At 40.9% G+C, this 72,089-nt stretch overlaps 1 long non-coding RNA gene across 1 annotated transcript; it reads right to left on the bottom strand.

Moving 5' to 3' along the window:
• Positions 1-31,066: 31,066 nt before the first annotated feature.
• Positions 31,067-39,124, bottom strand: LOC309661115. The gene is made up of 3 exons (XR_014263866.1): positions 39,053-39,124; positions 32,785-32,876; positions 31,067-31,288 (listed from the first exon to the last, which is right to left on the bottom strand). It is a non-coding gene; the product is annotated as an uncharacterized lncRNA (long non-coding RNA).
• Between the last annotated feature and the right edge of the window lie 32,965 nt (positions 39,125-72,089).

The following is a 72,089-nucleotide window of genomic DNA, read 5'->3' as shown; positions in this document are numbered from 1 at the left end:
TACAGTAATTAAGACAGTGTATTGGCAAAAGAACTGACAAATAGATCAGTGAAACAGAACAGAGAGCCCTGAAGTCGACCTACACAAATATAATCAATTGACCTTTGACAAAGTAGCGAAGGCAATCCAATAGAGCAAAGATAGTCTTTTCAATAAGTGGTAATGGAACAAATGGACTTCCATAAGCAAAAACATGAATCTAGACACAGACTTTTTACCCCTCACAAAAATTAATTCAAAATGGTTCACAGATCTAACTGTAAAGCACAAAACTATAAAACTCCTTGAAGATAACATGGGAGAAAATCTAGATGAACTTGTGTTCTGCAAAGACTTTGTAGATACAAAGCCACGATCCATGAAGAAAAGAACTGATAAGATGGACTTTATTAAAATTAAAAATTTCTGCCCTGCAAAAGACAGTCAAGAGAATGAAAACACAAGCCATAGGATGGGAGAAAATATTTGCAAAATACACATCGAACAAATGACTTTTATCCAAAATATGCAAAGAACTCAAACTTACCAATAAGAAAACAAACAACTCCAATTAAAAAATGGTCCTAAGCTGACTTTAACAGACACTTCACCGAAGAAGAGATACAGATGAGAAAGAAGCATATGAAAAGATGCTCCACATCATACGTCTTCAGAGAAATGCACATTAAAACAACAATGAGATACCACTACACTCCTATGAAAATGGTCAAAATCTGGAACACTAATGACACCAAATGCTGGCAAGGATGTAGAGCAACAGGAACTCTCATTGGTGGTGGGAATGCAAAATGGTGCAGCCTTTTTGGAAGACTGTTTGGCCGGTTCTTACAAAACTAAACGTATTCCTACATGCAATCCAAAATCTGTTCCTTGGTATTTACCCAAAGGGGTTGAAAACTTATGTCTACACAAAAACAGGCACAAAAATGTTTATAGCAGCTTTAGTCATTAAACGTCAACACTTGGAAGCAACCAAGACACCTTTAGTAGGGAATGGATAAACAAACTGTGGTACATCCATATAGTGGAACATTAGTAATAAAAAGAAATAATCCATCAAGCCATGAAAAGACACAGAAGAAACCCAAATGCATATTACTAAGTGAAAGAAGCCAGTCTTTAAAGGCTACATACCATACGATTCTAGCTATATGATATTCTGGAAAAAACAGAAGTGTGAAGCCAGTAAAATGATCAGTGGTTGCCAGTGTTTAGATGGGAGAGAGGAATGAATAAGAGGAACACAAGGGATTTTAAGAGCAGTGAAACTATTCTGTATAATAATATAATGCTGGATACATGTCATTATACATTTGTCCAAACCCACAGAATGTACAACACCGAGAGTGAAACATCAACTATGGACTTGGGGTGACTATCATGTGTCAGCACAGGTTCACCAATTGTAAACTAAAAAAAGTATCAACACCACTCTGGAGAAGGATGCTGGTAATGGCAGAGGCTAAGCATGTGTGAGGGAAGGGTGTATATGGGAAATCTCTGTACTTTCTGCTCAATTTTACATAAACCTAAAACTGCTCAAAAAATAAAGTTTATTTTTATAAAAGGGCAGGGGGGCTTTCTCTTTATCAACTACCCTGAGTATTCACTTAAAAATAAGTGCTATGATTTAAATAACTTACTGAGAAAGAAGAGAAACTTTCAGGGTTTTTTCCCCCCAGTTATACATCCTGGAGCCCATTTATAAAACTTAGTTCTATCCCTTCATGGTTTTAAAATTGTGCAAGGGTGTGTGACTCTACCAGCCTTCAGAGGAATCAAATATCTGGAGGGAGAATGGCTGTAGTTTTTCATGGATTGTCCTGCTTCAGCACCCTAAGCAGACAAGGATTTAGACCTGTTTTAAAGGTCAATTTTAATTATCCCAATTATTATTCACTCATGACTGCTGAAAAATTATACTCGACAAAAGGAACAGATTCCCAGTGGTGGGAGTGTTTCTAAAATTATAACTTGTGGCAGTTTAATGAATCATACTGCTTCTCATACAGGAACAGCACTTTTTTTTTTTTAAAAGAACCACTATTTATCTTTATTTCTTCAGCTTCTATCACAGTGCCTGGCACATGGTAAGCATTTGATAAATGTTTGCTGAATTAAATTGATCACAAGTCCGAGAGCAACTTTCTTAAATCTCCATATCTAAGTTATATTTCAACCCTGACATATATTGAGCTTAAAACACTGAAACAGCCAAGTTCATCCTAACAGAAAAATCATGCGGTCTTAACTTCCCGGCTGGGTGTGGGGTAGGTATGTGATAGTGGGACCCAGGAAAATATAGATAGAGAAGAGGGGTTCTCACTAATAGGAAGGGACTGCCAATGAAGTATTCATTTCAGAAGGCATTCTCATTCCTGCTTAAACAGGGCATGTCAGTAAAATTCAGCAATCCAACACACTCAGATATTTTTCAAAAATAATTCACAAATGGAAAGATGAGAACATGTCTGTGTTAGAAGTAACATGTCTAGATTTATCAAGATTGTATAATTTTGTGCAATGAAATTCAGGGGAGAAATAGACACAGCAGTTTTTCAGACACTGATACCCAAGGGGCAATTCCCCATCCCTGCCCCTGAAATTCTGATTTAGTGAGAGGATTTATTTGTGTACTTAAGGCAGACACATTCTGTTCTTCAGAGAAGGAAATGTACAACACTCGGGACAGGAGCTGAGAGATCTCTGCAGTGGATGAAAACCTCAACTGTGCCAGGAGAGACCCTCAACGTGGCCACCAGGAGTGTGCACTAAATTGCAGTTTTCATATGAGTAGCCCTGGTATCTGTATTATGTTCTGTGGTTATTAAACCAGAATTGGAGAGTTGGGCAGTGTAAAAGACATACTTTCAAAAATCTGAAGCCCTATCACGCTAGTGCCCAGAAAGATGCACTTGGGAAACTCAGCTGTTGACTCATATTAGTATTGATATTACTTTAGATATTTAGTTTAAAAAGACTTTCACTATCCATAGCTCATTAACTGGAAAACTTCCTTGCTTGTATATAAATCTGAAATATCCATTTAAGGGGCAAAGTCTAATATTCCACACAACTTACTCAAATTGTTGAAATAGTCACAGAGCAATGAAATATGCAGTTTTGGGGTGACGTCAGTATCATGATAGTGTGAATCGTTCCTTTTTTCTCTCTCTCCTTTGATTTACAACTATTAGGACGTCCATAACCAGAAAAAAAAAAAAAGCACCTATCCACAGCATACAACGACATCCAAGAGATCCATCCACCTGTGCATCCAAAGTGGGTGGATTGGACCATGGAGTAGGTAGCAGGGATTGAGGTAAGTGGCTGCAGAGCTGGTGGCAGGAGGCTGTGACAGCACAGAAGGCGGCTGCTGTTCTGGCAGCGAGCCAGCACCACCTTTCTGGCAGAGGAGCTGGAGGATGAAGGCAGTGACTGGAAGTCTGCCCAGCCACGTGTGTTACAGCTGGCGGGACCAGTTGCTCTCTCTGAGGAGAGACTGCAGTGAATGGGCAGAGGGAAAGGAAAGGTAAGTAGACAGACAAAGAGAACTGAAGTAAAATGTCTCCTGCTGTCTGCCCCTGGAGGCAAGGGGACCGACCACCCTAGGACCCCTGGGACACCGCCCCCATCCCAACTTGAGGATACCTCTACCAGGCCATGGACACCCACAAAGCCCCAAGTGCTAAGTACACACACCTCCCCGCTGCGCCCACATTCTGCCACCACGCATTGTTTTTGTTGTTGTTTTTGTTTTGTTTTGTTTTAACTGTGTGGGTTCCCAATCTTAGAAGCCGCTAGTTAACGCTGGTAAGAGAAACCAAAAACTTGTGCCATAGCGCCACCTTCTGGAAAGGAAAGCTCCTAACTACCGACCTGTTGCATTCTTAGGATCAAAGTAAACAAAGTCTTAACTAAATAAAAATGGTGTTCCATTTTTTATTTAGGGAATCATGGTAATACGGTATCACAAAAAAAAGAAAGACAATTTTCCAGTAGCCAAACCCAAAGGTATGGAATATTGTGATCTAACTGATAAAGAGTTTTAAATAGCTGTTACGAAGAAATTCAATAGAAAACTCATAAAGGCAATGCAATGATATTAGGAATGAAAATAACAAGCAGAAGGAATACTTTACCAAAGAGATTAAAATTCTAAAGAAGAATCTGACAGATTTCTGGAGCTGAAGAACTCAATAAATGAGATAAAGAATGCATTACAATGCACTGGAAATAGAGCAAATCAGGTGGAAGAGGAATTAGCAAGCTCAAGGATAGAAATATAGAAATAATTCAGGTGGAAGAAAAGAGAGAGCTAAGATTTTTAAAAAGTGAAGCCTATGAGAAATATCTGATTCTATTGGAAAGGGAAACGTAAGAATAATGGGCATCCCAGAAGGAGAAGAGAGTGGGAAGGGGACACAGTTTATTTAAAGAAATAAGAGCTGAGAAATTCCCAAATCTGGGGAAGGGATGAATATACAGATCCACGAAGCTAACAGAATATCTTGTTATCTCATCACAGAAAGACCTCCAAGACACATTTTAATGAAGCTGTCAAAATTCAATTATAAAGAAGCAATTTTAAATGCAGGCAGGGGGAAAAAAAAAAGACAGCAACCTACAGAGGTACCCCCATTAGGCTACAGTAGATTTCTCAGCAGAAACTTTGAAGGTCAGGAGATAGATAGTGGAATGACATATTCAAAATATTGAAAGATAAAAATTTCCATCTAAGAATATGTGGCAGTTATCCTTCAGATATAAAGGAGAATTAAAGCCTTTCCCAGACAAACTAAAGCTGAGGGAGTTTACCACCACTAGACCTGCCTTATGAGAAATGTTGAAAGGAGCTCTTCAAGCTGAAACAAAAAGACAAAAGTACACAAAACTCTGATTAAGATGATAAATACTCATAATTAGAATACTGTAAATCTTTTCTAGAACAGTATATTAAATTCTTAACTATAATATAATGGTTAAAGGAAAAGAGCATTAAAAATAGCTATAGATACTACAACTTGGTAATGAAATCACAGCATAGAGATCATTTCTAACATTAAAAATATAAAAGGGGAAGAGTAAGCAGATGAAACCTTTATAGGTGAATGAAGATAAACTGGCATCAGCAGGAAAGGGGCTATTTTACCTGTAGGATGTTTTATGTAAACTTCATGGTAACCACAAGCAAAAATCTAGAGCAGAAACATAAACATAAAAGAGGGGAGAGTGAGCAAATCACCATGGAAAACCACCAACTTATAAGGGCAGACAGAAAGAGAAGAAAAAAGGAACAACAGAGAGACAAAATAAGCAGAAGGCAAAAGATAAAATGGCAATAGTAAATTCTTACATAGCAATAATCACCCCTAAATGTAAGCAGATTGAACTCACCGATCAAAAGGCACATAGTGGGTGGATGGCTGAAAAAACAAGGTCCAACTCTATGCTCTCTACAGAAGACTCATTTCAGCTCTAAAGGCACATAGGCTCAAAGTGAAAGGATGGAAGATGATATTCCAAGCAAATAGAAATGAAAAGAAGGTGGGTATAGCCATCCTTGTATCAGACAAAACACACTTCAAGCCAAAAAAGGTAAGAAGAGACAAAGAAGGTCAGTAAAGGGGTCACTACATCAAGAAGATATAACAATAATAAATATGTACGTTCCCAAAACCTGATCACTGAAATATACAAGTATGTAATAATAGATATTAAGGAACAAATAGACAACAATGCAGTAATTGCAGGATTTCAATACCCCACTATCAGCAATGGATAGATTGTCTTGACAGAAAATCAACAAAGAAACGTTGGACTTGAACCACACCTTAGAACAAATGGATTTAATAGACACATATAGAATATTCCATCCAACAGTAGCAGAACACACATTCTCCTCAAGTGCACATAGAACATTCAGGCTGGATCATATGATAGGTCACGAAACAAATCTTAGCAAACTTAAGAAGACTGAAATCATATCAGCTATCTTCTGTGACCACAATTGGTATGAAACTAGAAGTCCACAACAAGAGGAAGATGAGAAGATCTACAAACATGTGGAAAGTAAACCCACGTCTAAACAACCATTGTGTCAAAGAAGAAGTCAAAAAGGAAATAAAAAACATCTCAAAACAAATGAAAATGAAAACACAACATATCAAAATATCATGGCATGCAGCAAAAGCAGATCTGAGTGGAAACTGTATAGCAATAAATACATTAAGCTGTTAGAAAAATCTCAAGTAAACAACCTAACTTTATACCTCAAGGAACTAGAAAAAGAAGAAAAAATTAAGCCCAAAGTTAGCAGAACTAAGGAAATAGTAAGTATCAGAATGCAAATAAATGAAATAGAAACCAGAAAAACAACAGAAAGGATCAAGGAAACTACAAAATGTTTCTTCAAAAAGATAAACAACATTGACAAACCTTTAGTTAGACTCAGGAAAAAAAAGAAGAGTCAAATAAATAAAATTAGAAATGAAAAGAGAAGACATTACAACTGATACTACAGAAATACATAGAATCATAAGAGACTACTATGAACAGTTATATGCCAATGGATTATACAACCTAAAAGAAATGGATACATTTCTAGAAACACACAACCTACCATGACTGAATCAGGAAGAAATAGAAAGTAGGAACAGACCAATAATGAGTAAAGACACTGTATCAGTAATTTAAAAATTCCCAACACAGAAAACTCCAGGACCAGAAAACTCCCCTGGATAATTCTATCAAACATTTAAAGAAGTAATACCAATCCTCCTCAAACTCTTTCAAAATATTGAGGGGGAGAAAACACTTCCAAACTTGTTCTATGAGGCCAGCATTACCTTGATACCAAAGCCAGATAAGGATACCACAAGAAAAGCAAACTATAGACCAATATCCCTGATGAACATAGGTGCAAAAATTCTCAACAAAATATTAGCAAACCAAATTCAAGAACACATTAATAGAAGTATATACGATGACCAAGCGGAATTTATTCCTAGGATGAAAGGATGGGTCAACATATGCAAATCAATAAATCCAACACATCACATCAATAAAAGAAAAAATAAAAATCACATGATCTTTTCAATAGAGAAAGAAAAACCATTTGACATAAAACAACATCCTTTCATAATAAAAACCCTTAACAGACTGGGTATAGAAGGAACATACTTCAACATAAAGGCCATGTATAACAAACACAAGGGTAACATTATATCTGATGGAGAGAAATGGAAAGTGTTTCCTCTGAGACCAGGAACAAGGCAAGGATGCCCAGTCTCACTATTCTTATTCAATATAGTACTGGAAGTCCTAGCTAGAGCAATTATGCAAGACAAAGAAATAAAATATATCCAAATCAGAAATGAAAAAGTAAAACTGTCATTATTTGCTGATGATATGATTGAATATATAGAAAATCCCAAAGAATCAGCCAAAAAACTATTGAAATTAATCAACAATTTCAGTAAATTGGCAGGATACAAAGTCAACGTACAGAACTCAATTTCATTCCTCTACACTAATGATAAAGCATCTGAGAAAGAAATAAAGAAAACCATCCCTTTCACAATAGCATCAAAAACAATAAAATACTTAGGAATAAATTTAACCAAGGAAGTGGAAGATCTGTACAATTAGAACTGCAAAACTGCTGAAAGAAATCAAGGACACCAACAAATGGAAAGACACAAACAAAATCAAAGAAATTGAAGACACAAACAAATGTTCATGGATCCAAAGACTTAATATTGTTAAAATATCAATAGTTCTAAAGCCATCAACAAATTGAACATAGTCCTCACCAAAATACCAAAGGCATTCTTCAGAGAAATAGAAGAAACAATCCTAAACTGTGTGTGGAACCACAAAAGACCTCAAACAGCCAAAGCAATCTTGAGAGAAAAGAGCAAAGCCAGAGATACCACACTTCTGGATTTCAAGCTATACCACAAAACCATAGTAGAAAAACAGTATTGTACTTGGGGGGAATAAAGACACATTGACCAACGGAACAGAATAGAGAGCCCAGAATTAAACCCTGGCATATACGGTCAACTAGTATTCAACAAGGAAGGCAAGAATAGCCGGTGGAGAAAGGATAGCCTCTGCAACAAATGGTGCTGGAAAAATTGGAGAAACATATGCAGAACACTGAAAGTAGACCCCTATCTCACACCACTCACAATAATTAACTCAAAATGGGTCAAAGACTTAAACATAAGACCTGATGCCATAAGAATCCTAAAAGAAAATGTTAGGGGAGAAGTTTATTGATATTGGTCTTGGCAATAATTTGGTGGGCATGATGCCAAAATAACAAACAATAAAAGAAAATAATCAAAACATGGGACTACATCAAACTCAAGAGCTTCTGCACATCAAAAGAATAAATTAATTAACAAAATGAAAAGACACCCTACAGAATGGGAGAAAAATTTTGCAAACCATTTATCGAATAAGTGATTAATATCCAAAATATATAAGGAACTCAGTCAACTCAATAACAAAAAACAAACAATCTGGTTAAAAGATGGGAAGAAGAAGTAAATAGTCATTTCTCCGAAAAGGACATCAAAATGGCCAAGAGACACATGAAAAGATGCTCAACATCACTAATCATAAGGGGACTGCAAATCAAAATCACAGTGAAACATTACCTCACACCTGTGAGAATGGCTATCATCAAGAAGACAAGGACCAACAGATGCTGGTGAGGATGTGGGAATGTAAATTAATCTAACAACTATAGAAAGCAAGATGGAAGCTCCTCAAAAATTTAAAAGTAGATCTATCATATACTCCAGGTATTCCACTTCTGGGTATACAACCAAAGAAAATGAAAATAGGATTTTGACAAGATATACGCACTCCCATGTTTATCACAGCATTACTCACAATAGCCAAGATACGGAAACAACCCAAAAGACCATCAGTGGATGAATGGGTAAAAAAATATGTGGTATACATACACCGTGGAATGTTATTCAGCCATGAGAAAGGAAGAGATCCTCCCATTTGCTACAACATTATGCTAAGAGAGTAAGTCAGATAGAGAAAGACAAGTACTGTATGATGTCACTTACATGTGAAATCTAAAAGTTAAACCTGTGAAAAACAGAATAAAACGGTGGTTACCAGGGACAGGGACAAGAGGGATGGTCTTTAAGGGTACAAGCTTGTAAGAATTGGTAAATGAGCCATGAAGATCTAATGAACAGTATAATAAATAGACAGTAATACTGTACTATAATTATATAATGTGATCATGTGTATTATAATTATGTAATGTGATATTACTTCAGCAATCACATTAACAATATATAAATGTATCAAAGTAACATACTGTATACCTGAAACATATGCAATGTTACAAGTCAAATTTACTCAATAAAAAAGTGTGCCATTTTATATTTTTCTGTTCATACATTGTTCACGTGAATTACCAAATTACTGTAATTGCCAAAATCACATAATTTTCTTCTACAAATGTTGCTGCTATATAAGTTGCTTCATGGAGCAAGGACCTAATAAATTTTTTTTTTTTAATTCATTTTTGGCTGTGTTGGGTCTTCGTTTCCATGCGAGGGCTTTCTCTAGTTGCGGCAAGCGGGGGCCACTCTTCATCGCGGTGCACAGGCCTCTCACTATCGTGGCCTCTCTTGTTGCGGAGCACAGGCTCCAGACGCGCAGGCTCATTAGTTGTGGCTCACAGGCTTTGTTGCTCCGCGGCATGTGGGATCCTCCCAGACCAGGGCTCGAACCCGTGTCCCCTGCATTGGCAGGCAGATTCTCAACCACTGCGCCACCAGGGAAGCCCCTAATAAATATTTTTTGAGTGAATAATTTATTCTGAAACTTTAGAGATTTTTTTTATCCTTCAATTTTCTCCACTAAAAATTGGAGGCAAAATTATGTATTTCTTTCTGTATTATGTGATTGTAGAAGAGTTAAAAACTGCTGCACAAATTTTTTAAAAACCTGTGATGAACATGAAAGGGTTAGATGTTCCTTTATATTTACAGGAGTGCTTCTTCTAAAAGTCCATGTAACTTTAAAAACTTACAAAATTTAACAAAAAAATAACACCTATACTGTAATATTTGATCCATAAATACTATAACAATTGTTAAAATTTTAGGACAAGATTTAAGTTACACAAGAAATTTTTACACTATGTTTGGTAATTTGGGCATTTTCTTTGGAAAAAATTTAAAATAAAATAACCAACATATTCCAAAGCTAAAGATTCACTGCTTTGTGGTAGAATGAGAAAAGAGAATACACATCATTGCAAAGAAATGTGTATTTGGTGCTTTAAATAATCAACTGGGCGTTTCAAAAAGCTTGTTTAACTAGGATAAAACTCGATTCATACGCTGTCTTGCAATTTGGAAATACTTTCCTTTTGTCCATCCATCTCTCCTCCTCCCACCCTCTCCTTCTTCCTTGTCTTCCTCCTTTCCTCTCTTCCTTCTTTTCTCCAAGATATTCAACAGGGGACAGTTGTCAAAAAGATGTTCATAGCTAAAGGCAGCAAGTACAATCAATCCATTCAAAGCACAAGTACCTGTTAATGATCCCTCCATAAAATACCGCTTTTCTCATTTTGCCAGAGGGGAAAAAAACAAGACAGTAACTTCTTTGTAGAGTTCCAAGAATATACACAAAATATATAGGGGAAAAAGGAAAATTTTATAGTTTGGAATTTGGATCCAAATGACACCTAAAGTTTTAAAATAATTAATTCCTGGTAAATATTTTCAGGTTTAATCTACTGAGGTACACTATTATAATATAGCATTGCTGTTTAATGTAATGTTTACCTAAAAATTATTTAATTATTAATAGCAACAGTTCACTGAAAACTTGGGTCTCTGACCAAAAAGTTTCCATAAAACAATCATTATGTTTAATTGTTCATGTTTATTCAAAATTACAGGCCACTGCTGTTACAAGAGTAGAAAACCCAATCATTTTACGAAGTGTGTGTGTGTGTGCACATGCACACGCATGCGTGCACGCACATATTTAACAAGTAAATAAAAAATTAGATTACTATTGAATAAAGCAGTGCATTCTCAGGTACCTCATTAGATACATATATAAAGATAAAATAACTATTTGGACGTGAAAACAAAGACTATTACAAGAGACAAAGAAGGACACTACATAATGATCAAGGGATCAATCCAAGAAGAAGATATAAAAATCGTAAATATTTATGCACCCAACATAGGAGCACCTCAATACATAAGGCAAATGCTAACAGCCATAAAAGGGGAAATCAACAGTAACACAATCATAGTAGGGGACTTTAACACCCCTCTTTCACCAACGGACAGACCATCCAAAATGAAAATAAATAAGGAAACACAAGCTTTAAATGATACACTAAACAAGATGGACTTAATTGATATTTATAGGACATTCCATCCAAAAACAACAGAATACACTTTCTTCTCAAGTGCTCATGGAACATTCTCCAGGATAGATCATATCTTGGGTCACAAATCAAGCCTCGGTAAATGTAGAGAAAATTGAAATCATATCAAGTATCTTTTCCGACCACAACGCTATGAGACTAGATATCAATTACAGGAAAAAATCGGTAAGAAATACAAACACATGGAAGCTAAACAATACACTACTTAATAACCAAGAGATCACTGAAGAAATCAAGGAAGAAATCAAAAAATACCTAGAAACAAATGACAATGAAAACACGATCACCAAAAACCTATGGGATGCAGCAAAAGCAGTCCTAGAGGGAAGTTTATAGCAATACAATGCTACCTCAAGAAACAAGAAACACCTCAAATAAAAAACCTAACCTTACACCTAAAGCAATTACAGAAAGAAAAACAAAAAAAACCCCAAAGTTAGCAGAAGGAAAGAAATCATAAAGATCAGATCAGAAATAAATGAAAAAGAAATGAAGGAAACAATAGCAAAGATCAATAAAACTAAAAGCTGGCTCTTTGAGAAGATAAACAAAATTGATAAACCATTAGCCAGACTCATCAAGAAAAAAAGGGAGAAGACTCAAACCAACAGAATTAGAAATGAAAAAGGAGAAGTAACAACTGACAATGCAGAAATACAAAGGATCATGAGAGATTACTGCAAGCAACTCTAGGCCAATAAAATGGACAACCTGGAAGAAATGGACAAACTCTTATTAAAGCACAACCTTCCAAGGCTGAACCAGGAAGAAATAGAAAATATAAACAAACCAAACACAAGCATTGAAATTGACACTGTGATTAAAAATCTTCCAACAAACAAAAGCCCAGGACCAGATGGCTTCACAGGGGAATTCCATCAAACATTTAGAGAAGAGCCAACACCTATCCTTCTCAAACTCTTCCAAAATATAGCAGAGGGAGGAACACTCCCAAACTCATTCTACGAGGCCACCATCATCCTGATACCAAAACCAGACAAAGATGTCACAAAGAAAGAAAACTACAGGCCAATATCACTGATGAACATAGATGCAAAAATCCTCAACAAAATACTAGCAAACAGAATCCAACAGCACATTAAAAGGATCATAAACCACGATCAAGTGGGGTTAATCCCAGGAATGAAAGGCTTCTTCAATATACGCAAATCAAAGAATGAGATACACCATACTAACAAATTGAAGGATAAAAACCATATAATCATCTCAATAGATGCAGAAAAAGCTTTCAACAAAATTCAACACCCATTTATGATAAAAACCCTCCAGAAAGTAGGCATAGAGGGAACCTACCGCAACATAATAAAGGTCATATATGACAAACCCACAGCCAACATCTTTCTCAATGATGAAAAACTGAAACCATTCCCTCTAAGATCAGGAACAAGACAAGGGTGCCCACTCTCACCACTATTATTCAACATAGCTTTGGAAGTTATAGCCACAGCAATCAGAGAAGAAAAAGAAATAAAACGAATCCGAATCAGAAAGGAATAAGTAAAGCTGTCCCTGTTTGCAGGTAACATGATACTATACATAGAGAATCCTAAAGATGCTCCCAGAAAACTACTAGAGCTATTCAATGAATTTGGTAAAGTAGCACAATACAAAATTAATGCACAGACAGCTCTGGCATTCCTATACACTAATGAGGAAAAATCTGAAAGAGAAATTAAGGAAACACTCCCATTTACCATTGCAACAAAAAGAATAAAATACCTAGCAATAAACCTACCTAGGGAGACAAAAGACCTATATGCACAAAACTATAAGACACTGTTGAAAGAAATTAAAGATGAGACAAATAGATGGAGAGATATACTATGTTCTTGGATTGGAAGAATCAACATTGTGAAAACGACTATACTACCCAAAGCAGTCTACAGATTCAATGCAATCCCTATCAAACTACCACTGGCATTTTTCACAGATGTAGAACAAAAAATTTCACAATTTGTATGGAAACACAAAAGACCGCAAATAGCCAAAGCAATCTTGAGAAAGAAAAACGGAGGTGGAGGAATCAGGCTCCCTGACTTCAGACTATACTACAAAGCTACAGTAATCAAGACAGTATGGTACTGGCACAAAAACAGAAATATAGATCAATGGAACAGGATAGAAAGCCTAGAGATAAACCCAAGCACATACGGTCACCTTATTTTTGATAAAGCTGGCAAGAATACACAATGGAGAAAAGACAGCCTCTTCAATAAGTGGTGCCGGGAAAACTGGACAGCTACGTGGAAAAGAATGAAATTAGAACACTCCCTAACACCATACACAAAAATAAACTCAAAATGGATTAAAGACCTAAATGTAAGGCCAGACACTATCAAACTCTTAGAGGAAAACATAGGCAGAACACCCTATGACATAAATCACAGCAAGATCCTTTTTGACCCACCTCCTAGAGAAATGGAAATAAAACAAAAATAAACAAGTGGGACCTAATGAAACATAAAAGCTTTTGCACAGCAAAGGAAACCATAAGCAAGACGAAAAGACAACCCTCAGAATGGGAGAAAGTATTTGCAAATGAAGCAACTGACAAAGGATTAATCTCCACAATTTACAAGCAGCTCATGCAGCTCAATATCAAAAAAACAAACAACCCAATCCAAAAATCGGCAGAAGACCTAAACAGACATTTCTCCAAAGAAGATATACAGATGGCCAACAAACACATGAAAGAATGCTCAACATCATTAATCATTAGAGAAATGCAAATCAAAACTACAATGAGATATCATCTCACACCAGTCAGAATGGCCATCATAAAACAATCTACAAACAATAAATGCTGGAGAGGGTGTGGAGAAAAGGGAACACTCTTGCAATGTAAATTGATACAGCCACTATGGAGAACAGTATGGAGGGTCCTTAAAAAACTAAAAACAGATCTACCATATGACCCAGCAATCCCACTACTGGACATATACCCTGAGAAAACCATAATTTAAAAAGAGTCATGTACCACAATGTTCATTGCAGCTCTATTTACAATAGCCAGGACATGGAAGCAACCTAAGTGTCCATCGACAGATGAATGGATAAAGAAGATGTGGCACATATATACAATGGAATATTATTCAGCCTAAAAAAGAAACGAAATTGAGGTATTTGTAGTGAGGTGGATGGACCTAGAGTCTGTCATACAGAGTGAAGTAAGTCAGAAAAAGAAAAACAAATACCGTATGTTAACACATTTATATGGAACCTAAAAAAAAAAAAAAAAAAAAAAGAATGGTCATGAAGAACCTAGGGGCAAGACGGGAAAAAAGACACAGACCTACTAGAGAATGGACTTGAGGATACGAGGAGGGGGAAGGGTAAGCTGGGACAATGTGAGAGAGTGGCGTGGACATATATACACTACCAAATGTAAAACCGATAGCTGGTGGGAAGCAGCCGCATAGCACAGGGAGATCAGCTCAGTGCTTTGTGACCACCTAGAGGAGTAGGATAGAGAGGGTGGGAGGGAGGGAGACGCAAGAGGGAAGAGATATGGGGGATATGGGGATATATGTATACGTATAGCTGATTCACTTTGTTATAAAGCAGAAGCTAACACACCATTGTAAAGCAATTATAGTCCAAAAAAGATGATTAAAAAAATGTCCATATTTGCAAAAAAAAAAAAGATAAAATAGCTATTTGGTATTATTTTCACAAGGTACAACTAAACATTTCTTTAAAAATTTTTCTGAAGAGGGTGTTTTTTTCCCTTTCTGTACAAAACTTCCAAACTGTGCTGGTATACAGCACTCATGTCAAAATAGAAGGTGAAACATTTTAATTCCGCAGCAAGTGGAAATTAAAAATTCACAGAATTTGTTGAATTATACCAGGTATGGAAATGGCCTTCTCTTTCGTAAACCTGACTATCTGTATATTATACATAAGACTACATATAAGCATTATATAAGATTATAGAACTTAAAATTAGTTTATAAAAGATACAAATCTGTTAACCTAAAAGGAACTCCAGATTTTTATAGAAAATTCATGATAAGATCCAATTTCATTCTATTTAAAAATCTGAGAAATCGACAAATATTTTAATCACTTACAGGAGAATGTTTCAGTTATTTCTCAGCAACAATAATTGGTGAAAGTTTCTATGTATAATAATAGTAAGATGCTAAGGACATGAATTATATTGTGTCACCCAAATCCACCCAGTGGTGCTACTCATCATCCTTAACAGTTTTCACAGGTCTGCTTCCGCAAGCCAACAGTAGTCTATAAAAAAAATAGATTGGGTAAAAAAATCCACATGCTTAAACAGCTTCATACACCTATTCTAAAGTACAAACAAACTTTCACTGTTTAACCAAGAATATTCTCACTATCAGATGAAAGAACAATGAATGAAAAAACATGCAATCATATTAAAACATGAAACAGAAAACAGGACTTTTTCTGAGGAGGAAAATCAGTTTCATGATTTTGAAAAGCACACAAAATATCACATTTAATTTATTTTCTACTGATCATCCTTCTATTTATAATGCAACACTTTATCTCAATTTTTAAACAATGTCCATGGTTAAATTCTACTTATGTCTCAAAGAACATTAGCAAGATTTTAGTCTCCTTCTTCATCCTCTCCACTCATGTTTTACGATGGTTTAAATAATAGTTTCTAGTAAAAAAGTTATTTTCCTTCAGAACTTATACTTGTTTCTATATTTCTTTTTGCTTCTTGTATTACAGCTCTGCTGAAGTTAAACTAGCTCTCATTCCATTATAGCAAATAAGTTTATATCATTATTTTTGGTGGTTTAAAATGTGACCATGTTTCTAGGTATTTTTTTTTTAATTATTGTTTTCCATTCATCTAACGCAGCACAATATGAGCTTTTATAAGTGAGATACATTATTGCTTTTCAGTTTTAAGAAATTTTATTTTTATGTTACTAATTCTTTTAAATTTATTGAAACTGGTTTTATGGTTAAGTAAAAATGTAAATATTCCACATGTAATTGAAAAGCCTGCATAATATTTTCTAACTGTTATATATATATCCTTAAAATCAAAGTTAGAAATAATTTATTCAAATCTCTATATCCTTATCACTTCATTTTATTCTATTTTATGCTTATTTGTCTATTTTTCTCAGTTATTTTCTCCTCCCCTCTCTTCTTGCTTTCTGTTGAACAGACTGAAATCTACCCCCATCCCATTCCATTTTTCCTACTGGTTTGAAATGTGTATGTCTTATTACTCTTCTTTAAGTGGTCATCCTTAAAATTTTACACTGCATTCTGCTTAACAATTTAACAAAGCCTAAAATTAAACAAAATAATGCAGGGACCTTAGAATGCTTTAAGTCTGGTAAGCCTTTTCCAACTATATTTTCAATTGTTCTCTTAGATTTATCTTGTCTTCTTCTTTGAATTCCATCAACTTCATAAAGATGTTGTTGTACAAACAGCTTTATTACTGTTCAAATATGTGATTATACCTGAGGACCTGCCATTTGTTTCTAGCTACTAGATTATAAGTACTCATAACTGCCTTCTGTAATAATTTTCTTTCTTGCTAAGTATATCCATTAACACTTCTTTAGTGAAGGTTAATTGGCCTTAAATGCTCTTTGATTTTATATTTCTGTGAATGGCTTTATCTTACCTTCATTCTTGAAAGAGAAAGAAAGAGAAAGTCAATGAGTCTACAATTCTTGGTTGGTAATTATTCCCTCTCAGAACTTTAACAGTTCTTGTCTCTGATTTTGTTTGTTTATTTGTTATTCTTACCTTTTATCTGCTTTTAACATCTCTTGATTCTGGTGTTCTACAGTTCCAATATAAAGTGTTGTTTTGGGTGGGAATTTATTTTCCTTTGTATCACTAGGGATTTGAGAGGTTTCCTGAATCTAAACATTGGTGACTCTCTTCAATTTTGGGCAATTCCCATAGATTATCTCTTAAGTATTTCTTTTTCCCACATGCTCTTCCTTCTAGAACTCAGATCAGATACAAAAATCAATCGCTTTACCCTGTCCCCTAACCTGGCTTTCATATTTTCCATCTCTTCATCTCTCTGTAGTGCATGCTGGTTATTTATTTCAAACGTGTCTTCTAATTTGTTGAGTCTCTCTTCACCTGTGTCTAATCTGCTGTTTCAGCATTCACTAAATTCTTTATTTCAGTGATTACATTTTTCATTTCTCAATACTACTCTTTTTCAATTCTACTTGATCATTTTGATAGTCTCTTATTCTTTCCATTCTTCTACTCTTTTATTTCTTTATACATATAAAACAAATTTTATATCCTAAATCTATTTCAATATATACATTTATTTTGGTCTAATTCTGTAGTTTATTATTTCTGATGATTCTTCCTCTTGCATTTTATGTTTTTATTTTTATTGTGAGCATATGTTTCCTGGAAATGGATCTGTAAGAGCCTAGATGACTATATTCAACAGGAAGACAAGACATGGAGAGAAAGTGCCAGAAGTAGAGGGAGGGGTAACTGAAAGTCCTGATGGAAGAATGCCAGTGTAGCTAGGTGGTGGTTGTAGTTTAGGGTCAGTTAAAGGAGGGACTAGGAACAGGAAGTGAAGGGAAGGGACCTTTCAAGGAATAAATGTGTGTGTGTGTGTGTGTGTGTGTGTGTGTGTGTGTGATGTGAGGGAAGATTCGAAAATCTTTACCCAGAAAAGCAAGATCATCAGGTAAGTGGTCTTTAGAAAGATTATTCTGGCAGCAGGATAGCAAATGGATCAGAAGGAGGTGAGGTAGAGACAGGAAAATCATGAAGACAACAATAGTAAATGCCAGAGATTTAGAGGGTTTGAATAAGTCAGTGATGGGATGACTGAAGAAAAGGGGACATGAGAAAATTCAAGAGATGGGGCTAAACCTAACCTTTCACAATCAAACAGTAATGCTCTCTTTCCAAGGATCCACACCAAAGTTTTCATACCCATTCTAAGTGAGATGACATTCCACAGCATACAAAATATGTTTGACTTGGACACTAACACTCATTTCACTATCATAAATGTCAAACAACCCATATTGATGGTCAGATACTATATGTCTTAGAAGACTTCATAAAAAACAGCCAGATAACAAGCAGTATATGTTTCAGCAGCATATTGTCTTAATCTGGGGAGTCCTTTTCAGCTAACGGAAAAATATATAAAACCGAAAGAAGTCAAAGTTGCTAGTGACAATTTAATCCAAATAGCTTAATCTGAAAAGCTTTATTGCTTAGAGAGATATAATATTACAGAAAGCTGAAACATATCAATGTACTGTTAGAGTTTCTAATTCTATGACATAAACTTATTTTTAAATAGTCTTCTTTTGTAATATTGTCTTAATCTTGCAGTATTAGTGATAATACTTTGACTAATGGAAATACCCAGTATAAATGCCTTTCCCTAAAATTGCTTATCTGATTATTCTACCCAAAATCATGGACCAAAGTCACATTTCTGATTTTACACTTGAGATCAACAGGAGCAATAGTAATGGCTAAAATTCACTGAGGACTTACTATGTTCCAGGCATTATTTATATATATTAATTCATTTAATCTTCATAACAAGTCTATGAGATGGGTTATAATTATTACTTATATTTTTGGAGACAAGGAAGCTGAGACACAGAAAGGATAAGCAAATTACCCAGGGTCACACAGCTGGCATTCATCAGTGGAAGCAGAAACCTAATCCAAACATTCCTTTCATAACCACTCCATTCCACTGCCTATCTGAAAGTGTGACTCATTATGTTAGTACATCTTGTTGAATTTTATAGTTTTATGCTGTTTGAAGGAGTGCTGCTGGAATCATCTTCATTTATATACCTCCACTGTGCCCTTCTATGTAATTCTGAAAATACGAACAATCTTTGTTTGAAAATAGAGGTAGTCTTTAAGTGATAGCATGTGCATTTTGTCATGCCTTTGAGCTAGCTAGTCATAAAACTTCTCAAAGATAGTAACAGGTTTTGTTGACAGTAATGGCCAGCCATAAACAGACTCAGAAATTCCTCACCCTAGACCAGGGGGTCAAGTCTGCAAGCACAATGGGAGCTTCCACTTGATGTTGCAGGTTACTGGACACAGAGTCCATGGTTCTCACTCCCAGAGGCAGCTGTGACCCAAATGAATTTAGCCTCATGGGTGTCAAGGAGACAACTGGACACCTACTCTGAAGTGCAACGGCCACCTGTGCACCTGCAGGCCCTCTGCCCTGATGTGCAGTGAGCCTTTCCCACCTGGATTAGATGCTGCTTCAAGTATCAGGTAGACACTATGAACCAGGCTTGTGGAGAATGCCAATTACACACTGCCCCCAGGCACCTCTGTTTCAGGCTCCTCCTGAATATGGAGCCTTGCTGAGATCAGACTTGATCAAGATCTCCCTAGATAATAGTCATCTTGCCTAATAATACCTGCCAGAAGGCCTCCTCTTTGCTGCTTGTTGGTCTTTGGTAGTTCCCCTGACACCTGGCCTTTTCAAGCTCTCCCTCAGGGCTTCCCAGCAACTTTTAGAACAGGCACCATGCTTTTTATCAAAGCCTTGGGTCAGAAGTTATGTCAGGCATTTTCCTACTGGAAGAAAACAAAACACTCAAAATCAGCCAATGGATCCTTCCATGAACAAATCAGTTGGCTAGTAGAGAGCTCAGGGATAGTCACATAAAAATTCATTTTTATTAGGCCACCTAAAAAATGATTATAAAATACACGGGGGGATTCTGCAGATATTCTATATACTTTCAAGGTAGCATATTTAAAATATATTAATTTCTCCATTTATTTGGTACTTACTGAGTACCATCAGCAAAGCACTGCAGGAACAAAGAAGCGTGATTCTGTTTTCAGGAAGTTTAAAATCTGATTAAGGAGGGAGACATGTAACCAAGCATCTGTTCTATGAAGCCAGTAAGAGCCTGAAAGCTAGTGCTTTTCATAATAGATGTTAAACTAATTACCTAAATGGATTGTGCATTTTGCTTTCTTGTCAAAGTGATGCAGTCAAAGCACCTGGTCAAGGATCAAGTTGCAATCACTTCCTGGCTCCACCACTGGTCATGAGGGCCAACCTTTCCTGTCACAGTAGCTGGATAAGAGCAGTCACAACACAGACAAAACAGTGGAAGTCAGATCTGGGGATCTTGCTGGATGTTTGGGGAAAGAGAATCATTCACGTTTTTACTTATCCAACAAATATGTATTGAGAACCCACTGTCTTCCAGGACCATCCCTGTGCTCTGGGGATTAGGAAGTAGGAATAACAACAAAAAAGAAAGGAAGTCTCTGCTTTCTTGGAGCTTGAGCTGAGGGAATAAACAAATAAATACATGCTTAGTGCTTCAGGGTAATAAGGACCAAAGTCCAAATAGAGGAAAGCATTCTATCACTGTGATTAGGAAGGTCGACCTTGGACATGGAGCTACCAAGCAGATTCCTGCCTGAGCATCAAGCTGACACTGGGAAGACAGAGCGGAAACATGAAGAGAGGCTGATCCTGATGGCACAGCCTCATCTGGATCTAACCTTGCCTGAAATGCAATGATGTGAACCAACAATTCCCCGTTTTGTTTAAGTCACTTACCAATACCCCAGTCCTTCACACTCCCATTTCTTATTACTCCACATAGAATCAAACAACCATTAAGTCCTGAAAGTGTTCTTTGTGTGCAGTGTCACTTTTTCATTCTCACTGCCATCCTCCCACTTCAGTCCCTCTTACACCTGGGAAATGGAATAACAGTGGAAGACCTCAGGGGGATGGATCCCACAGGAAGTAGTGAAGGAGGAAGGACACCTCTTTGGCTGGCCAAATCCACGCAAGTCAACCCAGGAAGTCATTCGGCATCACCTCCATCTAAGAAAATGGAAGAAGATGCTCGTGAAGGCTCTGGGCATGTTGATGCTGGGGGTTGGGAAGGAGGCCTTGGGAGGGTGGGTAAGCCAGTCTCATCCCTAGGGAACTGGGATGGAGATTAAGATACAACATATGTCCTTTTCATGCTCAAATGCGCAATAGCCTGCAGGATGTATCTCCCCACTCTTGCTTCACCTTGCAGCAATATTCATGAGGAACAGGAACTTTCCCTAGGCAAGCATGCAGCCTATCTTCCAACAAATGAATCCTATCACTTACAAGAAGAACAAGTGAAATCAGTCCATAGCGATGCAAATCTCCCAAAGATCAGGTTTTCAGGTTTCTTAAAATAGATCAGTAGTTCATCATGACAAAAGAATAGTAAATAATTATGATCCAAAGTTTATTCTTATAAACTGGAGAATCAATATTATGTTTGTTAACCTTGTACCATAGTTCAAAATAGATCATTTGACTTACCTCTAATAGGTAATTGACTCTGAGATCTGTCAATTCTACTGTGTTCTATGCCAGAAAAAATAGTTTTCAGAAATGTTCCTTGTCACTTTAAGAAAGCAAAGAGTAATTTGGCGTTCGCTCCCTTAAACTCTCTTATACGTACCTTAACTAAACTCTAGTCAACATATCCTCTTTCAGTCCCCCAATTTTTTTAACCCCTCGCAATGACGGCATGGTTCACACCATAGAAAAGGATGTGCTCTGAAATGTCAAGGCTCACAGGTTTTCTTATCAGAACTTCCGTGAATCGAGACTTCCCTGGTGGAGTAGTGGTTAAGAGTCCGCCTGCCAATACAGGGAACACGGGTTCGATCCCTAGTCCAGGAAGGTCCCACGTGCCGCGGAGCAACTAAGCCCACGCACCACAACTACTGAAGCCCTTGCGCCTAGAGCCCACGCTCCGAAACAAGAGAAGGCACCTCAATGAGAAGTCCGCGCACCACAACAAAGAGTAACCCACGCTGGTCGCAACTAGAGAAAGCCCGTAGCCTCAGTGCCGCAATGAAGACCCAACTCAGCCAAAAATTAATTAATTAATTAATTAATTAAAAAAAGAAAACTTCCATGAATTAACACAACGTTGCAGAGAAGCCTAAGAATCACAGACACACAGCAGCTAGCCAGCTTGATGACATTACACAGCTATATTTTTCTTTTTATGTTGTATTATTATACTTTTAGTGTATAGCAATGTCCTTATTCTCAAGTTTCTAATCATCAAAGACACAGCAAACGTAAAGCTATATGACAAATCCTTAATTTTGATAATCTCCAAACATTTGAACAGATGTCTATAGAAACATATTATTTTTCTTACATCAGCCAAATCTGAGACATTAAAATAGTTAACAGTTCTTAAAATATTTTCTTCCATAATAGAAGTTTATATTAAAATTACTTTCTTTGACCTGAATCAAATTACTGAATTATTTTCGCATGCTAATCAGATTCCCTTTATTATATCTACTCGCCTTTAAATCAAAATCCTACCAGCCATTCCTTAGAACTGTATTAACAGGAACCAGGACCTGGGAAGGCCTCAGAGGCAGGTTAAGTGCTGCTGGTTCTAACGGTGGCTGCATAGCAATATCCTAGAACACAAAACACCTCCGACACGTGAAGGCAATAGTTTCAACTGGGGTTCAACTGGGTCAGGGCAGATGTCTTTGTATTTCCTGATTGCTCACATGCTCAGAAATCCAAAGTGGAGACTATCCGTTCTGCATGGTAACAAGTAAGAAATAGCTCAATCCCACGTAACTGGATTGTCACCTAATCCAATCTGTGCCTCTTTTACAACTATTGACAGTGGTTTTTAATTCCTTCGGCAGGTCTCTCTACCCAACCAGCCTCCCTTAAGACACACAAACATACGTACACACACATGGTACATCCTGCCACTTCTCCCACCAATTCACCACTCCGAGGAAGAGTGTATTTAGCTTAACTTTATCAAGCTCTTTGGCTGCCTGAGGATTTATAAATGTTAAAATAAAAACTAATTACAACCTTGAGAACTGCAGGTGGCACCTGGTCTTATGTCTCAAGGCAGCAGGTCGCTCCTGCATCATCCAAGCAGCAATGTCACTGCTTGCTCCTAAGCTCCAGAGAAACCCTCTGTTGGGTCTCGAACACCCCAAGTAATGAGATGCTACTGAAACGAGCATGTGGGGACCCTAGGTATACGCCACAGCGTTAAGTGGCTTCTGAGGTTATCGAAACTGCCACTGATTCCAAACAAGGTTCACCAGCCCCTTCCTCCCACAGTGGTCCAGTGAACACGTGGCATAAAAATGCCTTCTCCACAGGTGACAGCCACTAAGGCCAGAGATGGAACCACAGGTGATACAACTTAGGAACACATACATTTAAATATCTGATACACCATTTACCATAGCCCTAAAATGACTCATCCGAAAGTATCATATTTGCCAGTTTAAAAAACAAACTTTTTTCAAGTTTCTCTCCATGAGTTAGCTATAACTAGCACATCCTCCATGAGTATCTTTTCCTGATGTACTACCGAGTAAAAACTTAATAAAAGCCATAGCCTAGATAAAATATATCATTTTTTCATTTGTGATTAACAGCCTTGGAGGGAGGTTTTTTTTTAAACTGGTCCATTAAATGGGCATATATTTAAATAAAAATTATATAGTTTCTAACTTTAAACTACTCAAAATTTCAAGTACTTTATGTTTCAATTCTATTTCAAATCAGTACACTGAAAATACCCATTACCTGGAAACTAAGGAGAATATTTTTATTTTTTATGGCGAGCCAGACTCCCTATATTATTATTGAAAAGTAAAGTTTCTAATGAACCAGAAAGGAAATTTATTGTAAAGCAACACTCAAACTAAGCACATGTATTATCACACAAGGTTATGTGTACACCTACCAGACATGTGCAATCTCTATGTCAAAGCATTGTTTTCAAAAAGTTAAAAACACAACACGTACAAATATAGAACAAATGCATGCCAAAGAATCATAAACTCATTAATGACTAATCCAGTAAAAGAGCATTTTGAGAAACTAGGAATTTACAGGCATTTATAGAAGAACATTAGAATGAGATTGCTAGGTTACAAAAAAACTGATCAATGTCCTACAGGGCAATAAAACCTTTGTAGTTACCATATGTACCTGAAAAAAAAAAAAAATCATCAATTTCAGCTTCTAAACTCCAATCAAATAGTAAATGACCAAGTCAGACATGGGTGCATTCTTCTAGGTAATTAAACAATCATGTGGGCCTATTAAACAATGTTCCTGCATAATGTCAAAAGGTCACTCTATCATACCCTCTCTTTTTTTAACTTTTTATTTTACATTGGAGTATAGTTGATTTACAATGTTGTGTTAGTTTTTACAGTATTTACAAGTTGTGTATAACTTTAATTAGCACACAGATTTTAACCTTATGCCATAGAACTCAAACTGGAAAAAACATGTATGATATTTTGAAGGAACGTATTACATATGGTTTCCTGCCTCTCAGAAATAGGTAGACATAAATAATTCCGTTTTTAAAAGTTATTCAATATGATGCAACAGAGCCTATAGCAATCAGCACCGCAACGGGCCCCAGGTAGGCAGATTGAGTGGGGACACTTTGGAAGTTACTCTGAAGAACTTTGTATGTTGAAGCCAAGCCTTTAAAGGCTCTGAAAAGTTAAGTGGGGAGAAGATCCAGAGGTTAATTTCATATTTGTTTTTCAGGATTAGAATTAGAATTGCAGGTAAACCCTGGATCTATTCATTCCAAATTGTTTGAACTCTTTTATACTTTTATAAGTATACTTTTATATTCAAATTCTGATTTTGATTTAAAGGGAAAAATTCAAATTCAAATTTGCTCAGTTAATTGAGATTTTTGTCAGTGAATATGTCCTTTATTTAGTACTCTTGAATGATTTGGGGTTGTTTTTCCAAATCAACTCAAAGGAGCAGACATTCTTGAGCTCCAGTCTTCTCCCCAGAACAGGCTTTCAGGCGTGGGAGGGTCACTGATAATGTGTCTTTAGGGTCATTTTGTTTGTTTGTTTGCTTAAAGAGTCTCCCCCAGTTGCATAAGCTTCAGGACCCTCACAGCTCTAGCCTTGCCTGTCACTCTGTGTTGATAGTCACATGGACTTTGTAAGTTTTTTTGGAGAAAAAAATGTTGTTGTTTTCCCGAAGTTTTCAAAAATATTCTGACCTCAGTATTTCTGGGAAGTTTATTCAAATATGATTTTTAAAAAAAAACCGTCCGTTTACCAGTTTGTTGAAGACTCTTTTCAACAAGTCCAAGCTCCAGTGCTTACTAAATACCTCTCTCCATATTCTATGCTCATTTTCCCCAACCTGTTTCACTGAATCACGAATGGATTCCCCATTCACCTGCTCCAGGGGCACATCCTCTGATAGGCTCCCTCCCTAAACCAAGGAACATATTACATATGGTCTAATGTCTTTCAGAAATAGGTAGACATAAGTAATTCAATCTAAATATCAACCAAAATACTGACATTTTCTTATTCAGATTATATCTCTTCTTCCTCCCCAAAGATCTGAAACTTCATAAAGAAACAGTAGATTCACAGGGATAATCCTGATTAACTTGGAGGATTCGACTCACTCTAGAAAACCACTAAGCAAACTATTGAGACAAAAAGAAGCCTGCACCAATTAAAACAGTAGCAGGATTTTAGTCCATATTACCCAAGGTGAAAACTTCTTTATGGACTGTATTGTCTTAGCACACATGGCATTACTTGAGATTGACTGTGCTCACATAGCAATAGAATATGTTGATGACACTTAGCAAATAATTACAAAGAATCTGTGCCATTGAAATGACAGGAGTTCTGACAACCAATACCCTTGAGAAGAGACATTTGATAAACACACTATTAGACATTCACTTAAATCAATTCTCACGACTTTATACGTCTTAGCAGTTGTAGCATTATGTTCAGTTCCTCCATTCTGCAATTCATGTATTTTTATACCAAATTCTTAAGGTTAATCATGTTATTGGGTTAGGATAATTTATACAACAAGTGTCTCACTATTATACGATGTATGTTATTTTTATTTTAAAAGAATAATATTGTGTGATAATATCTATTAGAGGATCATATTAATAAACTTTCATTAAAGATGATACAGTAACACTTTAGCACATAGGAGCCATTGCTCCAGTGAAGAAAGGATTCAAATCTGATACAAATCTTCAAATTGAGGTGCTAATATATTTGCCTAGATCAAGCACTAGGTATTACATGAAGAGCACATGTTTGTCTCCCATGCTGGCCAACAAAATGGGCTTGATCTGCTCCCCCAACCAAGGGCAGAGACCTCTCATACATATGCAGGACATAACAGGGAAGAGACATTGTTGGATAAAAACAAATCCTCATTACCACTCCTAGAACAGTGATTCAAGTTGTGTGCCCCACCTGTAGTGGGCCAGAAATACATCTTTTATTCTCACAACAGGAAGGGCACTTTTGACAGGGGAAGGAAACAAAAGAAGACTTCTAGAGAAAATTACAAGTACTGAGATTTAACAAGGTGCGGATGAATGTGTAACACTCACTAAATTGAACCCCTGGGTCTATAAATGTCATCATTTACGTCAAATAATCACCATCAACAGCGGCTGAAATGTCTAACACTGGCTTCAGTCCTTTTCAGAGACTTCAGTCCTTTTTCTTTTCACTGGGGAGTAGAGTTAGGGAGGACAGCAGCTACTAGCTATAGCTGGCACTTTATTTATATGGGGAAAATAATTCAGCTGTAAATTAACTTCCAATTGTGTTGTTCCTTAATCGGGAAAGAGTAAACATTACTCCTCAAAGTGACATGCGATCCAGGAGACAGATTTACAACACTAAATATGCAATCAAAATATTGACATTTTCTTATTCAGATTATATCTCTTCTTCCTCCCCCCCCCAAAAAGATCTGAAAGTTCATAAACAAATAGTAGATTCACAGGGATAATCCTAAAACAGAGAGCTACTGCCCTCTTCCACTTGTGGCTCATGGTAGGAAGTGAGCAAACCAACCACTGTCTGCACAACAACTTCTGGAAAACAGGGCTCTAACTTGGAATCTATATTCTATCTTTCCTCTTGCGTTCCATTTAAGAGGATAACTCCATTAGAATAACACTTTCATCTTGACTAAATACAAAGAGTTCTAGAAGGCAGACCAAGTAGAGATGCACAATTTTTAAATATCAGGTCCTAGAGGATGCTGTCCATTCAACTTGTTTTATCTTCAAAAAGAGAGAGAATAAGAGAAAAAAAAAAAAAAAGCCCATATTTTTGGCTATTTAGAAACATTACTCTCGCCCTGTGTAGACTCCTCCTGACTTAAAATTTCCCATTAATTATAAAGATTCATGTCAAAACATGGATAATTTCTGAGATGTCAAATGTTTCAACCAAGTCCTGTATGAGAGTATGTCTTATGCCAGAACCTCACCCAGGTTGACACCCCCCCCCCCGCCCCCGCGTCTGTCTGACTAATTTACTACTGAGAACCAGTTGTAAATAGAGGAAAAATGTCACTGTATCCTTTTGGGGAGAAGATCTTTACCTTTTTGAACATTTACATACAGTTCTCATTATTTTATCAGGGCTTAAGAATATTTCATTTTTGTTAGTTTTAAAGTCTTGTCTGAAAAGATTACTTGAGTTCTTAAAACACTTCTTAGGAATAAAAGGTTAGTGATCAAAAGACTTGAGCAAATGCTGGTGTTCGTGATTTCTTATTGGTAGCCTAAATCCCATCCTGCTGGCAAACTCCTCTTTAGAATTTCTCAAAGGATGGGACAGGACTAAAAGAACCCTCTACCTTGATTTATGTAGTAACAAATTTCAAATATGGGTTTGAAATACCTTGCTTGTATATACATCTACACATACAAACAAACACCTCCCAAATATTCGAGAGTTAAGGAAAAATCCAATTGGTCAAATTAGCTAATCTAGACTATAATACGATAGTATTATATGTAATATTATAATAATAATAATATATGTAATATATATAATATATATATTATATATATAATAGTAATTATATATGTAATCTAGACTATATAGACTATCTAGACTAGACTATATATATGTAATATATATAATATATATATTATATATATAATAGTAATTATATATGTAATCTAGACTATATAGACTATCTAGACTATTACATATTACTATAATATGTAATCTAGACTATAATACGATAGTAATATATGTAATATTATAATACTATAATATAGATTATTATATTATAATATAATAATCTATATTATAATACTATAATATATAGAATATAATAGTCTATAATCTAGACTATAATTACCTCTACTGCCACAAAGGATACTGTCAAATGAGATTAGCAAGCAATTATCAAACACAGTTTGTGTACCCTCTATGAATCTTTAAGTCTGCAAAGACATTTAAATATATACTTGACACTTGAACAACTATAGTAGCCATCTTTGCGGTGATCAAGGACTCTATAGTATCTAAAATGTTCTTAGCCATGCAAATTTACATAGGTACTTTTAACTTACTGAACTTTTAATCAGAGTACTAAACACATCTAAATAAAACAGAGGCTGAAAAGTGAAAACTAGCATTGACATTTGAAGAGTCAGCCAGAGACCCAGACGAACTGAGCTTAGAGATATATTCAGTTCAGAAAAGGATATCTGCCTGGATATTCAGACATGGAGCACCTCAGAGCATGTGACTCTTAAAAAAGATGCTCAGTATGAAGAACATGATACCTCTGTGGATTTCAGGGAATAAAATACAAACAGAAAATAAAGAATATCAAAATAACTGATCTTGCAATATCCTGTAATCACAACTAAGGAGACAAGAAAGGCAGCACAGCACTCTGCTTCTCTTATAAGGGAAGGATTTTTGAAGCCATGTTTCCTTTAAGTAAGAGTGACCTCTGGTGACTTTTTAATTGCACCTCAGTGTACTATGTTAAATTATTCTACAATTCTTTTATACTAGCAAATCATTTAGTACTACATTTTTAATTTCTTAGCAAAGTGATAAATGCTTTACCGCAGGACCTAAGGATTTCATGTAAATGCCTCCATTTTAATTAATTCATGGAAATTGTGCCCAAAGCTAAATTAAAATTCTGTCTGAAACACGGGGCAGTATTTTCTTAAAGGAGACTAAGGCTCATTTTCAGGAGTGACTCATATAATATGGCATTAAATCAGCTGATACTAAATGATGACAACACAAACTTACCACAGCCTCGGGGCATATATGGATGAATGCTGGAAGGGTAACTCTTTGTACAATATGCTTTTCACTTTAGCACAAACTTCCTGGTAAGGGCGGAGTTCCCCAGCCCACCCCACCCCCAGATAAAACTGGATACCCAGCAGCAAGGTCGGTTTCTAACATGCCTACTAGCACTTTCTTGAAATGCATAATAGCTTGCCTTACTCCCTACAACCTGATTTAAAAAAAATTCTTGAGGGGGATGGGGTGTGGATGTAGGACTAAGGGGGCTTTCTTCCAATCCCTCAAGGAAAGAAAAGCGCTATGATGGAAATTTCAATCTGAATAACACTTCGAAAACTTTTTCCGATTTCCAGATTAAAATGCCTTGAGGTCGGCTGAATCAATTTGGCTAGCATCTTTAGATCAGACTCACATTGCCAGTCCAGAACTGAGAGGTTAATACATCTTCACTGAACCAACAAAATGAGAAACACAGCACATCACAATATACAAGCATGTGCACTTGCAAATGAACCTGAATGGCAGGTTATGTTTTTCCTTTAAGCAAAAGCCTTCTAATTCTGAGGGGTCTATCCTTCTCGTAATTCTGGGGACTAACCAGGTTTGCCGCCTGGGCTCTGCTGCGGAACCTGCCCGCCGCTGCAGCGCCCGAGTTCTTGGTACCCGATTCCGCAGGGCGCCAACTGCAAACATCTACGCTAATGCAGGACCCGGCCAGGTCGGCCAACGATTTCCTTTCTGACATAAATCCTGCAAAATGTATTCATAGTAAAAAGAAATAAATGACATATTGGCATGCTCTTCTCTCCTCATCTCCTGCTATTCTCTCTCTGGTCTCTCTCCGCCTCAATATTCTCATGCTAATTTTAGGTTTTACTAGAATTTGAGCTTTCTCAATGAATATTCAAAACAACAGCACACAGACAAAATTCAGCTCACAGACAAGTCAAAACAGGCTTTGTGTATTACAGACTTGAAAAGTGGAAAAACCATTGTAAACCATCCTATCCAAGCGTTGGGACTTTGCGATGTTTTTTAAATGCCTCATTTTCAGAAGCAGACCAGTGATTCCATTTGTAAAATTCAATTATTTTTTTAAAAAACACGAATTCTCAGTTGTCAGTATAAGTTTTAAAAGATTTGCTGTACTCACAAGTATTCCCTGCTGCTAATGTACTCCAGGGCTTTGCAGACAAAAGAAAGAGCATCCTGAGACAGGCTCCCGCGGCGGAGTCCATGTTCACAGTCGCCTGGGCTCCCCACCCCAAAACCCAAGGTGTCCAGACAGCTGCTCTGAGCCGGAGTCTGCAAGCTCCCTCCCGCTCGGGGTAGCTAGCGCTCCCTCCTCCGGGCTCGGCGAACCCGCGCAGCCGGCGGGCGGGAGCCCCAACCTGCAGCCACACCCCCACCCCACCCCCACCCGCTCCCGCCGCGCTGCGAGCTCCACGCGTCCCGGGCGCTCCTGGCGGTGGCGGGAGGAAGTGCGAGTCAAGTCGGTGAAGGTCTTCAACCTGCACTCGCTCCGAATCCGAATCCGCGGTCCTAGCTCCTTCACCGGCAGGTTTCCCACTCTGAACAGCTGAGCAGGTCAGTGGACTTCAGTCTGAGACCGAGCTTCACCACGCTGATGATGCTTGAGCATTAACACCGATGCTAGGAAAAATGTGAGTTTCTTTTTTTTTTTTCTTGGTTGAAAAGAACTTAGGACAAGTAACTAATCCGGTTTGAAGAAAATATTTACATGTACTGAGAACTGTTGTAAAAAAGACTGCTTTTGTTTTCCCAACTCATTTAATGATTCATATTTAAAAATAAAAACCTAAAGAACCTTATTATGGTAATCATTTCGAAATATATACGGTTATATATACAGTGTTATGTGTCAAAATACATCTCAATAAAGCTGGAAAAAATTAAAATTAAAAAATAATTAATTAAAACACCGACCCGACTTCTACTATAATGTCAGCATTTTATTATGTATATTCCTACTTGGAGATTTGAGAATTGTGGTCAGCAGATATATAAAACTAAAAACTGGCATCCTGGGAGAAGGAATCTTACTCCAAATATCATCAGGGAAGTGACCTTATGTTAAGTAGGTAAACTGAATACACTTAATTGAAGAATGAAGAGTTCTGAATCAACTTCTATATACTGTATGTGTATTCCTTTCCATTCAAATTCTTTAATACAGTTACCCAAAAGTTCATATTGAAAAATGATGGAATATAAAAGGCATCTTAAATAAATAAATAAATGGATAGATAAATAAATGGATAGATAGATAAGCAGATAAATAGATAAATTGTTTCGGAGTATACACATAGAGGCCTGATGGCCCATGGGGGAAGAAGGATTTCAAGACCCATGACCTTGAGGTAAGTCACATGGCCTCCTCTACTTCCTAAAGAGGCTGCCAGCAGATGTAAATGAAGGAGGGATGAGCATGGCATCACTAGGATCAATACTCTCCTAAAAGTGTGACCAGACTCATGACAAATGCGCTGAGACTTAGGAACAGTGTCCAGGCATTCTTGCACCATCCAAAGTGATCAGAATATGAAAGTAACTTTAACCTTGAGTAGGGCGTTATATGCCTGAGAACAAAGCAGAAAAGCTGTTTTTATTATTTCTATTCTGCAACCTGGGTAAAAAACAAACACAGGAATAGAAAATGTAAATAGCTTGGCAAGGCCACAGAATTTACAAGTAGAATTTGACCCAAATATGTAGATTCTGATCCCAACTTTCCAGCTTTCTCCACTCCTACTCAGGGCCCCTGGGAATCAGGAACTCTTCCCACTCACCCCATCAATCAGCAGTCCCGGGAAACACTGAGCAAAGCTTGCTCGGAGGGTGCATTTAGAACCTTGAAAAAAGCCACAAGCGGTAGAGTGACCTTCATTTATTAGTCAGACATTTTCCTAGTGCCTAATACATGTCCCAGAACCTGAATATGGTATTTCTAATTTTTAAAGCAAATATAAATTAATGATTTACATTAAGTGTCTAATATTTTTTAAAGCCTATACAACAGACAGTCTGTGTGTGTGTGTCTGTGTGTGTGTGTGTAATCTAAATAAATGGTCACAGCATTCCTTTGAAGTAAATGTTACTCTGCCCATTTAATGGATAGACAGACTAACCTCAGAGAGTTTAATGGATGTGTCACAAAGCAAGCCAGACTTGGACCAGGTCAGCTGAGCTCTGAAACCCCTTCTCACTGGCCCTCAGGTCTCTGAAACAGAAAAGTTGTCACCTGTGAAAACTCTATTCAGTTGTTCATGGGAAATCCATTTAAAATGGGTTAGAAGGCGCCTCAGTAATTGATGTCAATTAAAACCAAAAAGGACAATGCTGGTAAATTACTTGAGCAGACATTCAGGATGGATTTTCCAAGTCAGAGATGAAACAGCCCACGAGGGATTGAGATTTGCAGGCAGATGTCCTTGTGCAGTGCACAGCATTGACCACTGGACAGCACTGGGCCTGTTACATGATCTTCCAAGACAAGGGCAGCCCCAGGTGAGGAGGCTTGAAGAGACCAGGCAAAGCAGGGCCCAAAGCAGGGACTTGCTAGCAGACAGCTGATGCGACTCCTGGTTTTACCCCTTTCCAGCTGCCTTCTTTCGCTGGAGACTTCGTGGCTTTGTGCTTCACTTTTCTTGTTTGTAGAATGGTGATGATAGCCAGTCATAGAGCCATTATGAAATTACAGGTGTGAAACCCCCACAAAGGGATGGAAACTGCTGAGCATTCCACGTACCAGCCCCAGAGCTGCCCTGGGAGTTGGTACCCACCCGTGAGACCCCCGGCAGCTGCTCAGCATCTGTGATCCTCAGCTTCGTTGTCTGTTTCATAAGATAATAGAAGTCTTACCAGCAGACAACTGATCCAAGGGTTACAGGAGAAAATGAATGTCAAGTACTTAACACCATGCTCATCCACAGGGCGCTGGATCAGGTAGGCTGATGCTAGAGCTCCAGGCTCAGAGGAGAAAGGATGCCTAACGGGACCGCCAAGGCCTCCAAGCTAAATCCCTGCAGGTCAGGGGCAGTCCGCTGCATTCTGTGACCTGTTTCCACAGCCCTTTGCTCTTTTATGTAAGAAAGATGACAGATAATCAACAAGGACCTACTGAATAGCACAGGGAACTCTACTCAACATTCTGTCATAATCTATACGGGAAAAGAATCTGTAAAAGAATGGACACATGTATACGTATAACTGAATCACTTTGCTGTACAACTGAAACTAACACAATATTGTAAATCAGCTATACTCCAATATAAAATTAAGTTAAATTAAAAAAAATCAAAACAAAGGAAAGGTGAACAAAATGTGTAGATCTAATCTTGCACATTTCTCTAAGTGATGATTCAAAGCCCACAAATCACGCACGCGCATATATGTATGTGTCTGCAGAGTTCACACCAAACACAAAAGAGAACTTGAAATCAGCACACGTCACAAATAAAAGACAAGAAATCAACTTCCGATGTTCAGAAGTGTGTGGACCCTCATATGTGTAAGTGCAGACAGGCTGCCTAGGAAAGTATTTTCTAAGTGAAACTACACCCTTGGCATTTCCTGACCAAAGTCTTCTGTTTTCCTGCTCACCTGGGAGCAGTCTGTGCACTCAGGATTCCCTACCGAGAAGAGGAAGGATCAACTCACCCCACCCCAATGAAATCCTTTCTCAATGCTCTCCATAGATCAAAACATGACTCCATTCATTTTTCTTCTTTATTCAGCAGTTTTCTCCCTGTAAATTATTTCTGCGTGTTTTATCTAAATCTGGGAATACATTTAACTTTACTCTTGTAATGGGAACAGATGTATCATTAAATCCTCTGAAAGAATACTGTGAATAAAATATAATCGTATTTCTATTAGGAGTCATTTTTCCCATAAGCCCCCAGGCAACAAATCCTGAAGAACAATTATGGAGAGACAGACTGCAGGGAGAAGAATTGTCACATGTGTGATAAAAAACACACTGCACGGTGTCTTCGCAGGTTATCTCTGATGAGCTATGTTCCCTATAACTAGCCCTTGGAAGCCCTGGTTTTAACAACCAAAGGATTATGCATCTAATTACATAAATCTCAGCTAGAGAATAGTCAGCCTCATACTGTTATCCGAAAAACTAAGTTTGCCTCTTGGTGGGTGTCGAGCCAAAAGACACAACCAAGACAAAGAGTGAGAGAAGGAAGGATTTGTTACTTGCAGCAAGTAAGTAGAACACTAGGGATCTTTCCCAAAGCGGTGTCTCCCCAAACAGCAAAACTGGGGAAGTTTTAAGCTAAGGGTACATGTATATTCATGAAAGGGCTTGGGAGGTAGGCAGAGCCCAGGCTTTAGTTGATTGAAATCCGGAGGATCAGAAAAGGTCAACGCCATCATCCCTTAGGTTCCGTTTGACCTGGTGGTTGAGTGCTTCAGGCTAATCTTTACCATGGAAACAGAACTGGAAGTCTTTACAACTGATACATTATTACTAGTGCTACTTCTCTTGCCTGATAACAGTCAGCATTCTTGTTTTCCCTTAAGATCCTTCATTACTGAGACCTGTTCAAGGGCAAGCACTCTGGCCAGGCTTAGATCACAAAATGGCTTGTACTAAATTAATAGGTGTTCTCTTATGTCCAGAAAGCCATGCCTGGTTTTCTTTCTCCATAGACCCCCTACCTTATCTGCTTATACTATTTCTTTCCAATTCAGCCCATTTCAACCCAGTAGGACTTTTGGGGACTAACAAACACTGGTATCTAAGATAGAACAAACCACAACTAAGAACTTGAAGTATAAAAGCAATACTGCATGGTATTTCCAAAAGTGCTTAATAAACATTTCACAGGATTGTGCATAAACAACACACTTTTTCTGACATTCTGGCACAAGTAGAATCAGAGAGGCTTAACGTTAAAATGAAGTGCAGAGTCAGCTGTCCAGCATTCTACCCAATTCAAGCACCACAGTCTCCAATATCATCTTGCACACATGTCCACTGATGGCAGCAGCTGAGGTGCATACATAGAGAGAAAAGGGAGATTCTAGAACTTCCTTCTATCATATCACAAAGAAGGATAAATTCACAGAATCAACTACATGAGTGTCCAGGAAAAAAAATTCTTTTTTTTTTTTTAAACTTTTTAAATTGAGATATATTATACCCTTTAAACAAAATTTCTAATTTTATGAAAGGCATAAAAGGTCACAATTTTTCTTTACTCCTTTGGGGTAGGAAGAGGGAGGCAGAGTTGAGTGCATCCTTAAAAGTCCTTTTCTAATTTAAAATTAAAATCAACATCTGATCTTGACCTAAGAATTTTTCTATTGAGGTATAATTGACATAGAACACTATATTAGTTTCAGGTGTACAATTCAATGATTTGACATTTGTGTGTATTGCAAAATGAACATCACAGTAAATCTGGTTACCATCAATCACCATACACAGTCACAGATTTTTTTCTTTCTTCTTGTGATGAGAACTTTTAAGATTTACTTGCAGCAACTTGTAAATATGCAATACAGTATTAATAACTATATTCACCATGCTATACATTACATCCCTGTGGCTTATTTATTTTATAACTGGAAATTTGTACCTTTTGAACCCCCTTCACTCATATCACCTACTTCCCACCCCCATCCCCACCCCCCCAGTCTGGCAACCAACTATCTCTTCTCTGTATTTATGAGCTCCTTTTTTTTCTTTTTAAGATTACTCATATCAGTGAGACCAGAGGTTATCTTTCTCTAACTTATTTCACTTAGCATAATGCTCTCGAAGTCCCTCCATGTTGTCACAAATGGCACAATTTCCTTTTTCTTAATGGCTCAATAGTATTCCAGTGTGTGTATCACATTTTTTTATCCATTCACCCATCAATGAACACTGAAGTTGTTCCCATGTCTTAACTATTGTAAATAATTCTGTAATAAACATGGGTGTGCATATATCTTTTGGAGTTAGTGTTTTCATTTTCTTTGTACAAATACACAGAAGTGAAATTGCTGGATCATATGGTAGTCCCAGTTTTGATCTTTTGAGGAAACTCCATGCTATTTTCCATACTGTCTGTACCAATTTACATTCCCACCAAGAGTGCACAAGTGTCTCCTTCTCTTCATATCCTTGCCAACACTTGTTATTTCTTACCTTTTGATGATAATCATACAAACAGGTGTGAAGTGATATCTCATTGTGGTTTCGATTTGCATTTCCCTGATGATTAGTGACGTTGAACATCTTTTCCTATACCTGTTGGTCAACTGTATGTGTTCTTTGGAAAAATGTCTATTCAGATCCTTTGCCCATTTTTAATTAGATTGTTTGTTTGCTATTGAGTTGTGCGAGATCTTTATATATATTAGATATTAGCCCATTATCAGATACATGATTTGCAAATATTTCTCCCATTCAATTGGTTGCCTTTTCATTTTGTTGATGGTTTCCTTTACTGTACAGAAGCTTTTTAGTTTGATGTAGTCTCACTTGTTTATTTTTACTTTTATTGCCTTTGCTTTTGGTGTCATATCCAAAAAATCATGGCCATGACCAATGTCCAGGAGCTTACCGTATATGTTTTCTTCTAGGAGTTTCATGATTTCAGGTCTTAAATTCAAGTCTTTATTCCATTTTGAGTTAATTTCTGTATGGTGTAAGGTAGTAGTCTAGTTTTATTCTTTTGCATGTGGCTGTCCAGTTTTGCCAACACCATTTGTTGAACAGACTGTCCTTTCCCCATTGTATATTCTTGACTCCTTTGTCATAAATTAAGTGACCATATATGTGTGCGTTTATTTCTGAGCTCTCTATTCTGCTCCATTCATCAATGTGCCTCTTTTTATACCAATACCATACCATAGTTTTGTAATATAACTTAAAATCAGGAAGCATGATGCTTCCAGCTTTGTTCTCTCTTAAGATTGCTTTGGTTATTCAGGGTGTTTTGTGGTTCCTTACACATTTTAGGATTTTTTTGCTCTGTTTCTGTGTAAAATGCCATTGGAATTTTGATAGGGATTGAACTGAATCTGTAGATTGCTTCTGGTAGTATGGACAGTTTAACAATATTAATTCTTCTAATCTTTGAGCCACAGAGTATCTTTCCATTTATTTGTGTCTTCTTCAGTTACTTTCATGAGTGTCTTATAGTTTTCAATGTACAGGTCTTTCACCTCCATGGTTAAATTTATTCATAGGTATTTTATTCTTTTGATGCAATTGTAAGTGGTATTGTTTTATTACTAGCATATAGAAATGCAACCAATTTTTGTATATTGATTTTGTATTCTGCAATATTACTAAAGTTGTTTATTAGTTCTAACAGTGTTTTTTTGGTGGAGTCTTTAGGGTTTTCTATATATAATATCATGTCATCTGCAAATATTGACAATTTTACTTCTTCCTTTCCAGCTGGGTGCTGCTGATTTCCTTTTTTTTTTTTTTTGCCTAATTACTCTGACTAGGACTTCTAATACTATGTTGAATAAAAGTGGCGAGAGTGGGCATCTTTCTCTTATTCTTGATCTTAGAGGAAAAGCACAGAGTATGACATCAGCTATTGGCTTCTCATATACGGCCTTTATTGTGTTATAACCAATTTGATTTTATTGCACAGAATTGAATCTAAATTCAACCATAAGCATTTCAATGATTATCATTAAAAGTCTTTTTAAATTGAAAACAAGACTGAGAACTCGTAATACTGCTGGTTAATTAAAAAAATACACCCTTAAGGATTAAGTTTATTCCATAATTCCAGTGATATTTTTTTAGGCTGAAGTACTGATGAATGAAGTACTCCAATGTAGAGGAATCTTGAAAATACTCTGAGTGAAATTAGTTAGTCATAAGGAACCATATATTATATGAGCCCATTGATATGAAATGTCAAAAAGGACAAACCTATAGGGACAGAAAGTAGATGAGTGTTTGCTTGGGGCTGTGGGAGATGGGAGACTTGTAGGCTAGAAAAAGAAAGATTTCTTTTTTTGGAAATTGATAAAATTTCCAAAATTTTTTTTATCAATAAAATTGATAAAATAGATTGTGGAGATGAATGCACAACTCTGTGAATATACAAAAAAACAATTGATTTGGACACTTTAAGTAGGTGAATTCTACAGTAGGTGAATTATATCTCAAAGCTGTTTTTAAAAAGGAATACAGAAACTCTAGAAAAACATTGAATCCATTGACATCTACTTTACCACACTATTCCAAATAGAAATGTAACTGAAAAATGGGAGTTAAAAAACATAAGCAGCAATATCCGTTATTTACTGCCATAATAATGCTGTGAATCAACCAGAAACCTCAGTGGCAGACACCACTTTACTGAGCTCAGGGGTCTCAAGACCACACTCTTGGCTCAGCAGGTGTTCTGGTCTCCTGCGCACCTGCCTTGGGGAGGCTGTTGTCCGCTGATGGAGAATGGCCCCATCTGAGATGACTGGACTTGTGTATCATTGCTCAGCAAACAAACCCAGGCACCTCTCACCGCGGTGGCACAGAACTAAGAGAAGAAGCAGAAAAATACAAGTCTGTTCTGATCTTCGTGTGTCACATCAGCTGGCATTCCATTGACCGAAGTAAATCTCATAACCTAACTCGGGATCAAGGGTCGGGAGAACAGATTCTGCCTCTTCAGTAAAAGGAGCTGAAAAGCCATGTGTCAAAGAGGGTGAATCCAGGAGCGTGAAGAATGAGGACCATTTAGACCTCAGTCTCTGCCCAGCACAGGGTATTTATGATGGAAGAAAACTGAGCAGAAATTAAATATTTGCCATCTGGCAGCTTCACTTTCTCACCATTTTCACTTAAAATTGTATCAGAGGGCTTCCCTGGTGGCGCAGTGGTTGAGAATCTGCCTGCTAATGCAGGGGACACGGGTTCGAGCCCTGGTCTGGGAAGATCCCACATGCTGCCGAGCAACTAGGCCCGTGAGCCACAACTACTGAGCCTGCGCTTCTGGAGCCTGTGCTCCGCAACGAGAGAGGCCACGATAGTGAGAGGCCCGCGCACCGCGATGAAGAGTGGCCCCCGCTTGCCGCAACTAGAGAAAGCCCGTGCACAGAAACGAAGACCCAACATAGCAATCAATCAATCAATCAATTAAAAAAAACAAAAGACTCCTCATTTCCTCCTCTTCCCCTTTAAAAAAGAAAAAAAAATTGTATCAGAAACTTTGAAATATCTTTCTGTTTCATCGTGATTTAGATAATAGAAACATTTAACATTTTTGTAATTTAGCTCAAATAATGGCTGCATAATTCAAGTAGATTCAAAAGCAAATACAATCTAACTTATAATAGCAAGTTTTGATATAAATGCCACTGGATGATACTGTGAGTATGTGACATGAGCTGGATGACTTGCTTTTTAATTATAGGAACTTTTAGCTTTTGCAAAGATAACTACTTTTTAAAATGCTTTTCTAGATGTTCTTGTCTTATCACAGAAATACATTCTTATATGTACATGTATAATTCGCATAGAGAAGTGTTAATAACAACTCCCTACACACACACACACACACACACACACACACTCTTCCATTGCTCTATTGTTATGTCATTGACATAACTGATGAAAACTAGTTTCCTTCATGTCCATACACACATTTATAGGATTAGGTTCATTTTCCTTGTATTGTAATTACAATATGATGTTATTCCTCAGCTTGAACTAGATTAAAATGTTGCATTTGTATTTTTCATTTCCATGTGGAAAATGAAATCTTATTTTTGCCTGTCAGTCTAAAACCACTTTGAATCGTAAATTGGTCTCCTATGGTAAACCTTTAAGACCTCTTTTTTTTGTTGCTGTAACCTTTTCTACATGGTGGACTTTATTAGTTACATTAATTAAATAACAAATGCCCACCTTATTGAGCTGGGTATGCTTTAATCCACAGGCACAAATCAAAAGAAAGAAATGATTATAACATTAGAGTTAAAAAACAAAAAGCTTTGGTTGATTTTTTTGTAAAGAATGGTTGAAAAGGAACCTAAAGTCGTTCCTTTATTTGAAGGCTTAAGTAATTGTACCTGCCAGGTAATAGACGAGAGGGAGGCCTCTCACTTACCACCCCCTTCTGTGTGTTTCAATTACTGGGAAGGTTAATGGTGCTGAACAGCTGAGGTATGAAGGCACCTTTCATTATCTTCCCCATCAGAAGTCCCCAGAGCCCGTTCACCTTCCCTCGTGTTTATGGGAAAAGACACAGTGTTCTCTCACAGCCCAGAGTACATGAGAACCAACTTCTCACAGCCTAGCAGATCTTTGCCAACATTTTCTGGAAAATAATTCCGCCCCTTTCAGAGCCAGCGTGCAATGTAATTTGAACTCAAATACCAACATCATTTAGAATGACTGAAATAATACCTTGATCTTGTGACTTGTATAGTCTCATTCTTCTAAATTTTAACTTTAATGAGGCTTATTTATTAAGCAAGTACAGAGTATATGGGCAGAATTTTTCTTTGAATATTTTATATTGAATGAATTGAAATAATTGGGATGTTAAAGGACTAGGGAATGATAATGAACATGTATGCACTGAAGCATTTACTCTGTACTAGGTAGGTTCTCTTCTGTATCATATCCCTTTAAGACGCCTCCTCTCTGAATATCGTCCTCCATGTTGACTCCATCAGGATTCACTTACCTAGAAACAATAGGTAACCTGTGACCAGGGCAGATGTTCAGGGAATGGAAAGGAAATTACGGCTCCACCAAACCTCTCTTGCACAAGTACAGATGTGTTTGTATTTAGCCTGAGACAAAAACTTTGTTCCTTTTCCTTCATTATTGTTCCTAACATGCGACAACGGCAATTGTAGGAAAGGCAGTGTGGCCCTAAATTCTCCCTCAGCTGATCTTTAAGAACGTCCGACATTTTCCAAAGAAGATTTTGATCTAGGGAAGGACATCAAGCTCCAAATTAAGGTGGAATATGTGGGAAAAAGGTCACTGGGATAGGGTTGCCAGGTAAAATACACCATGCCCAGATAAATTTGAATTTCATATAAATATATAGTTTGGGAGACATACTTACAATCAACAAATATAAATCTGGCAACCTAACATTGCACTGCACAGTATAGATGGCAGATGATTTTAAAAAGGAGGGTCATGGGGATATAAAAAAAGAATGTGAAACTCAGAGTTTTTTCTAGGGTAAGGGTCAACAAACTGGCATGAGGTCCAAATCTGCTTTGTTCCTGTCTAAACAATGTTTCATTGAAACACTGCCACACCCATTCATTAAGTACAGTCCAAGGCTGCTTTCACTCTGCAGTGGCAGCGTTCAGGAGTTGCAGGCCCACAGAGCCTAAATATTTACTATCTGGCCCTTTAACCAAATAATAAAAAATAAAAAGTCCCAGTTAAACTGCTAAAATTACAATTGTCATTCTAAATACTCACTATTTCCCCTCTCTGATGAAAGGCTTCTTTCCATAGGCGTGCCTGATATTATAAAGCTGAAAATATGTAGGCTTTTAAATAAGTAATATTATTCTACTCAGTGGATTTAAACATAAGGCAATATTGTCACTTCAAGAAAAATAAAAAGAGCTTTGAGAATTTTTTCCATATGTCCACATTTGTGTTTCACAACTCCAGACCACCTAATGCAAACTTTCATTTCTCAGCAAAATGAAGCAGAGAATATTACAAAAGACTCAGCAATGTCAAATCCAGCCACCAGTTAGATCTTCCAATTTTCAGTACAACATTTCCTGCCAGATGTGGCTCAATGTGGCTTAAAGAAGCAATTGTTTATTTCTCATGTGGAGAACTATTGTTCTGGAAGAATGAGGGCATTATAGGATTAATCTCCAAGTAGTAAGAAGAAAAGCTAGGTTTACAAACTCTTTATGACTCTGTATGTGCCAGTGAGTAGCTGGAAGTAAGCGTTCTATTGGAAGATAGGATTTTGTTCCTCAGGAAACCAACACACTCCTGGGACCCTGGGTTGAAGCCATTTGATGGGTGGAGAGCATGAGAAAGGTCTGGCAACCAAAGTCACCCCATGCTGCTGATGCAGACTGCTGGCAGAGACAAGATAAAGTTCACACAGTCACTTGAGGCTTTAAAACCTAGTCTGCAAACGAAAAGTAGAGAAGAAAATTCTATTTCTAATCTACCAGTGAAAGATGTGCATTTCATTTTCAGATTATGAAAGTATCGAAGGAGAAAGGCTGTGCTGTCATGAGTGACAGTGCCTCGGCCGCCAGGACTCCAATCAGAGGCTCAGTGATAAGTGAGAGTGAGCCCAGACTACTGCCAACGCCATGGCCAGAGACCGAAGAACACACGGGGAGGGGTTTCCTAAATGTGTATGGTAAATAACCCTGCATACAAATCCTCCAAGCCACGACCTGGGTAGTGTATTAGAGCAAAGAAGTAACAAAGAAAACAGGCAGGTTGACGTTGAGGAGAGAGGACCAAATCAGTTTCAATAGACTTGAGGCTCTGTGGACCTAGGGAAGGAGAGGGTACAGAGCCCAACAGGATTGGAGACAAGGAAGGCGTTGGAGCTCTGCTCCTCACCAGAGCTCTCTAAATCTCAGTATCCACATTTTAAAAAAAATTTATTTATGTTTATTTATTTTATTTTTGGTTGCCTTGGGCTCGTGGGCTTTCTCTAGCTGCGGCAAGCGGGAGCTACTCTTTCTTGCGGTACGCAGGCTTCTCATTGCGGTGGCTTCTCTTGTTGCAGAGCACGGGATCTAGGCGCGGGCTTCAGTAGTTGTAGCTTGCAGGCTTAGCTGCTCCGCAGCATGTGAGATCTTCCCAGACCAGGGCTCGAACCCGTGTCCCCTGCATTGGCAAGCGGATTCTTAACCACTGCGCCACCAGGGAAGCCCTCAGTATCCACATTTTTAATATGAGAATAAAATCACGTGTATTTTATAAAAACACTTCCTGGAAAATGGTCACGGCTAGATATATCATGAGACTTCAATAAATGGCTTATATTTATAATTACTAACAAAAATAAATACAAGAATCTAATAAGAATATGTTTTATAACCTAATGCATTTTGGATCACTCATTTCTATCCCAAAGATTTAATCTATACCATCGTGGTCTCTAAGCTGTAGTTTATATTATGTTTGCCACGAGTTGCTGTGACCAAATGTTACTGTTTTTAGTCCTATAGTTCCTGTAGTTTCTTGTTGCAGTGTTACAAACTAATGTTTCCCAAAAGTAATTTTTGTATGAATAAACAAATAAAAGTGAGAAGCACTATGAAGCCCTTATTAAATATGAAAGGATAAACAGTTCTAATTGAAAAATAAAAGAATTATAATTTTAAGTGCAAATTTGACTAATTGTGCTTTTCAAAAGCTACTGTCAAATATTTTTCACAACAGTAAATCTTAAGTTATGATAAAAAAATTCCTTGTGAAATCACACCTGACAAAATGAACCCTAATTATGTATACTATCTCCTATCTAAACACATTCTTAAATAATTATTTCAATTTAAAATAAAGAAATTATCAGATTGGGTTGGAATTTGTCAGTTGGTTATCTCTCCATGAAGCACCGCTAAGTTTTTTAAACCTCCATCAGCGAGTGAGAACACCACACCTTGGCAGAATCTTAGCAGTTATCAGAAGCAGGAGTTGTGGGAACATATTTACAAGATTAGGGGTCTGAACTCCAATGGTTTAAGGTGGATTTTCAAGATGGGAATCTGACTGGGTTTGGGCAAAACTCATGACATAATAGTTTTGATTTTGTGCTACAAAGGCAACTCAGTAGAGAAAAGATCGTCTGTTCAACAGATAGTCCTGGAGCAATTTGATCCTTGTGTAAACAAAAAATAAATTTTCATTCATATCGCACACTTTATACAAAAGTTAGCTCAAAATGGATTGTAGACCTAATTGTAAAACCTAAAATTATACAACTTTTACAAGAAAACATAGGAGAAAATCTTTGTGAACTTGGGTTAGGCAAATATTTCTTTGATATGACACTAAAATCACAATATATAAAAGAAAAAATCAATAAACTGGACTTCATCATGATAAAAATGTCTGCTCTTTGAAAAAAGCATTCACAGTTAAGAAAATCGAAATAGGAGCCATGGACTGGAGAAAATACTTGTAAGTAACATATTTGATAAAGAACTTGTATCTATAAAGAACATATAAAGAACTCTTGAGGGAGCGCGGGGCGCCACCGCCGCCGCCGCTTATCCGCTGAGGTCAGTCTCCTGGGCTGCGCCCGGGTCGGCGGCCGCGGCGGCTGAGCAGCGAGAGCCGGGAGCCGAGAGACGCGCTCCGCCGAGTGTTGGGCAGGGCAGAGCCCGCGCCTTCACGGCGTCATGGGCCCCCTCCTCGGGCCACAGAGGGCACCAGCCGCAGGAACCCCCGGGCCTCCTCGCGGCTGAGCCTGAGCGACCCCCGGGTTCTCCGGCGTCCCCTCCCTCCGCCTTATTTTCTTCCCTGCTCTCGCTGCTGCTGCCGCTTCAGCTCTCCGTTATGGCAACGGAGCCGCCATCCCCTCTGCGGCTTGAGGCGCCCGGCCCCCCAGAAATGCGGACCCCACCGGCGGGTAAGGAAAAGTGTATCTGGATATAGTAGATCGCTTAAGGCATCCCTTAGTATTACCATGTTCTTTGATTAAGCTCAGTGGAAAACTACAACAACCCAGTCTAGGCAGGGCTACTAATGACCCAGACTATTCAAGAAGCAAGGATTTGGTCACCCACCAGGGAAGAACCACGATCTGCTGAGGTGCTTGCTGAAGATAGAAAGAATACAGAATGGGTATAAGAAAGTAGTTACAAAGACCAGCTATAACTGACCACTTACAGAAACGAGGACTGTAATTGTCATGAGTACACCATTTTTTTTTGCTATGAATATATTTGTGTTAAGTGTGTATTTGTTTTTTCTCTCTCATATTCCCTTATTATGTAACATGAGTTGTATTGATCTTATATCATAATATGTAAGTACTCTTAATTTTACATTATAGTACTTTAAGTTATATCACAAGGATTTACCTCCTCTTCTGGGGATAGGGTTAGTGTATTTTGATTGGACTCAGAATTGTTGTATCATATTAAGTGGAATTAAGACCTTGTTATTGTCTTATTTGGGGATTAAGTAAGATTTGAGGAGATGCATATGGGTGTCATGTTGACACAGGGTCGACTTGTGATGATTAGTTTCATGTGTCAACTTAACTGGCTATGGGGGACCCAGATTAAAAATTATTTCTGGGTATATTTTGTGAGGGAATTTCCAGGTGAAATGAGCATTGAAATTGGTGGACTCAGTAAAGTTGATTGCCCCCCCCCCCAATGTGGGTGGACATCATCCAGTCTGTTGAGGGCTTGAATAGAACAAGAGCTGGGGGAAGGAAGAATTTGCCCCTTTTTCCTGCCTCATGGTGTGAGGTGAGATATTTCATCTTCTCCTGACCTCAGACTGGAATTTATATCACCACCTCCCCTGGTTCTCAGGCCATTGGACTAGGATTGAATTATATCACTAGCTTTCTGGGGCCTCCAGCTTACAGATGGCAGACTGTGGGATTTCTCAGCTTCCATTATCATAAGAGCTAATTCCCTGTTACAAACACATGCATGTATTCTATAGGTTCTGCTTCTTTGGAGAATTCTGACTAATACAACATGTATCCACCACTGTAATATCACACAGAATACTTTTACTGACCTAAGAATCCCCTGTGTTCCACCTATTCAACCTACTCTTCCCTTCCTCCACCCAAACCCCCAACAACCACTGATCTTTTTACGGTCTCCATAGCTTTGCCTTCTAAACTATCATATAGTTAAGAATTATACCGTACGTAGCCCTTTCAGATGGGTTTATTTCACCTAATAATATGCATTTAAGTTCCTCCATGTCTTTTCATGGGTAGTTTATTTCCTTTTGTTGCTGAATAATATTCCATTGTATGAATGTGGAACAGGTTTTTGTTTGTTTGTTTCTTTGTTTTTAATCCATCCATCTATGGAAGGGCACCTTGGTTGCCTCTAATTTTTGGCAATTATGAATAAAGCTGCCACAATCATTCATGTGCAGGCTTTTGTATGGACGTAAATTTTCAGCTCTTTGGGGTATATACCAAAGAGCTTGATTGCTGCATTTTATGGTAAATGTATATTTACTCTTTTATTAAACTGCCAAACTGTCTTCCAAAGAGTCTGTACCATTTTGCATTCCGTACAGCAATCATGAGAGTTCCTACTGCTCTGCATCCTCACCAGCATTTGGTGTTGTCAGTGTTCTGAATTTTTGTCCTCTTCATAGCTGCATAGTGGTTTCTCATTGCTGTTTTAATTTGCAGTTCTCCAAACACATAAGGTGTTGAGCATCTTGTCATATGCCTATTTGATATTTTATATCTTCTTTACTGAGGTGTCAGTTTAGATTTTTTGTCCACTTTTAATCAGGTTGTCCTCTTTTTTTAGTGGTAAGCAGTAAGTGTTCTTTGTATATTTTCATACCAATCCTTTATCTGATTTGTCTTTTACAAATTTTTTCTCCCCATCTATGACTTGACTTCCCATTCTCTTGATATTCATATCTTTTTAAAGTTTTTTTTCTTTTCTTTGTGTGTTTATTTTGAATAATGTATATTGCTTTTTGTTCAGTTAACTAATTCTTTTCTGCAATGTCTAATCTACTGTTAATTCTATCCAATGTACTTTTAATCTCAGCTATTTTAATTTTAATCTCTAAAACGTTGATTTGCTTTTTAAAAAATACCTTCCTTTACATGTCCAATCCCTCCTGTAGCTTCTTGAAAATATGAAATATAATTATAATATCTACTTTAGTTTTGTTGTCTACTAATGCTTTAATTTTTCTATTTCTGGGTCAGTTTTAATTAGGTTTTTTCCCCTTCATTGTGGTTCTATATTCCTGCTTCTTGATATACCTGGTAATTTTTTTATTGGATGACAGTCACTGTAGATTTTCTTTTTCTGGTGCTAAATATTTTAGTATTTCTGTACATATTCTTGAACTTTGTTCTGGGATGCAGTTAAATTACTTAAAAATAATTTTATCCTTCTGAGTCTTGCTTTTAAGCTTTTTAGGTGGAACCCAAGTAATGTTTAGACCATGTTAAGTTTTTCCCCACATTTCAGGATTGAAAACTATTCTGAATACTCATGTATTAAAGAGTTTTCCATTCTAGCTGGGAAGACCAGGCTTTCTTTTTTTCTTTCCCTTTGTGAGTGTTAAGAACTTGTTCCTTCTGATACATCCAGGTGGTTCTTTCCCTGCCATGAGTAGTGTTCTTACATGCATATGCCCATCTGTACTCATAGGCCTCTGTAACCTAGTTTCCATTCACCTATCGTGCTTCTCATCCCTTCATTCACTCTTCCACATTCACAGTGGGGCTTGTTTAATTTCTAGAACAAGCCTGGCTCTTTGCACACAATTTTTATTGCTTCTGCTTAGAATGTGCTTCCTCAGCCTGGCTTGACTGGCTCCAAAATGGCATTCAACTCTGAACAGGAGGAATATCACCTTTTCTTATGCAAGTAAGGTTCCCCAATTTTCTCTCAAACACTGTTTCTTGCCTTCAAATCATTTTGAGATTCAAAAAAACTTGTTCATGTGTTTTTTAAAATTTTGCTTTCCCAGGCTATCTTACCCAGGAGTTGATAACTACATGGGGACAGAAACTCTAGAAAAGAGATAATTTAATGATGAGCTTTCTTTATTCGTCATATTTTAGACTGTTAGAAGAATGAGGCTATCAACTGAATTCTGTCCCCCCAAAATTCATACATTCAAGCTCTAACAAAGTGATGGTATTTGGAGATGAGGCCTTTGGCAGGTAATGAGATTAAATGATGTCATGAGGATTAGGCTCTATTAGTGCCCCTGTAAGAGGAAACCAGAGAGTTTTTTCTGTCTCTCTCCACCATGTGAGGACACAGTGAAAAGACAGTTGTCTGCAAGCCAGGAAGAGAGCCCTCACCAGGCACTGAATTGGCCAGCACCGTGATCTTAGACTTCCAAGCCTCTAGAACTGTGAGTTGTTAAAGTCACCAAGGCTATAGTATTATGTTATGGCAGCTTGAGCTATAAGAGTACTAAATGGAAGAGACATGGAGGAACCCTAAACACATATTGCTAAATGAAAGAGGCCAAACTGAAATGGATACATACTGTATGATTTCAGCTATATGACATCCTGGAAAAGGTAGGGCACTGAAACTATTCTGTATGATACTGTAATGGTCAACGCTTGTCATACATTCGTCAAAACCCATAGGATATGCAACAGAGTAAACTGTAATATAAACTATGGATATTAGTTAATAGTAATGTATGAACTTTGGCTCATCAATTGTAAAAAATGCCCCACACTAATGCAAGACGTTAATAATAGGGGAAACTTTGGTTTGGGGAATAGATGTGAGGGGGTGTATGAGAACTCTATACTCTGCTCAAATTCTCTTTAAACTTAAAACTACTCTAAATATAGTCTACCAATTTATTTAAACAAAATAAATCTAAGTTGCCTCATCATATTGTGAGGTTATTACCATCTTACAGTGTTTCTATTTGACCGACTTCTTTAATGTTCATTTCTATCTTCTTTTATCCTTGTAAAAAATATATCAAATGTTTTGTACTATTTCACCTCCCAGCCTATTATCTTTTTAGTTATATGTCTTTCACAAACTTTCATTGGAAACTACATGAGATATCCTTGACTTATTACACTCTATGCCCATTACTATTTTCACCACCTCCCTAGTAATGCTTGAACCTTGGCTATGACCCATTGTCACCTCTGGACAAATAGTTTCTGCTCTATTTTCTGTCTTCTGTCCTTCTGGGCCACTTCTATCTACCATCATTACCCAAAGAACTGACTTTACAGATTCTATATGCCAGTGTGTAAGACTTGCAGTGTTTTAAGAAGTATCCCAACTTCATGATGATGATTTGGGGTCATTACCAAAGCACTCGGGATCATACATACTGTCTTAAGGTAGTTTTATGGGGCAACGCACATTGGTATTTTCCTCCTATTAACAGAGTAGGAAACTGTGGGTTGATCTGCAGCTATTTTGATTAAGAAAGCAGGATATGAACTCTGCTTCTTTGCTGGGGTACTTGGCACTGCTCCTTCTCTGGCTGGGACATATTTTGCGCCTTTACAGCCTGGCATCTAGGCGTCCTGATCAGACTAATGTTTGGCTTTATTGGATACGTTGACCAGTCTGATTGATATTCTGGTACATACAGGGTACTTGGTCATGGTTGCTCACCTCTGAACCTCAGCTTCATCACCTGCAAAGTGCAACTAATAGCACATCCGCTTTGTGGGGTTTTTATGGATTTGGCAAGCGTCATAGTGCCTGGCACGTGCTAGAGACTCAGGTGATGCAGTAATTACCCAAAGTTGCATTTTCAGTGGATCCTTCCCACCGGGAGAAGGTGACTCACGGCCTTGGGGGAGGAAGAGCAGGACAAACAGCAAGGGCAGCAAGGGCCAAGGCAAGGAGGTGAGAACTGACATGCAGGGGGGCCTCATGCTGGTATCACCAGAGGGCCCAGAGTGAGCCAGGATGTGGGGAGAGACTGGCCGGTCAGTAAGACCAGGCCAAGAAGGGCCGTGTGAGGGGGCTTAGCTTTTACCTTGTGGTAGAGGCCATCCAAAGGAGAAAGTGGAAGATGGGTAGGTATAGACTTCTCCCTTAGGAATTGTCCTCGGGGTCTGTTTATCTCCTGGCAGGGTCCGTTCAATGAGTTGGCCCCTCCAGCACATTCTAGAGAGGACTGGCCATGTCTGACCCTCTGGAGACACAGCCCTGATCTCCTGGCCACCTCACTGAGGAGAGGGCTCACGGGGGAATCAGCCTCACTCTGCATCTGTCCACCAGTCCTGCACCCTGGACTCCAGGACCACTCACTTGCAAGAGACACATCCAGCTGCCGGAGGAAGTGACGTTTCCTGACTCATCTGGCTAAGAATGAGCAGAGTATTGCTGACCATTCCAGGGGAGTAGCTGCCACAGAAGATCAGGATGGGTACAAGCCATAGAAGGTCAGAAGGAACAAAGGTCAGTCCACGTGGGAGTTCACATGGGCGCCTCACAGTCACCAACCTGCCCTCGAGTTTCCCTTCCAGCCCAACACACACTCCACCTGCCCACAGTCGCCTGTGCCACCATCACACAGCCCCACAGAGCTCCAAACATCCTCAAACACACAAACTCCCTACCTATAAGCAGATGCCTGTGTGCCCAGAACCCTCCTGCTCCAATATACATGCACTACAAACCCCAATAAAATCACAGCCACAGTCTTGAATACAAAAACACACCCCCAACGGCCCCCGATAATCAAACACCGAAATCCTCACATCCCACAAAAATCCACCCAACCCCATATAACCCCCCAATGCAAACACACAAACCCTTCAACAATAGCCAAATACATTCAAACCAAACTCACATACTTCTTAATATAAGACACAACCCCCCAAATCCAAATATAACACATACAGTCCCCCCACAGCTGTGAACATCCACGTATGTACAATGCCTCAGAAGCTGAGACAAACACAAAATACCATCAGAGAGACACAATGTTTCCAACCTTCTCCTAAATACTCCCCCCAGAACACATGATGAACTCACACCCCCAATACAAACATACACCCATCTCCCTCTTGAGATACTATAAACAGCCTCTGTCACATCCCCTGATTATACACACACAGCTAACAACCCCAATTTACACTGACATCCCCAGTCTCTGCAAATTCCTCCACACCAAAAATACACTCCCTAAACTCTTACCCTACAGGATGAGCATATGTATAACCCCTATACTCTGAATACACACAGATCCAACACACAAAACATTAAAATGCATACCCTTACCTCTTCTCAAATGCCTGCACACAGAGCCTCAAAACACCCAGAACCAGCCCCACCACCCAGCCGCACCATGCTACACCAACCGTACACTCATAAAGGCACTCAGGCCCCTCATCTCTCCCCAGATCACACATACACAGTCTCTACACAGCTTTACTATTACCCCAAACCGTCCTATACCCCAAACATACATCCATGAGTTCCCCACACAGCCCTAACCCATGACAGAGGCAGCTCTACCAGGGGCATCATGGCACCCCGAGCGGGCAAATCCCGCTGAGGTAAGTGCCTCCTATGTTGCTGCAATTCTTGCTGCTGTTGCAAATCATCCCTTGACCCCACCGAGGCTGACTGGGACACCCTAAACGGGAAGTGGCAGCATATGAGTCAGGGAAGAGGAAAACTCCCTTCCAGGTATTCCCTGTCACCATCCGAATAAAGTCATATTCCTCGCCTCAACACCTCATCTCCCGTTTATTGGCCTGTCGTGCGGCAAGCACAGCAAGCTTGGACTTGGTAACATCTTTACGCAGGACACGGTGTCACAAAATGGGACATTGTTTTGTTTGTTTGTTTTGTTTTTGTGTTTTGTGTTTGTTTTTGTTTTGGGCTGCGCCACGTGGCTTGTGGGATCTTAGTTCCTCGACCAGAGATCGAACCCGTGCTCCCTGCAGTGGAAGCTCGGAGTCCCAAGCAATGGCCTACCAGGGAATTCCCATGGGACACTGTTACCTTGCAGTCATGGTCCTCACCTTTGTGAGACAGAGGTAGTAGTGCAGCAGGATGGAGAACGTTGTAAAGTTTAAGATAAAGATTAGGTGGTGAAAGCAGGATTTCACAGGAAGTGAATCTAGTGACACTTGCAGTGAAACGTTGCCAATTCAGAGTTAAGAAGACTGTGGACAATGTGTGGAGTTTGCAAATAAACTTCATTTTCTAGAGTCAAATCTGCCAAGGCTTCCACTAAATTTGCAGTTGTGGCTATAACCTTAAGACAACTGAGATAGGCATAAGCAACTGACTCAAGTTGCATGCTATAATAGGCAAAAGGCCTATGTTTACTACCATGCTCACATAGTTCCGCGGGGCCTGATTATGCCATTCATGCACAAATCAAGTAAAAGGTTTTGAATAACCTAAAGTTAATCTATTAGGTAGAGATCTCTTTGCTAACTTAAAAGGGCTAATATATTTTGCCTCCAGTGGAGATCTCACCTTAAAGTTTCCGGATCAACCTGAACCTGATCATTTGGGGAACCCTAAGGCAGGCAGCTCTTGCAGTGCTTGTTTTAGCCTTGTAAAAGCCTGCTTATGTTTATCTTCCCAAGCAAAGGATTCAGGGACTAAATCTTTAATAAGTTCATAGAGTGGAAGAGGTAACAGAGAAAAATTTGGAACCCAGAGCTTGCAATAACCAGCTAAACCTAGAAATCCACAATGCTAGCACTTAGTTGTGAGTCTAGGAAGTTCCTGTATCAGCCGAATTCTCTCTGCAGATAGCTGAATTCCTTCAGTGCTTAGATTATGTCCTAGGTAATGAACAGTTTCTAGGGATAATTGTAATTTTTCCTTTGTGTTCTTTCTCAGCTAACTGTTGCAGCAAATAAATGGAATCTTTTATGCATGCCTTATGGAATCTTTACAGTAGCTGAGTACAGCAGGAGGTTATCTCCATATGGTAAAAAGGTGGATTTCTCAGGGAACTAGAGGGTACTTAAATCTTGGTGAGGTACTTGGGAGAAAAAAGAAGGGGTCCCAGTGAACCCTTGAGGCATAAAAGTGCAGGTATATTGTTGATTGTTCCAAGTAAAGGCATATAGATATTGGCTGTTGGGTCTCCGGGATGCTGAAGAAAGGTGAACAAAGGTCTCCAACAGTACACCATTCCAAGTCAGTTGAAACTTGTGACAGAAAGGTGGCTAGGTTTGGAACAACAGGAAAACAGGGAATAACTATTTTTATTAACAGCTCCCAAGTCCTGGACAAATCGCCATCCTGCCAGGTTTCCAACCAGGCAAGATTGGCATGCTGCAGGGACGAGTACAGGAATGACTACCTCCCGGGAAATTAAGTCTTCTACAATAGGTGTGAGACCTTGTATGACCGCAGGCTTTAATAGTTGTTGAGGAAACCTAGGGAGAGGTTTAGCTACATCTATCTGAATCTTTATAGGTTTGCATTTTTTTTATTCTTCTGATGTTAACACTGTCAGAAGTAGCCCCCAAATTTGCAGGCATCTCCATCAAATTAGAGAACTTGTGCTGAACTTCCTCTTTTATGTCCAGGACAGATTGTAAGGAACATAAATAATCAGGTTCAAGTTGATCAGGAAACTTTAAGGTGAGATCTCCACTGGAGGCAAAATGTACTGGCCCTTTTAAGTTACAAAAGAGATCTCTACCAAATAGGTTAACTGGGGCTATATTGCATAGCAAAAAGGAATCTTGGTTGAGATAAAAATTCTCTCTGAACTTTATTAGGTACTCCCACCATGGAAGCATCCTCTTGACTCAGAGGGACCTGTTGTTCTTTGAGGGTGGGATTTAGAGTAGAAAGCACAGATCTGGTTAGGGCTAGGGCTAGGGCTAGGGCTAGGGTGTTAAAGGGTTAGGTAATTACGTTTACAGTTAGGGTTAGGGTTTAATGTAGATTTCAAAGTAGAATATGAGAGTGGGGTTTAAAGTAGAAAGCATAGCTCCAGTATCAACTAAAATTTGGCAGTTTATCATTAATTTTCATTCTATTTTCCTCTGGGCTGTTTAAGGTAATTGCTCGCAATCGTTTACCAGAGAACCTCTGGAGTTCTGCCAACTAGGGGAGAGGGTCATGGTGGGGGGCCCTCCCTTTGAGACAGATATGAGAGCATTTGTGAAGAGTTTGCATAGGACCTTTGAGGACACCTTTTTTTCTAGTGTCCTCACTGATTACAAATGAAACATCAACTTTGGGTCATCGAATTGATCATGGACCCCTAGGAGGTTGTAATGGGGGGAGGCCTAGGTGTTATTTTGTGTCTCTTGCCTTAGAGCTGTTGTAACTGTAAGGCTATGAGCTTGGTGGATTTCTGTTTGTGATCTTGCTCCAAGGTCCTTTCAAAATGCTCAGCTACAGTCAGGAGTTCAGTCAGGCCTACAGCTTCCCAGCCTATTTTCTGCCCTTTAATCAGTCCACTAATCTCAGAAGATAATCCATTTACAAAGAGGGCAGTTAAAGTAGGCTGAGTGGCCTTTTCATTGCTTGCAACCCCAAATGCTGTAAAAAGAGAGCCTACAAACTGGCTCTAAAGTCTTCCACAGATTCACCCCTCTTTTGTTTGTATGCGTGAATAATAGGCCAATCATTATTAGGCCAATTAATAATAGACCAAGTGTGAGCAGGGAAGATTTTAGGAATAGCTTATAAAAGGTTACTTGTTATTCTGCAAGCCTTTTTAGGTTGAGGATCTTGAATATCATCCTAGGGATTATGTCATTTTGCTTCCCGCGTCCATTCTGGGGCTTCCCCCAGTCCTACCAACATGTGTACAAGCGGATAAAGATCTAGCAGTTTGGGGACATAGGCCGTGACAGTGACTCTAAATTCTTCAAAAAAATGTTGGGGGTTCCTCCCTAGGTTTAGAGAATTCTTTGACTATAGCTCTCAGTTCAGTCTTTGACCAAGGGGTAAAGGACACCTGAGGGGGCTCACCTGCAACCTCAGCTAGTTTTACTTTAAATGGCAATTGTTAAATATTCTCTTGGGAATAGAAAAGTATTTCAGACAGAAAATGAGTAAAACAAGAGTACTCAGGTGAAAAAGGAAAGGGGGGGACAGTAGGAGTTCAATCTGCAGTCACATCCGTCCTATGGTCTTTTGTTTCAGGTACCTTTTGTCTCTTCAATATTTCATTAGCTTTTTGTTCTAAGTCTCTAAACGAAGCTATGTTGGAATCTTGAAACCTTCTTTAAACTTTTACATAGCAACTAAAGCAGGCATCTCATTCTCCCTGTCCAATTTGGGAACCCTTGCTCTCCAGTGTTTTCCTCAAATGAACAATCTTGTCTAACTGGAACATTCCCCACAATGACCATTGTAATTCTAGCTCAATATTAGTATAATTTTGCCATCTTTCTAAATATCTACAGCCTCCAGGAACGTAGTTCTCAAATATAAAATAAGCAGGTGTGCCAGAAGCTGGCATTCTCAACTCTTTGGTGATAAAGGATCTCATTTCCTTAGCTAGCCTTTGTCAACCCAAAAGAACACACAAAAGAACTGCGCCTTAATATATCAGCAGTAACAAAGAGATGTCACTATGTCCTGGCCAAAAGAAGGCCTGGTATGCACCACCACCAATTCCCAGGGATCCCCGGACTGAGGAAAAAGATCCAACCAGCAAATCCCAAGGAATGGGGACTGCAAACTGATGCCAAACAAACTGGAGAACTATAGCTGCCACCAACAGTTCCAAGCATGGAAACTGAGGGCTGATTCCAAACAGATGGGGAAGTGCAGACTACACTGCCAGCCGTGCGCAATGTGGAATCCAGGGAACAAAATTAGGGGCTAAGGTTTCCCAGTCAAAAATATACTGGCAATAACCAAGAGATGTTACTGTGTCCTGGGAATTTCCATTTGAAAGGCTAGGGGTTTGGCCTCAGGGAGAATCCTCTACCAGCCAAACTGACCTGCCCTGTAAAGGAAAGCCAATTAGATTGCGAGCACAAACTCAATCAAAGAGAATGGAGCTCAAACCAAGAGAAGCTTACCAACAACCTTCAGGAATGGCAAGAAAGACAGTGAACTCAAAGGAGTTGTGGGCACTACACCTGTTTCTCCTTGTCCCAAACGTTATCAGAAATTTGCTTCAGATCCCATCACTGCCACCAATATATTTATCTTTTGCTTTTTAAAAAGATAAGCATTTAATCATAAAATCATCCTGTTAGCAGGAGGAATCATAAGAGTGGATTTTAGAAAAGTGCACATACATATTTTGATACAGAACATTTCTGGAGGGGTACATATGAAACTGTTAGCGGCCACCTCTGAATGCCACCAATGTATTAAAAAACAAAATTTAACTGAGTAAATGTGATGATTTACTTTGAATTTTGAATAAATTGGCTTTATTAAACGATTCATGAATTAGGCAGCATCTCATCTGACAGAAAGGGAGATACTCCAACGGGTTACACAACATGGAAGGCTTTTTGTTTTTTGGCCACGCCACATGGCATGTGGAAATCTTAGTTCCCCGACCAGGGATCGAACCCATGCCCCGTGCATTGGAAGAGCAGAGTCTTAGCCCCTGGACCACCAGGGAAGTCCCAGAAGGATTTCAAAGTAAAGAGGGTGGGACAAGGAAAGAAAGTCATCATCAAGGGAAAAAATGAAAGTTCACTGGAGGAAAGTGAAACTTCAGGTGACAATGGCTTCTCATTGGCTAAACTGCGGAATTCTCTATTAGCTATTTCTATGTTCTATTTCTTGTTGCTGGCCAGGAAGGAAGTCTTCCCTCCTCCAGCTGGGGTAGTAAAGTGGTTGCACTTCCTGTTTGGGGTCAGTGAATGACCTCTTCCTGTTGGGGTCATGGATGATGAGTGACACGGCATGAGAGCTCCCTCTACGGGCCTTCCAGACTCCAATTCTAGTTGAGGTTTCCTTTTGTTAACATTCACAGCATGTTTTATTGGCAGGAGGATTCCCAATGAGGGAGAAAAGGCCACAAGACTCACCATAAAGAAGGCTCAGAAATTCCTGGGTGGGTCCAAGGGAGGCAGAAGGTGGCTGTGGGGTCAGCTGGTGGCCACAATGATCACATGGTTCCATCTGATGGGTCTGCAGCTCGATGTGGAATAGTGAATAAAAGGGTCAGTTCATCCTATCAGAGAAACATGAAACTGAGATAAGCTTCCCACTGCTAGAAGCATCATGAGCCTTCAGAAAAGAACAGAGAACATGGCTAAAGGGTTTGGGAACATCAGAGCCATATCAGCCATATCTCCTCAGAGTGGGACTCCCCAGGCTCTCCAGGTCTCAGTCCCCAACTCTCCCTCAGGGACAAAGCCTCCCCACCCCTGTCCTAGTCAGCTCACTGATCCCTAGAGGTCCTGCCTACCCCTGAGGACTTAGATTTCCATGGAGACAGGTTGGTTGAGACCTAGTGATACAGTTGACCAGCCTGATATGCAACAGTTCCCACCACCCTGGGGCAGTTGGGCTCAGGGACACGTGGCTCTGGACCCCATGTGGAGGGTGTCCTTGCACGTCAGCTGTGCCCCAGAAGAGCCAGTAACGCCTGTGGCTGTCCAACTGATTCTCAGGGTATTTTCCTGGGAGAGCCCTTGGTCATCTGACCTCCTATCCAGGAAGCCCCGTGACTTTCTGACTGCTGCCTGTCACGCCAACAACACACATGTGAAGGTTCTGCTCTGCATGGCCATCTGTCCACCAGGCCCCCCCTTCTAGGGACACAGATGCTAGGACCACACAAATGCTGAAGGAGTGTCCACCTGCCTAAGGTACAGACACCCCTGTATCCATCTGCATGATTTCTACTGGGAATCTACAACATTTATGGGGATTCTTTGGCCCTAAAGAACAGACCAACCTGATAGGAGCAATGCAATGATTCACAATTACCAGGGTCAATGCACATATACAGGGGCCCATAGCCCCAGGTGCCCCACTCACAATTCACATGGGTGTCCCTTACGTATCAACCGATGCCCAAATATTCTTGCTTCATACATACATACATCCAAACACGCACATCAGTGGTCTGCTGGTAAGCGCTAAAAACCTCTCTGAGAAAGGTGGGAAAGACTTCACTTATGCTATCTACATGGTATAAATATTCCCAGCATGACCAATTTCAAGCTACCCACCTGACATCACTGAACACAGAGCTGGGAAGAGATATGCACCATTGACTATCCCAAGATAGTATGAACCAGTTCCAGCACATCCCATACCTTTTCCTATGAATTTGTGCACACAATCCACTTACACCCCAAGTAGACCCCTCAACTCCCACCACAGATATAGAACCAAAAGGATACCACATATACATATGTGTTTGTACATATACATACATATATATATATATATATATATATATATCCTGAACACACACGTACATTTCTACCCTCACCCTGAATAAATACACAAACAGACCACCTCTTACTATCTAAATTTTTACAGACGAAACCTGACTCACCCTGAATATTCACATTCCGCTCTCACAACTATATATACACGCACAACATGGGCCTGAAAACAAACACGTGCAACCAATATGCCATCCAGATGTACACACTGAGTACCTAAACACACAGGCTCACCAAGTACACAACTGTCTCACGTGCAACCCAAAAAAGACCCATATGCAGTCCCACAGCCCTAAAATACATATACTCCAGGATTCCTGCACACACACATAACCTACACCGTCTACTGGTTTCCAAACACACAAACTAAACTCTCACATCCCCCAGAATACATACCCCAGAAGCCCCAGGAACTCAAAAACACACACAGCCACAAATAACCTATACTTATCAAATACAGCTGACCCTTGAACAACTTGGGGGTTAGGGCGCCAACCCTCCATGCAGTGGTTCTGCATCCATAGATCGTGTAGTAGTCCTGTAGTATTTACTGGAAAAAAAATCCACTATAAGTGGACCCGTGTGGTTCAAACGTGTGTAGTTCAAGGGTCAACGGTACATATAAGTCCACCTCACTAATACTGAGAACACACATACAAGCAACACCACTAAATTCTTCAGGCATTACATTTTGAAATAGACACATAGAGGACTCTAAGCCTCCTGCTATACTCACAAATCACAAATACACACACCCACAAACTACTCATGAGTGTACACCCCAAATGCTCAGACACACTCAAAACAGAAAAACACCGACAACCTCTGCAGTCTTACTATTATACATACACAATTCTCACACACCTATGGACACACACATGCAAATATTCCCAAGCCCTGAACATACAGATCCCCTCCCAAACACTATACATTATGCTACCTCTCCAGAATACAAGCTCCCCACCACTACCCCAACATATAAACTGTATATGTGTGGGGGTGTTTATATATATATATATTTCTACCCTCACCCCGAATATATAGACAGACCACCTCTTACTCCTACCAAACACATGTATAAACACCCTAACATTCTCCAAAGAAATACACTTTGAATACTCCTAACAACTCCATACCTTATGAACAAACTTTGATAATGCATGAACCTGATGATGGACACACACACAGATTAGAATACACAAGTAAGATACATGGAAGTATCTCCAGCAAACCATTTATGAAACAACTTCCATATATCAAATTATCCCTAGCTATTAGGAGCCAGCTCACACATATGCAAGTACTCACAAATACCCGTATCACATATTTCTAATACATAGAAATGCAATTGTCCAACTTCCCTGTAGAAACATAGAACCCCACCTCTTTATCAGATACACATATACTCACTTCCCAAAATACATAAGCTTCAGAGGCTCCTACTGAAAATTACAAATGCACAGCCTCAGCAAATATTCCTCCAAGTGGCCATGCCCCTTGAATACACACACAAATTCATTTAACACATAACTCTCCACAAGTCCCAAATAGAACCACAATTACCCAGTACACTACAAATATGCAATAATATCATCCTATATGCCCTTTGTTCCAAATACACATACAGTACCACACTACTGGCATATATATAACCCCACATTCCCAACCTCTTACACAGAACTAACTCTGCCATCTTGCAGAATACAGAATCATACAAACACAACATACCTACATATACAACATCCACCAGTCCCATAAAATAGCCACAGACTTGCCCTCTACACATCCAAATATACATAGACAGCTCCTGAAAATGCACACACACAAACACCCCATAACCATACAACATGCCCTGAATACACAAATGATCATCCTACATTCCCCAAATATACAAAATAAACAGACTGGACACCCAAGTAATATACACCACTACTTTTCCTGACATTGCCCTTATGCGTATGCAGATAATCCTTCCAAATCCACCATTAGACACACATAAATCCCCAAATTCATGGGTGAAAAAAACACATGTAAACATATTCCCCAAACACCAAATTACAAACACCTAACCACCAACTCCTTGAGTATGCCTGTGTCACATCTCAACACCCTCCAAGTACAACACTCACTCTTACACGCTCTCACAAAAACACGGGCACGACCTCCCTTCAGACACAAACATCCACAGACAAAACCAACCCACACATTTGACTACATATCAGATTCCCACCAACCAATTAAATATGTACAGACCCCATCTATGCTTGCAAATCAATCATGATGTGACATCAGACTACAAATACATGTTTATTACCACATTCAGCAAAGTTGCTCCCATCACTGACAAAAGAATGCAGTTTGGACATAAGTGGTGATTGATGTTTTTATGATAAGAAGGAAGACACTAGTGAAACCATGAGTGTGTTCCTTCGCTCTTCACTCATTTTCCAATCACCTGAGCTACACCTTTGGAACCAGATGAGGGTTTTCAACTCGCAGGAACGTCCCTCTAGCTTTTGTACTCTTCAGAACGCGCAGCCTAGAACGGCACCTGTTTAATAGCTCACACACACTATTTCCCCCCCACTGTAGGCCTCGCATTCACTGAACACTTCATGCAGCCGGCTCTCCAGTGGGGCCAATAACCCTGGGGTAAACCCCTCAAGGGAATCGAGCTCTATGGGGGCGTGAATCCACATTGTGGGGAGTCTCCTTACACGGACAAGGGCACAAATAACCCACAGGGTGAACAACAGCGCAGAGCGGTGACACCTGAGGGGTCAAAAGTCCCCGTACCCCTTACCTCAGGGTTCCTGGAATTGACTCTCGAGGCCGCCATGACAGGCCCCTCCCCCGCCGGACGGCCCTTGGGGCCCCACCCTCCACGCTCGCGCATGCGCTCCTGTCTTCCGGAGCCGACTGCCCCAACTGACGCCAGGAGCAGTTGGAGGACGGCGGTCCGCGTGCCGAGAGCCCCGCCCTAGTGAGCGTGCGCAGGCGTGCAGGCGCGGGGCGCGCGGGGACCTGCTCTGGCAGCTCTCTGCCAGAGAGGAGCGAGGTGGAGTGTCGGGCACGCTGCGGAGCGTCTCTGGCGACGCTCCTCGCCGGGAACTTTCGTGATGGTCTCTTCTTAAAACCAGCTCTTGTGAGATGTGCACTCGTGAGTTTTCTATTGCACACGTGAAACCCATGCACTTAGCTACAAAGAGTTCTGGAGAGCTCTGCTCTAAGCACAGTAGCCTCCAATTGGGGCAAGTGCTTTCATGCCCTTTGGACTGCAGTTCCTTGGTTCTTGTTTATGCCTTTCAAAAAACAGTAGGTCCTTTTTCCTAGCAAGCCTGAAGTTTCCGTTAAACAATTCTAGCAAAGAATTCAGACCTGGGAAACACTCTTAAGATACTGTCTCCTGACTCCGTTCCTAGAGTTTTTCCAAACGTATTTACTCTACTAGAATATTTTTTCTCAGTGTATTTAATACATGGAGGTTTTTCAATAAATGTTGATTCACAGGTGTTTCCTTTGTACGGTTTTTTTTTTTTTTTTTTAATAACTTTGAGAGAGAGTGGACAATCTGGGCCAATTTCAACACAGCAGGTAGTATGGGAACAATTTTACTTTCCCTCCCTCCTTTTTTGTAATATCTTGCAGACTTTCAGTTGGCATTAAAAAACAACAACAACAACAAAAATAGTAGCGGGATCAACTTACTGCCCTAACTTTGTAATACTTCCCAAAGAAACTTCAATCATCAGATCCTCTTTCTGGTCAATTGCAAGATTAGAGCATTTCTCACTCAACAGGATGCCTCTGAAGACCCCTCACATCTAACAGCACTAAGCGCCTCCAAGTGCACAGACTTCAAAACTCCACAAGACACAAACATGGTATCTCTTCATTTCTTTAATGTTTCGTGATTGAGTGGAAGATGAACTGTCTTCTGAGGCTTGTGATGCATGTCCAGAGTTGTTTCTTCTCAGTAGTCAACGCCTGCCGGCAGCCTCTGTGCAGGAATAGTCAGAGATCATGATCCAAAGGACTTTTAGATACTCCCTTCTGTGACTGCTCTTCCCAAATTACATTTGGGCTAATTTGATGATCTCTGTCTCTGGGGTGTGGGATTTTGAAGTATTACAAAAGTGATTGCAGAATTGGGACTGGCTAATTTTTGCACAGTGCAATTTTTGTATCAGTGGCCTTGAGAAGAGTCCTTCAAATCCTGTATCAGAATTATGAGTGAGATTCTTGTAAATAATTGGTTGAATGACTGAACAAAGGGAGGAAGCAACAAGGAAGCCTGCCTTTCTCGAGTGCCTGGGTACAATATTTTGCCTCACCATCCCTCTAGTATGAAGTTATTGGGTGAAAATCATATGCGTTTTCCTTCATTGTAAAAGCTCCAGTACTGAGCGATATTCCCAAACTGTTTATTTTTTTCAGCCCCCGACAGCAGTTTCTTTAGATGTAAAGTTCACCATGATGTTGCTTGAAATATTCTCACCTTATCTTCTCATCTTCTTCGGAGTCAGTTTTTCCTGACAAGGGGCAAGGAACTTCTTAAGCACCAACAGGAGTCTTTTTCACACTGTGGAACAGTCCTTCTAAACCTCTGTTTCCTTCCCCAACACCCCACAATCAGTTGGAGTTATACTGCAGCTACAGCAGTGAGAGAATCTCGTCTCCCAAGTGATTTGGTTGCCATCCTCTGAGGTTTTCAGCCTTCATCTCCCTTGACAAGTTTCCTAACAGTCCTCTCTTCTCACGACACAAAACACGAATACTCTTTCATATCATTTTGATAGTGGTAAACTGACTGACATGGATTCTCAATATGAAAATCATAATCAAACAAGTTTTGTAAAAGGAATGCTACCATGATTCCCATGCAGATGGGGCCATATGCAATGATGAGCCTAGATTGTAAAGAGCAAGTGTATGTAATGCAGACAGGAAATGAACAAACTTGTAAGCAGGGCTTGCAGGCTAGGATTTCGATGGAAGTGGGCTTGTCTGGGGATTGGACACTGGTGGATAAACTCTTGGCACTGTGTCAAGGTGCACATTCATCTCATGGGTAGTGGACTTTTAACACCTAGAAAAACCAGGGCTCTAGGGTGTTTAGTCCCTTTAAAATAAGGAAAGAGAAGAAGATTTTCTGCCTTCTTGTTCCTTACTTCTGTCCTTACCGCTACGAAGCCAAGATGTTCAGTGCTATATGATGACTCTTCCAAATCCATTTCATCCAAAGAGCCTGCAGATTTTGTGGATGTTTACAGTTGTGTTTTCTGTTGGAGCCAAGGTGCACACTTGAGTCTCGTCACTCCAAGTTCTCTTTGTCATAAGGATGAGTAACTGAGAATAGCTTAGTATGTTCTGAATTTTTGGTAGTGTTGCCAGATAAAATACAGATTTCGAGTTAAATGTAAATTTCAGATGAACAGGGAAATAATTTGCAGTAAAACTATGTCCAAAATGTTGCATGGGACAAAGTTGTACTAAAAATGAATTCATTGTTTATGTGAAATTCAAAAGTCAAATTCAGTTAGGCATTTGTTACTTTTCTTTACTAGATCGAGCCACCCTATTCTTTCAGGTGCTTTGAATTTTAAGAGACTAGAAATTCTTGTTCTGGGAATCTAGTGCAGAAACAGAGGAGCCACGATACCCGTACAAAGACAATCATTGGAAATATCCTCAGATATATTGGAACATATATGAATTTTCAACTAGAAAAAAAATGAAGGCATTTTAAAAACTGAAAACAGATTGCCTTCGCTTTTAGTTGCATGACGTATCTCTGGGAAGATTTTAGTGAAAGAGATAACACTGGTTTCCTCCGGGAAAGAGGATTGGGTTGACAGGGGAAAGAGGTGGGAGGAGGACTCGCCACTGCATATTCCATTTTGCACAATTTAATTTTGAACCATGAGAAGGTGTGGCTCGCTTAAAATATTATACTAAAATCATTTAAAAGGTACAAAACTAAATCTTTTACAATCATGGAATACTATGAGAAAGACATTTAGTGAATTCTGGTCTTGGACATGGGGGCTGCATGATGGTTTTTTCATGGACGGGGGCTTTCCAGCACAAAGGAACATTAGTAAGGCTGGTCCTGCTGGATGTTGGTTGGAGCACAAGGACCACTCCCTTAGGAGTGATGTACATACAGCAGTCAAAGACACTGGATCTGCTGAGACAATCCTAATTGCAAATACTCAGTTCCATGTGGCCATAAATACCCAAGTGTTTATCAGACTAACAGTTCTGAATTTTGTTCAGGAAGTCTAGTCTCTGTTGAAGTAAGTCAAGAGCCAGGTAGGAAGCAGAGTGTGTTGAGGGACACAAAACTAGGTTGATGGAAAAAGAAGTGAAAGGAAGGGACCGTCAAGTCCAACCTCGGTGCCGTGAATCAAGAAAACAGTCTATAAACTGCGTAAAGAGGCCCACGCCAATTGTGTTGCCACTGTGTGAGGTGGAAGGAACTTCCGGTTCTTGCCTACCTGCCAGAGCCCTCGTGGAATGTCTCCCCACCCCCACCCTACCCAGACCCACGTGCCCTCTGCCCCTCCCCCACTGCAGAACGTTTCAGCCACATTCTACTTTTATGATTCAAACCTGGCCCTCCTTCACTTGGATCCTGAGCGTCTGCTGAAGCAGGTCACTCTCTGGGTCCTGGTCTTGACTTTTCTCATGGAGGCTACCAGGCAGCAGTAGTCCGTGCCCAAGCCTGCAGGATGGCTTCAGAAGGAGGTAAGCCTATAGGCTGGGGGTGTGTTCTCAGAGACCCTGCCATCCCTCCCATCCTTCGGGTTCACACGTGACACTTCACGGTGGGCACACAGTTGGACTGAAGTAGAGGGAGAAGAGAGCCCTGGACACACAAGGACATTTCACCTGGGAGACTGGGGAGCCTGAAGAAACCTGAGACTGCACTGGGGAGGAGGGGTCATTGGAGGTGGATCAAGAGGAATCGCCCTGGCTATGGAGAAAGGATGGCAGCAGGCAGGTTGATTCTTTCTAGAAGGGAGACCAGCCACTTTGAAACGTGTGTGTAAGGATGTGTGTGATGTCCTGGTGGTGACACAGGGAGGGTCATGAGGAAAGCCTAGACCTGTCTTGTGTTCCTGAGGCGCCTGAAGCTTGCCTCACCGTATCTTTCTACGGGATTTGAACAGGAGCATACTGTGTCTCAGGGGGCCGTGGGGAGAGATGGTCTTGGTGAGAAAGCTATTCAGTGGGGCTGTGTGTGGCCACGCCTGCAGTGAAGTGTCCTCTCCGAGAGCTAGGCAGGAGGTTACTCGAACTGCCGCAGCCCACACCTCGTCCACTCCTCCCAGCCCAGAGCTCACTTCTCAGTTCAGGCAACTGTTGCTTTGGATTCCACAGGGGATGGGCAACCGTGTAACTTCAGCCAAGAGAGGGCTCAGGTTCCTGAGTTGCTCTGAATTGTTCTTCCTTTTGTGGAATCGCAGTACTTCAGACCTACTTCATCTCGTCCAGTATCTCATGGTGGACCCTCAGGCTGCCTTGAGAGGAAGAGTTTGTTCATATTTCCTGTCACTCCTTCATGGACAGGGGACAGATGTGGAGTGGGGTTGTTTCGGGTGGAATGTCTGTGAAGGCTGCTTCCTCTTTTAAAGGGGGAAGGAGTGTAGCCCAGGGGCAGGAAGACGATCTTCTGTGTTATTATTAAACGTCCTATGACACCTGTTCCGGTTAATTAGGTGCAGCGTGGTGTGTACCTTGTTTTCCTGAACAGGGATGTGATCCAGACAACTTGATCGCCATGGCAACTGGCTTATGCCTGCTTCTCAGATTGTCTTTCCGTTATTGGGAGCTGGAGGGGGAAGGACCACAGGCGGTCTGTACTCCCATGACCAATGTAACATGACAATTCCCTGGCCCTTGTTTAATCCTCTGCAGCCATCACTGGCTGTGAAATGACAGAATCTAAGGGACACGTGCCTACTTCTCACACACCACTCCCCCCACCCCCGCCTCCTAGGAACAGAACTCCTGAGTGATGACAGTGACTCTGGGCACTGGGGAGGGGGTGGCAGGACCTGGCCCATGTTACGTGTCTGCTGTGGGTTGTTCTGAGATGCAGGTGCATTCTGGGCCAGTGTTCTGGGTTTGTATCGGGATTCCATTAGAGAGATATTTTCCAGCATTTTGTTTTGTTTTGTGAGGCTAGGAAAGAAAGAGGGGATTTCTACTGAGCATCAGGAAAAGGAGGACTGAGGAGGAGGTGGGGCCCTAATATTTTACACAATACCTGTCCACAAAGGGCCTTTGGGTGCCTAGAACTTACTTTGGAGAAGGTCCCTACCTGCTAGTACGCCGGCTGAGGGGCATTTCTCACAGAGCGGATGTCCACACAGTTCCAGGTCTTGGGAGACAGCCTGTGAGGCTTAGGTGCCAGGGGGTGCCTTAGGGAGGCTCTCCAAGTCAGTGCTTGCTGAGGCGATTTCTTCTCGGCAGACAGGGGTCAGGGACCTTGGTGGATGGGCGCGGGGTCAGCAGTGGAATAATTCTCAACTGGAGGTCAGGGCATGAAAATCACTGGAAGACATTTGCACGCTGCACAGTTTCCCTTGTCCAAGTGTCCCTCCCCTGTGGAGATTTACACTCTGATGCCACAGAAAGCCTCAGTGCCACGTGCCCATTCTCCTCCTGCATTCACTCCTTTCCTTTGCCTCCACAGCATCTGCAGTGCTGGGAACGGTTATGACCATGAGCCCCGGGGCCTCCTTGTCTACTTTCACGGCAGTGCCCTTCCCTCCACCCATTCTTGGCGCCCAGCACCGGCCACCCTGGCAGCAGCACCTGCCACGTCCCATCACGCCAGCATTCCCTCCTGGCAGCAGCCTGCTGTTGCCAGCTTTCCCCAGGACGCCTTTGGTGGCTAATGGTGGCCGTGGCCCCAGTGCCCCTGGGGCTTGCAACCTCACTGTTCAAGTCAGGTCACAAGGGAGGACAGTGGAGGTCCCCCAGACTCAGACCTTTGTCGTTACTCAGGCCCCCCTCAACTGGAGCGCGGCAGGGGCCCTCAGCAGGAGTGCTTCATGTCCTGCACCCGTATTCGTAGCAACCCCTGTGATGGGGACCGTTGTGACTGCTTCAGCTGTTGGAGTTAGTCAGGCTGGCAAGGGAGGCCGGACCCCAGGCTTTCCTCCTCAAGCTCCACCACCAGCTGCCCAGCTGGCCCCTCTCATTCGCCCAGTGAACTCTGGGCCATGGCCACATGGCACTTCCAGGGAGGGCCGCCTGGCCACCAACCAGTCCAACGCCTCGCAGGATGGCTCCTCTAACCCCCAGAGAGAGTACAGTAACTTCCGACGTTGGCAGCACGTCAAGCCCCTGGCCCGGAGACACTTTTGCCTGAGTCCTGATGCAGAAGCTTTTTCCTGCTTTCTCATGTGAGTGAACGCTCAGGGGGTCCTGAGCTTATGGGAGCTTTTAGATAAAGAGGAACTGGGGATGGACTCGCACGTTAGGTTTCTAGGGATACTGGAAGGAAGGTGTGAGGGCGATGTCCATGCTATGAGAAGGCACACTGTCGGTCACATGGGTGGGCCTGCCAGTCCGTGACATCAGGACTGACATGTGCCCTATCTCAACTGGCCCCACCACCCTGTGAGTCTGGCCAGCTTGCTCTTCCATGATTCTCATGGTAATATGGACTGAAGACTTGCAGTCAGAGAGGGTCGTGGTGTAAGGTGAGGAGCCGAGGAGCGGATGCCGCACTCTCCTGTGGTGCCGTGTCCTTCATACAGGACTTGAGCGTACATGGCCAGGGGAGGTCACTTCAGAGGAGGGGGAGGAGCGCGGGGCCCAGGAGAGCGCTTTATGCATGCCTCCACTTCGTTGTGGAGAATTCCACTAGGAACAGGGTGATGGTAGAGCTCTCCTAAGGGCGTGGGCTCTCTCCCACTAGAGTTGTGAGCCTGGCAGGCATTTCCATCCTAAACTTCCGGTCCCTCGTAAAAAGGGGACAATTACACTTCACTCAGAGGACTGTGCAGAAGACGCCTTGGACTAATCTATGAAGTGTGAGCAGATTGCTTGGCACTTGCCATGCCTCATTGATGATAGTGATTTTTATTATGAAAATGCAGCCTTGAGGAGGAAAAGAGCTCCCCAAGGCACAATGTGCCAGCTCTAGCCTGGGAGTGGATGGTCATCCTTGAGTGAGTGTGAGGCGGTGACAGCAGTGGCCGGGAAGGCTTGTCTTTGCCCTCCCAGACGCCCGCCTCTCACCCTCCTGTTGCTCAGTCATTCTGGGTTGAGTGATGTGTGGTCCACATGGGCGGGTGGGGTCAGGCAGGTGGGGGCTGGGCTGGGCCCGGAGACTGACCCCGAGGGCTTACAGCCCAGTGCTTCGATCCGTGGCCCGCCTGAATCCCACCATGCTGCTGGAGGAGGGACTGTGGAGGGCCGTGCAGGAATGGCGGCGCTTGAGCAACCTTGACCGGAAGATCTACTACGAGACGGCGCAAAAGTGAGTCAGCGTCCTGGGCCCAGGGGCTGCGTGGAGGGTGAGGCGAGTGGGTGAGGGCAGGGTCTGGCCGTGGGGGTGCGCATCAGAGAGGACAGAGGAGAAGGGCTGTCACCCAGCACAGGGTCCCCGCAGTCCAGGGGCCCTACTGTCCCCCAGAAACCCCTCCCTCACCTTGAGAGATTGAGACTTCTGTCCTTCCTCCACCAGGAGCTCTGCCCTCCCCTGATTTTGACCTACCCTTACCTTGACATGAAGGTCTCAGGACGGGGCAGGGTGAAGCTGTGAGTCCAGTAGGGGTCCCACTCCGGCCATATGGGCTGGGCCGGGGAAAGAGCTCCACCCGCCAGCCTGCTGCTTCCTTAGTGGTGGGTGGCTGGCGGCCACTAACATAGATTTGGGACCACCTCTCCTCATGAAGAGTGCCCTGAGTGGGTACCCTGGCATCCCTGAAGAGGCTGGGGAAGCCAGCTGTCGTCAGCCCAAGGGTCTCCGGCCCTTCCAGTGTTTGCTCCATGGTAATCCCCTTGGTTTAAGAAACAAAACCAAACAAACGAGCGCCTCTCAGAGGAAGGGAAGGCCTCTCCTCTAAGCTGAGCATCCACATCGTGCAGCCTCTCCTGGGCCCTGTCTCCAGGTCTATGTTGCAGGACTCTCAGTCCTAGCCCAGGGTCCTGGATTCGGGCAAGGACCCCTGTGGGGAGCACATGCCTGTTCCAGCCTCTGGCTGGCAGCCCTGCATGTGGTCCTGGATGGGGACGGGGGCATGAGGAGGGTGCCCCCTGGGTCAGCCATGTGTCCCGTTGACCTGGTTCAATTCAGCGACCTGGGTCTATGCTGTTGAATGCCCTGCAGTGCTGGTGAGGCAGGAAGGGTTCCAGATCTTGTTATCACTTCCAGGAGCAGCTCTCTCCTGTGTACAGCACCTCACAGGGCCTTGACGGCCCCAAGGCACATCCTCTCCCAGTGCCTCATTCTTGGCTGCCTTTGTTGGGCTCCAGAACCCAGGCGTTTTTCTCAGGGTGGCCTGTGCCTCCGTCACCCCCCAGGTTCATGGAATTTGCAGCCGAGGAGGATATGCACATTCAGAATTTGCAGTGGATGCAGTGCACGCAGGACCCACCGAAGCTGGATCCTCGGGGGCCCCCAGCCCCGAAAGTGGGCCTTCAGCCAGGCACCCAGGTTCCCACTGGAGCTGAAGGCACAGGTAACAGGGGCCTAGGGTTGGCCACCGTCCCCATGTGGATCCTTTTCTTTCAAGACAGGGGCATTGGTCTTTCAACCAAAACAGCCACCGAGGCGGGGGGTGGGGGGGGTCTCAGCTGCCGTTTTTCACTAGGGGGTATTGACTTGGTCAGTTTTGTAACTCCTCTCACACCTCCCTTTCAAAGGACCCCACACTAAGTCTGCCTAAGAAGTGGGCTTGATGGGGAGACCCCTAGAAAATTGGAGGTTCCCCACTTCCTTACTTGTGACTCTCTTAGATGACCCCTTAACCTCCCCTCTCCAACTGTGCATGAGGCTTCAGATGGTCCTGACCCCTCCCACACCCACATCAACGTCCCCCAAACAATGCCCTCACCAACGTGCGCTCGGTGGTCAGGAGGTGGACCGGGAGTCCCTCACCTTCCTTCCCTTCCTCCTGCTCTGCCTCAGCCTGTGCTCCCAGGATGTCCGGCCCCAGGGCCCAGACCTCGCACCCGAAGCCACACAGATCCCAGCGGAACCCGGAGCCCAAGGCGCCCAAGGAGATTCCCCCTGAGGCTGTGAGGGAGGATGTGGACAGGATGGAGGCGCTGGTGGGGCCCGTCCACTCAGCCCCAAGCAAGTCACATGCAGAATGTGGAAAGGCCGGAAATGAGCTGAAGCAGGAAGAGGACGACACCTACTTGGACCCGTGTCTCTTGAGCTACACTGACGAGCTGCGTTCCCGGGAACACTCTGTCACCAAGGTAGGCTGGGCCTGGAGCCTGGGGTCTACAAGATGCCAGGGCATGGAACTCTCAGCACCCAAGATCTGGGTTCTGCTCAGGCCGATGGGACTTAAGCTCAGCTCCTTGTTCCTGAGCCTGGTGTTAGGGGAGGTTTACGCAGATGTATGTGTGTATATGTTTGTGTCTGTGTGTATGCCTTTGTGTGTCTGTGTATGTGCATCTGTATATGTGCTCTTTTCTGTGTGACTGTGTATGTGCATGTGTGTGTGTGTGTGTGTGCTGACCATCCCCGCCTTGTGGAGGAGAGTGGGGGTGGGTCTCTGCTTTTCACTTTCCTTCCTGGTCTTCTTGTGTCACAGGCCACTCCTGGCCAAGGATGCTCACAGCCTCTTCTTTCTGTCCGAGGTGGAGGCAGTCATTCACCCTCGATTCCCGGCAGAATTGTTTTCCCCAGACCCACAGCTGGATGTCTCGGCCCTTGCTGAGGAGTCGAAGCAGGAGGAAGGACTCACCCCTGAAGAAGTGAGCCAGGGGAGGGAGAGGGACACTTAGGGAGCCAGGGGACTCCAGGGGAGGGGGGACCCCAGGTGATCCAGGGGACAGGGGAAACCAGGTGGCCCAGGGGAGCCCGAGGAGGGAGGGATCGCAGGTAGAACAGGGGAGACAAGGGACACCCAGGAAGACCAGGGCACGGAGGGACCCCAGTGAGCAGGGGAGAGGTAGGGCCCCAGAGCAGGAGGCCCACATGGCTCTGTCCATCCCTTCCCTGCCTCGGAGGCCTGGCATGGGGAAGGGCCCTCTCTGGGGTGGGTGCAGCGCAGGGTGATAGGAAGGGGAGGATGGGGAGCCGGGAGCGCAGGGAAGGACACACAGCTGGGAATAAGGTGCAGGAGGATGGCAGGAATGCCACCGTGTCTGGATTTGGAGTCTAATCCTGGGGTCACCCGTCCCCTCCTCCCCCCCAGGGCCATTGTCCCACTGCCCAGTGCTCCTCCTCT

The sequence above is a fragment of the Balaenoptera physalus genome, assembly GCF_965194825.1.
Source record: "Balaenoptera physalus genome assembly, chromosome: 5".
Lineage (NCBI taxonomy): Eukaryota > Metazoa > Chordata > Mammalia > Artiodactyla > Balaenopteridae > Balaenoptera > Balaenoptera physalus.
This window is presented reverse-complemented; position numbering and strand designations above follow the sequence as displayed.